The sequence below is a fragment of the Phoca vitulina genome, unplaced genomic scaffold, assembly GCF_004348235.1.
Source record: "Phoca vitulina isolate PV1807 unplaced genomic scaffold, GSC_HSeal_1.0 scaffold20, whole genome shotgun sequence".
Lineage (NCBI taxonomy): Eukaryota > Metazoa > Chordata > Mammalia > Carnivora > Phocidae > Phoca > Phoca vitulina.
Window position 1 is genome coordinate 1978876 of NW_022589723.1, and position 72089 is coordinate 2050964.

Sequence of the window (72089 nt, forward strand, 5' to 3'; positions counted from 1 at the left end):
TCGGAGAAATGCAAATCAAAACCAAAATCACACCTATCAGAATGGCTAGGATTAAAAAGACAAGAAATAATAAATGTGGCAAGAATGTGGAAAACAAGGAACCCACATGCACACATTGTTGGGAATGTATATTGGTACAGCCACTGTGGAAATCAGTACGGAGGTTCCTCAAAAAATTAAAAATAGAAATACCACATGATCCAATGTTTCCACTACTAGGTATTTACCCAAAGGGGGAAAAAACACTAACTTGAAAAGATATATGTACCTCTATGTTTACCGCAGTGTTATTTACAATAGCCAAGATATGGAAGCAACCCAAGTGTCCATCCATAGATGAATGGATGAAGAAAATGTGGTATGTATATATAATGAAATATTACCCAGCCATATAAATGAATGAGATCTTGCCATGTGTGACATCATGGATAAACCTAGAGTATTATGCTAAGTGAAATAAGTCAGAAAAAGGCAAATACCATATGATATCATTTATATGTAGAATCTAAAACAAAACAAAACAAAATAAACAAAAAGCAGAAACAGACTACAAATAAACAGAACAAACTGATGGTTGTGGAGAGGGAAATGGGCAAAATCGATAAAGGGGAACAAAAGATTCAGGTTTGAAAATGATTAATTCACAGGGGTAAAAGGTACGGCACAGAGAATATAGTCAATGATACTGTAATAGCTTTGCATCATGACTAATAGTAGCTACACTTGTGGTGAACATAGCCTAATGCATAGATGTATCAAATCACTAAGTTGTACACCTGAAACTAATTTTGTGACAACTATACTTCAATTTAAAAAAAAAATTTTTTTAAAAACATAAGAGAAATAAATGACCCATGAGATCTGTGACAAAAGATTACAATTGAGGCAAACTATATATCTCCAAAAACCTGAGAGGAAAAATAACAGGAGGTTTCCTTTGGAAAATGAAGGTACTCAAAACCATCCGTTTATACTGGGGAATTGAAAAAGCCATATGCATGCGCAGGACAGGACATATGCTCACAAAATGCCTGAAAAGACCTGATATTTTTACCCCTGGCTGATTTCCAGGATGGTGCAAGCAGAAAGTGCACATTAATGCAGACTTTTTAGTTTTTTTTAATGTTCAGTTAGCCAACATATAGTGCCTCATTAGTTTCTGATGTAGTGTTCAATGATTCATTAGATGCATATAACACCCAGTGCTCATCACAACATGTGCCCTCCTTAATGCCCATCACTCGGCAACCCCCTCCCATCTAAAACCCTCAGTTTGTTTCCCGGAGTCCAGAGTCTCTCATGGTTTGTCTCACTCTCTGATTTTTTCCCCTTCAGTTTTCCTTCCCTTCCTCTATGATCCTCCGTGTTATTCCTTATGTTCCACATATGAGTGAAACCATATGATAATTGTCTTTCACTGCTTGACTTATTTCACTTAGCAAAATACCCTCCAGTTCCATCCATGTCAATGCAAGTGGTGGGTATTCATCCTTTCTGATGGCTGAGTAATATTCCATTGTATATATGAACCACATCTTCTTTATCCATTCGTCTGTTGAAGGACATCTCGGCTCCTTTCACAGTTTGGCCACTGTGGACATTGCTGCTGTGAACATTTAGGGGTTTTTTTTGAGATTTTATTTACTTATTTGAGTGAGAGAGAGAGCACAATTGGGGGGAGAGGCAGAGGGAGAAGAAGGCTCCCCACTTAGCAGGGAGCCCAATGCAAGGCTATTCCAAGACCCCAGGATCATGACCTGAGCTGAAGGTGGACACTTAACTGACTGAGCCACCCAGGCGCCCCCGTTAATGCAGATTTTTATGTGGCCTAAGAGTTTAGGAGTGTCCCAGCAGACAACCAACCAGCAAACACTGAAGAGTCTTTTTGTTTTTGTTTTTTATCCTGTTTTCTCTTAGTTTTCCAAACATGTGTTTGGTCAGATCTCTGGCTCCAACTGCCATTTTGATGTTACGAAGGTCAGCAGAAATGCTGAACTGCAATGAGTGCCTGCAATCAGCAAAATTCAGAGTATGAGAAATCAAGTGTCTTAAAGGCCCAAGTTTTTCAGCAAATAAATTATAAGGAAAAAAAATTGGAGGGAACTCTATATTTAAGAGATTCGAAAGACATTTCAAATTTTAAAAATGGGCAACACAAACTATAGTGTCTTGGGATGTATATCTGGAAGACAAAGCTATAAAAAAAATGCAAGGAAGTCTTTACTATAACCGAGTCATTGTTACTTTTGAGGGGAAAGAGGGCTGTAATTTGGATGAGTCACAGAGAAGGGTTTCTGGGATGGGATACCTGACAGTTTTATATCTTGTCTTGGGTAATGATTACTTTTTAAAATTTGATTAAGCTATAAATTTGTTTTATGCCATTTTTGTATCATGTTTTATTTTTCAATTAAAATAAAATCAAAGTCAAAGCATGGTGGCAGTGGCAGCACAAAACCTCCAACCTATAACCACCCTTGCCTAGAGACCTACATTCAATTACAATTCATAGAGGCTACTCACATCAGTGTATATGTATTTTTAATACTGAAACACAATGAGCAGAAGAAATTGTCCTCCTCCGCCTGAGGGCAAATGCAACTATACCTTCAGGGAGTCAGAACAACTCAGAAAGTTTTTGTCTGCTGCATAATTCTCCCCTGTGCAAAGAGTTATACAAAATACGGCCATCATAAAAGCAGTTAATTAACAGCACTAATTGTGCTTGGGTAGTGACCCAGTTCAACTCAGAGACGTGGTATTGCCAGCCAGAAATCAGTCTGTTTTGGGAATTGTCTCCTAGAAACATGTTGGTTTTCCCAGAGTAACTACAGGGAGAAGTTGTTAATGAGTCACCTGGGGGGTCACATCTCTCTGTAAATTACCATCTCCATACCCTACTTAAAAAAAAAATTTTTTTTTGGCCACGAAGTCAAAAGAACACTATTGAATAACAAGGGAAACAAATTCAAAAAATAACAGGAAGGGGAAAATTGCATCAACAATTGCAACATTGCAATGTCCCTCAGCCTTTGAATAACTTCCAACAGTATAAACTAAGGAGGTTCTGGCAGATCAATTTCATTCTATGTATTCTAGCTTTGGGTCTAAGTTTATAGTCAACCAAATAAAGCAAACTGTTATAGTCACTCCAAGCCATCTGAGCTAATATACTGAATATAGAATCATTGTTTAGTATAATAATATTAAATGTGGCCCAATTCAACATTATACTCCTTCCGTTCTAGTCCAACACCTTTAGCATCCACTTCCAATATGTACGTTCAGATTTCTTTTGATATAAATATGTAAAATCTTAGTTCTTTTGGTGCGTATTTTATCTTGTCATGAATTCCACTTTGTCCCTGACTCACTGGAGCTTTCTGGGACTTCAGCCTGCTTATAGGACTAGGAATAATGTGAAGAAGTGGGGGCAGGCACTGAGGATTATCAGCAGTCCCCTCTATGGCAATCAACTCAGGAGAGGTCATTACAGTTTTCAGATAACACACACAAATCTCTTCAGATAGAGGAAAAAAGAGGCTTCCACCAGTAAGGATAATCGAGAAAACTTAGGAATTCAAGGTTCCTAGTTTTATTGGAATCTACCAATATTCCCCATCTTGATTTTCAAAGTTACCCCTTCCCATCCAATCCCATAACATTAAGAGACAGTATGAGATTGTAAATTCAATTTACCTTCTAACTCAGCAATTCATATATTAGGATTTTTTTTAACCCCCATGACCCTGCAGCTACAATAGATAAAAGTTTCTTTTAGGGCAATCCTAGAGGCTTTCTGGTCCTTTACTTGGACTTGAGATAAGAATTTAAAGCCTCGAACTCATCCATTTCTTTCCAAAAGATCTCCAGTGCACCTATATACAACCAACCAAACACATTATACCCCCTATTTTTACTAAATTATTCTATGCCAACAATTTTGTGATCATCCAAAGCCTTGCATCTATGAACACTTAACTGCAAGTGTCTACAGGTGATAATTGATGTAATTGTTTTGCTACTTCATGATAAAGATTATCAGTATCCCCTTTATTGTTGACAAGAGGGTCATTAATACTTGTAAATCTAATCTGATTAGAGGGGGAGGAGTTAAGATGGCAGAGTAGTACGGGGACCCTTTTCTTGCCTTGTCCCTTGAACACAGGTAGATCAACATCAGATCATTTTGAACAACTAGGAAATCAACCTGAGGATTAAGAAAACAATCTGTACAATTGGAGGGAGAGAATGTGACAGATGCAAGGTTCTGAGATGTACCTTGGGAGAGAGAAAAACCATGGTGCCACTGAGGGGTGGGAGGCCTTTCTGCAGAAAGAAGTCAGGGAGAGAAGGAGAGAGTGGGAGAGAGCAGCATGTAGGATTCTCACAAGGTGCTGTTGTGTGGGGATCCCCTGGATCGCATTGGGAGAGAATGTTCCCCTTCTTGGAGTACATTTGGAAAAGGGTATATTGCCTCTCCAAGGACAAAAGACCCACCAGACATTACTGAGTGGCTGTTCAACAGCAGGGGACAGAGATGCATGAGGAGGCCAGATAACCTGGTCCCAACTTTTCACTGTGTTTCAACATAGACACCAGGCACTCACACAGGCATGCTACTATTTTTCTGGGACAGAAAGGTGCCAGGCACAGTGCTGTGAGGCTCTCCTCCAGGGGAAGGGAGCAGGTACCTATCCTGCCAGGTACTTTAAGATTTTTGTTTTGAATCCCAGCCACAGGCCAGAGATAAAACAGAACTGTGGCATCGGGCATGCTGATAGCCAGGCAGACAGAATGAGGGCTGAGATCTGACAAAAACCTGGGACATAGACAAAGACATTGTTCACTTTTCTGTGAGAGCCTCCTGAATAGTGGTGGCCAGGATTCCCCTCCCCAGGAAGAGAGGTCAGGGTGACTCAATCTTTCACCTCACCCCTCACAGCACCCTTATCCCCACCCCCCTCCAACCAGCACCTAAGGACTTCAAAGAGAAACACAGCACCTCCAGGGGTGGCTGGAATAGCTTACATCAAACCCCATCCCCCTGTGCCTGGCAGAGGCATCTTTTAATTTTTTTAAAGATGTTATTTATTTATTTTATAGATAGAGATAGGGAGAGAAAGAGAGTAGGGGGAGTTACAGAGGGAGAGAAGACAGCAGACTCCATGCTGAGTGCAGAGCCTGACTCGGGGCTCAATCCCATGACCCTGAGATCATAACCTGACCCGAAATCATGAGTTGGATGCTCAATTGACTTAGCCACCCTGATGCCCCTGGGGCATCTTTATTAGGAAAGGTTTGTGAGCCAGTGCAATGGCCTCTCCTTCAGAACACCAACACTGGCCCTCCACATGCATCAAGGCTACTGATCACAGAGTGGTCAAAAGCATCAGCTTCAGTTCTAGTGGAAACAGGACAAGGTTTTTGGGTTTGGTTTTGTTTTGTTCCATTTTTTAATTTTTATTTTATTATTTTTTACTTTTTTTATTTTTTTTATTTTTTCCCTTGTATCAGGCTTACAGATTTTTGTTCATTTTTTGGCTTGTTTCCTTTTCTCCTTTTTTTTTTTTGGATCATGCTTTTATTTCCTCTTTCTTTTTTCTGTCTTTCTTTTTCTTTGGAATTTGGCTTATACTTTTTGGTTTGCTTGCTTTCTTGTTCCTTTTCCTTTTCTCGGATCAGGCATTTTTTTTTTTTTTAATCAGGCTTATCTTAACAAACATATCAAAGCACACCTAGTTAAAGGTCCAAACACTCTCCACTGCAAGCAAGCACTCTGCAGACCTGTGGGAAAGAGCAGCCAAAACACAACAGTAGAGTGCACACAGCTTATACCAGAAACACTTCCTGAAGTGCCAGGTCCTGGACAGTGTAGGACCCCTTCTTAATATAGTATTACTTTCAGGAGCAGGAAACATAACAGGCTTTCATAGCACACAAAAGGCAGAAACCTAGACATAATGACAAAATGGAGGAATTCTCTCCAAAAGAAAGATCAAGAAGAAATCACAGCCAGGGATTTACTCAAAACAGATACAAGCAATATATATGAACAGGATTTTAAAACAACAGTCATAAGTATACTAGCTGGGCTTGAAGAAAGCATAGAAGATACCAGAGAAACCCTGGCTACAGAGAAAAAAGACCTAAATACTAGTTAGGCTGAAATAAAGAATGCTGTAACTGAGATGTAAAATCGACTGGATGTAATCACAACAAGATGGAAGAATTAGAGGAATGAATAGGTGACAGAGAAGATAAAGTTACAGAAAATAATGAAGCTGAAAAGAAGAAGGAAAGAAAACTCTTAGATCACAAATATAGACTTAGGGACTCAGTGATTCCACAAAGTGCAATAATATCCACATCACAGGAGTCCCAGAAGTAGAAGAGCAAGGGGAAAGGGGCAGAAGTTCTCTTTGACCAAATTATGGTTGAGAATTTCCCTAATATGGGGAAGGAAAACTCATTCAAGTCCAAGAGGCAGAGAGAACTCCCCTCAAAATCAAAAAACAGGTCAACACCAAGACATATCATAGTGAAACTTGCAAAATACAAAGATACAGAGAGGATTCTGAAAGCAGCTAGGGACAAAAGGTCCTTAACCTATGAGGGTAGACATATAAGGTTAGCAGCAGACCTATCCACAGAAACCTGGCAGGCCAGAAGAAAGTGGCATGATATATTCAACGTGCTGAATGGGAAAAATATGCAGCTATGAATACTATATCCAGCAAGGCTATATTTTAGAAGAGAGGAGAGATAAAGAGTTTCCAAGACAAGCAAAAACTAAAGGAATTTGTGAACACTAAATCAGCTCTGCAAGAAATACTAAAAGGGTCCCTTTGAGCATGAAAGCAAGACCAAAAGGAACAAAGACTAGAAAAGAAAAAAGACAATCTATAGGAACAGTAACTTTACAGGTAATATAATAGCACAAAATTCATATCTATCAATAATTACTCTGAATATAAATGGACTAAATGCTCTAATCAAAAGACACAGGGTATCAGAATGGATAAAAAAAAAAAACAAGAACCATCAATATACTGCTCACAAAAGACTCATTTTTGACCCAAAGACATCTCCAGATTGAAAGTGAGGGTGTGGAAAACCATTTGTCATGCCACTGAACATCAAAAGAAAGCTGGAGTAGCCATACTTATATCAGACAAACTAGATTTTAAACCAGACTGTAGTAAGAGTCAAAGAAGGACACCATATCATAATAAAGAGGTTTAGACGACAAGAAGATCTAACAATTGTAAATATTTATGCCAAGTTGGGAGCAGCCAAATATATAAGTCAATTAATAACAACCTTAAAGAAACTCATTGATAATAATACAATAATAGCAAGGGACTTAAACACCCCCTTCACAGCAATGGACAGATCATCTAAGCAGAAGATCAACAAGGAAACAAGGGCTTTGAATGACACACTGGACCAGATGGACTTCATAGATATTCAGAACATTTCATCCTAAGGCAGGAGAATACATATTGTTCTCAAATGCACATTGAACGTTCTCCAGAATAGATCACATACTGGATCACAAATCAGGTCTCAACCAGTACAAAAAGACTAAGATCATACAGTGCATATTTTCAGACCACAATGCTATGAAACTTGAAGTCAACCACAAGAAAAATTTGGAAGGACCAAAAATACATGGAAGTTAAAGAGCATCTTACTAAAGAATGAATGGGTCAACCAGGAAATTAAAGAAGAATTAAAAATTACATGGAAGCAAATGAAAATGAAAACATGACAGTCCAAAACCTTTGGGATGCAGCAAAGGTAGTCCTAAGAGGGAAGTAAAGAGCAATACAGGCCTTCCTCAAGAAGCAAGGAAAGTCTCAATTACACAATCTAACTTGAGACCTAAAGGAGCTGGAAAAAGAACAGCAAATAAAGCCTAAAACCAGCAGAAGAAGGGAAATAATTAAGAACAGATCAGAAATAAATGACATAGAAATAAAAAAAAACAATAGGACAGATTAATGAAACTAGGAGTTGGTTCTTTGAAAGAACTAAAAAAATTAATAAACCCTTAGCCAGATTTGTCAAAAGAAAAGAGAAAGGAACCAATAGATAAAACCACAAATGAAAGAGATCACAATACCGTAGAAATACAATTATAAGAGAATATTATGAGCAATTATATGCCAACAAAATGGGGGATCTGGAAGAAATGGATAGATTCCTAGAAACATATAAACTACCAAAACTGAGACAGGAAAAAATAGAAAATTTGAACAGACCCTTAACCAGCAAAGAAATTGAATCAGTAATCAAAGATCTCCCAACAAACAAGAGTCCAGGGCCAGATGGCTTTCCAGGGGAATTCCACCAAATATTTAAAGAAGAATTAATACCTATTCCTCTGAAGCTGTTCCAAAAATGGAAATGAAAGGGAAACTTCCAAACTCATTCTATGAGTCCAGCATTACCCTGATTCTAAAACCAGAAAAAGACCCCACTAAAAAGGTAAATTACTGACTGATATCCCTGATTAACATGTATGCCAAAATTCTCACCAAGATACTAGACAATAAGATCCAACAGCACATTAAAAAGATGATTCACTATGATCAAGTGGGATTTATTCCTGGGCTTCAGGGGTGGTTCAATATCCACAAAACAATCAACGTGATACACCACATTAATAAAAGAAAGGATAAGAACCATATAATCCTTTCAATAGATGCAGAAAAAGCATTTGACAAAATACAGCATCCTTTCTTGATAAAAAGTCTCCACCGTGGAGGTACAGAGGGAACATACCTAAATATCATAAAAAGCCATATTAAAAAAAAAACTCACAGTGGGGTGCCTGGGTGGCTCAGTTGGTTAAGCGACTGCCTTCGGCTCAGGTCATGATCCCGGGGTCCTGGGATCGAGCCCCACATCAGGCTCCCTGCTCAGCCGGAAGCCTGCTTCTTCCTCTCCCACTCCCCCTACTTGTGTTCCCCCTCACGCTGTCTCTCTCTCTCTCTCTCTCTCTGTCAATTAAATAAATAAATAGCTTTTGGAGATGTATCTTGAAAGAAGTTGCTGTGCAACTGTTCATAGCAGCAATGTCCGCAATAGCCAAACTGTGGAAAGAGCCGAGATGCCCTTCAACAGATGAATGGATAAAGAAGATGTGGTCCATATATACAATGGAATATTACTCAGCCATCAGAAAGGATGAATACCCAACTTTTACATCAACATGGATGGGACTGGAGGAGATTATGCTAAGTGAAATAAGTCAAGCAGAGAAAGTCAGTTATTATATGGTTTCACTTATTGTGGAACATAAGGAACAGCATGGAGGACATTAGGACATTAGGAGAAGGAAGGGAAAATGAGGGGGGGGGAATTGGAGGGAGAGACTATGGACTCTGAGAAACAAACAGGGTTTTAGAGGGGAGGGGGGAGGGGGAATTGGTTAGCCCAGTGATGGGTATTAAGGAGGGCACGTACTGCATGGAGCACTGGGTGTTATACGAAAACAATGGATTGTGGATCACCACATCAAAAACTAATGATGTATTGTATGGTGACTAACATAACATAATACAATTTTTAAAATAAATAAATAAGTAAATAAATAAATAAAATATTAAAAAAAAAAACTCACAGCAATTTTCATCCTCAATAGGGAAAAACTGAGAGCTTTTTCCCTTAAGGTCAGGAACATGACAGGGTTGTCCAGTCTCACCACTATTGTTCAACATAGTCCTGGAAGTCCTAGCCTCAGCAATCAAGACAACAAAAAGAAGAAAAAGGCATCCAAATTGGCAAGGAAGAACTCAAACTTTCACACTTCACAAACAAGATACTCTATATAGAAAACCCAAAAGACTCCACCAGAAAATTGCTAGAACTGATTCATGAATTTAAAAAGTTGCAGAATGTAAAAATCAATGTACAGAAATCTGTTGCATTTCTATGCACCAATAATGAAGCACCAGAAAGAGAAATCAACGAATCGATGTAATTTACAATTGCACCAAAAACCATAAGATACCTAGCAATAAATCTAACCAAAGAGGTAAAATATCGGTACTCTGAAATTTATAGAACACTTATGAAAAAAATTGAGGAAGACACAAAGAAATGGGAAAACATTTCATGCTCATGGGTTGGAAGAACAAATATTGTTAAAATGTCTATACTAACCAAAGCAACCTACACATTCAATGCAATCCCAATCAAAATAACACCAGCATTTTTCACAGAGCTGGAATAAAGAATCATAAAATTTGTATGGAACCACAAAAGACCCCAAATAGCCAAAGTAATATTGAGAAAGAAAAGCAAAGTGGCACCACAATCCCAGACTTCACGTTTTATTACAAAGCTGTAATCATCAAGACAGTATGCTTCTGGCACAAAAACAGACACATAGATCAATGGTACAGAATAGAGAACCCAGAAATGGACCTACAACTCTATGGTCAACTAATCTTTGACAAAGCAGGAAAGAATATCCAATGGAAAAAAGACAGTCTCTTCAACAAACTGTGTTGGGAAAACCGGACAGCGAGATGCAAAAGAATGAAATTGGACCACTCTCTTACTCTATACACAAAAACAAATTCAAAACAGATGAAAGACCTAAATGTAAGACAGAAAACCATCAAAATCCTAGAGAACAGAGGAAGCAATTTCTTTGACCTTGGCCACAGCAACTTCTTGCTAGACACATCTCCAGAGTCAAGGGAAACAAAAGTAAAATGAACTACTGGGACTTCATCAAGATAAAAACCTTTGGCATAGTGAAGGAAACAATCAACAAAACTAAAAGGCACCCTTTGGGGGTATCTGGGTGGCTCAGTCGATTAAGGGTCTGCCTTTGGCTCAGGTCATGATCCCAGGGGCCCAGGATCAAGTCCTGCATCGGGCTCCTTGCTCAGCAGGGAGTCTGCTTCTCCCTCTGCCTGCTGCTCCCCCTGCTTGTGCGTGTGTGCGCGCTCTCTCTCTCTCTCTCTCCCTCCCTCCCTCTGTCAAATAAATAAATAAAATCTTTAAAAATTAATTAATTAATTTTAAAAAGGCAACCTTGGGAATGGGAGAAGATATTTGCAAATGACATATCAGATAACAGGCTACTATCCAGAATCTATAAAGAACTCAGCAAAATCAATACCCAAAAAATAAATAATCCAGTTATGAGATGGGCAGAAGACATGAACAGACATTTTTCCAAAGAAAACATTAAAACTGGCTAAGAGACACATGAAAAATGCTCAACATCACTCATCTTTAGGGAAATACAAATCAAAATCATGAAATACCTCACACCTGTCAGAATGGCTAAAATTAACAACTCAGAAAACAACAGGTGTTGGTAAGGATGTGGACAGACGAGATGGGGAAGGGAAGGAAAAATAAGATAAAAACAGAGAGGGAGGCAAACCATAAGAAACTCTATAGTTAAGAGAACAAACTGAGGGTTGCTGAAGGGGAGGTGAGTTGGGGGATTGGCTAAATGGGTGACAGGTATTAAAGAGGGCACTTGTTGGGATGAGCACTGGGTGTTATATTAAGTGATTTATCACTAAATTCTACTCCTGAAACCAATACTACACTATATGTCAACTAACTTGCATTTAAATAAAACTTTAAAAAAATAAATGAATCTAATCTGATCAGAAAACTAATTTTCAAATAATATAAAACTGGGGCGCCTGGGTGGCTCAGTAAGTTAAACATCCGACTCCTGATTTTGGCTCAGGTCACGATCTCAGGGTCATGAGACTGAGCTCCATTTCAGGCTCCACACTCAGCGGGGAGTCTGCTTGATAGTCATTCTCTCCCTCTTCCTCTGCCCCTGCCCCCACTTGCTCTCTCTCTCTCTCTAAAATAAAATAAATCTTTAAAAAATCTAATTCAGAGAACTCACTCCCTATTTTTTGTAATGTAATTGACATATAAAATTATATTAGTTTCAAGTGTACAATCTAATGATTCAATATTTGTATATATTGCAAAATGATCAGAGTAAGTCTAGTAAACATTCATCACCACGCCTAGTTCCTTTTTTTTCTTGTGATGAATATTTTTAAGATCTACTTTCTTATCATCTTTTAAATATACAATACAGTTTTAGCAACTATATTCACTGTGCTGTACATTTATATCCCTGGGACTTATTTTAAAACTGGAAATTTGTTCCTTTGACCACCTTCATCTATTTTGCATAAACTCCACCCCCAAGCCCCTGCCTCTGGCAACTGTCAATTTGTTTTCTTTATCTATAAGTTTGTTTATTTGTTAGATTCCACATATGCATGAGATCATAACTATTTATCTTTCTCTGACTTATTTCACTTTACATAATGTCCTCAAGGTCCATCCATGTTGTCACAACTGGCAAGACTTCCTTCTTTTCATGGTTGAATAATATTCCATTGTATATATATGTCACATGTTCTTTATCCTTTTATCCTTTAATGAACACTTAGGTTGCTTCCATGTCATAGCTATTATAAATAATGCTACAGTAGACTTGAGGGTACATATATTTTTTGAGTTAATATTTTCATTTCCTTCAGATATATACCCAGAAGTAGAATTGCTAGATCACATGGCTTTAATTTTTTGAGGAGTCTCTGTACTGCTTCCCATAGTGGCTGCACTAATTTACATTCCCAATAACAATGCACAAAGGTTCCCTTTTCTCCACATTCTTACCAACACTTGTTATCTATTTTTTATGATAGCCATTCTAACAGGTGTGAGGTTTTATCTCATTGTGGTTTTGATTTGTGTTTCTCTCATGATTCATGATGCTAGGCAGTTTTCACGTGCCTGATGGCCATCTGTGTGTCTTTTTAGAAAAATGTCTATTCAAATCCTCTGCCCATTTTTAATCAGATTTTTTTTTTTGCTATTGAGTTCTGAGTTCTTTACATATTTTGGATATTAACTCTTTATTAGATATATAACTTGAAAATATTCTCTCCCATTCTGTAGGTTACCTTTCCATTTTGTTAATATTTCCTTTTGCTGTTAAGAGCCTTTTTGGTTTGAGCATCTGGGTGGCTCAGTCGGTTAAGCATCTGCCTTTAGCTTAGGTCGTGACTCCGGGTCCCGGGATTGAGCCCCACATCAGGCTTCCTGCTCAGTAGGGAGTCTGCTTCTCTCTCTCTCTCTGCCCCTCCCCACTGCTCATTTTCTCTCTCAAATAAACAAAATCTTTATTTAAAAAAAGAGGCTTTTTGTTTGACATAGTCCCACTTACTTAATTTTGCTTTGTTGCTTGGGCTTTTGCTATCATACCCAGAAAATTGCTGTGAAGACTAATATCAAGGAACTTCTTCCCTGTTTTTCCTTCTAGTTTTATAGTTTCAGGCTAACATTTGAATCTTTAATCCATCTTGAGTTAATTTTTGTATATAAGATAGGAATCCAATATCATTTTTTTGCATGAGGTTCTCTAATTTTCCCAGCACCATGTGTTGAAGAGACTGTAACAGTTTGCTTTATTTGGTTTCGCAAACTTAGATCCAAAATTAGCAAACACAGAATGAACTTGATCTGCCAGAACTTCCTTAGTTTACTGTAGAAGAAGATACTCAAAGGCTGAGGGAGACTGCAGTGCTGCTCGTTTCCAACCATGTTCCTCATGAAAATCCAGAGAACAATTCCTTCATCAAGGCTGTAAAAAATATAATCATGAAGGAAGTTCTAGCATTCTGGAAAAGCTCTATAATTGTCATTTGCTGTAAGCCAAGAATAACAGCACTGCCCTCAAACTTTACTCCCTGAATTCAACAGGGATGATGGGATAACTGGGGTATCAGTGGCCAAGTGGCAATACTTAATGGCCAGACATAAAATGGGTGTCATACCATAATAAGCAACAGAACCAAAGCAATAATAAAATAGTTTGACCTGACAACACCTTTGGCATTAGATAATTAATCATGGTACCTCTAGAACCGAAAAAAGTGGGGAGCCTGTTCAAAGTCTTACTTGATTTGTATGAACACAAAATCTCTATGTCTGGTGAAAACATAATAGCAATAGAGCTTCACATTGTCTCAAGAATTTCCAGACTTGGGCGAGTTAACAAATAAAGCTCTTTGAATAAAAATAAGACTGGGTCTCCTTAAAGAAGGACCTTAGTACAGGGCAAAAACAATGTTCACTGCAAATATTTCTCATAGATTTTCCTAAAGCTAGCATCATTTACCAGAGTGATTATAAATCATGGAAGGAGAATTAGTCAGACTTTTGGGCAATTTCTGGACTCTAGCTCTGAATTTATACTAATTCCTGGAGACCACTACTGTGGTCCACCAGCTGAAGGAAGGTCTAATGGAGAGATTAAGTGAAGGGAGTTTTGCTTGATTCTGTCTCACAGTGGGCCCAACAGGTCCCAACCCATTTGGGTTATTTCATGAGTTCTTAAATTCATGGCTGGAATAGATATACATGGCAAATGGAAAAATCTTTGCATTGGTTGGCCATTATGAGTATTATATGAGCTATTATAGTATCAGTGGCCTAGTATAAGCCAACAGAACTGTCTCTTCATACCAAAAGAGAAAGCTAGAAACAATACCAAATTCCTGAAGCAATTTCAAAGATCAGTGACACCACTGTGGACTTCAAAGTTGTTAAGATTGGTGATTCCTACCATATCCTTATTAAAATTACCTATTAGCCTGTGAAGAAGTCAAATGGATCTTAGGAAAAGACAGCTGACCAAGTGGTAATTTAATTGCAACTTCTAGATGCATTTAATTGCTCTGATACCTGGTAGGCAGCTATTAATCTAGCAAATAGTTTTTTCTCCTACCAGCTTTTCTCTCTAGGGTTAAAATAATCAAACACCTATAAATCGCCACCAGGGGACATCCTAGATGACTCAAAATTTCCAGTCGCAATTACTTAGGTTTATTTAAGGGTAACTCCTCAAAATAAATATTCCTGGAGACATACAGCTAAATTTTGGACCAACAAAATTTGAAAAATACATCAAAAATCTCTTATTCTTGGTTATTTATAAAATAAGCAAGGCCTAGGTTAGGTCATGCTTGAACTGCTTCTGTATCCATTCAAACTTCTAAGGATACTTCCTTATGATAAATTTGATCAGTGTTTACCAACTGAGTTGTTTGTGTTTAATTAATAGACTTTATTTTTTATAACAGTTTTAGATTCACACTAAAAGTGGGCAGAAAGTACACAGTTCCTACATAACCCTCCAACACATGCACACACCAAATTCCCCCACCATCAACATCACATGCTATGCTTCATAATGATCGATGAAAAACAATGACACATTATCGACCAAAGTGCATAGTTTACATTACTGTTCACTCTTGGTGTTGTACATTCTATGGGCTTTGACAAATGTATAATGACATATAGCCATTCTGATAGCATCATTCAGAACAGTTTCACTGCCTTAAAAATGCCCTGTGTTCCACCTATTGACCCGTCCTTTCTTCCTCCAACCACTGATCTTTTTCCTACCCCCAGAGTTTTACTGTTTGCCAGAATATCATATAGTTGGAATCATACAACATATAGCTTTTTCAGATTGGATTAATCCACATAGTAACAAGATTTTAAGATTCTTCCATGTCTTTTTGTGGATTGATAGTTCATTTATTTTTAGCACTGAAGAATATTCCATTGTATAGATATATCACAGTTTGTTTACGCGTCCACCTATGGAAGGGTGTATTGGTTGCTTTCAGTTTGGGCAATTATTAATAAAGCTCCATAAACATTAATTGCAGGTTTTTGTATGGACATAAGTTTTCAACTCATTTGGGAAAATACCAAGGAGCATAACTACTGGATGGTATGTTCAGAGTATATGTAGTTTTGTAAGAAACTGCCAAACTGTTTTCCAAAGTGGTCGTACCATTATGCATACTCACCAGCAAAGAATGAGAGCCCTGTTGTTCTACATCCTCCCAAGCATTTGGTGTCACCAGTGTTTTGAATTGTGGCCATTCTAATGGGTGTATAGTGGCATCACATTGTTTTATTTTACAACTCCCTGATGGTGAATTATGTTGAGCATCTTTTTATAATCATTTTAACTTTTCCTATCTCAGAATTTAGGTTTACTTTTTCCAGCTTAATTGAGGTATAAATGAAATTTAAAATTGTATATATTTAAGCTGTACAACGTGGTATTTTGAAATAGATGTACACTGTGAAATGATTACCACAATCAAGCTATTAACATATCACCTCAGTTACCTTTGCATGTGTATGTGTGTGTGAAGAGAACACTTAAGTTATACTCACTCTGTTAGCAAATTTCGCTTATATAATACAGTATCATTATTATAGTCACCCTGTTGTATATTAGATCTCCAGAACTTATTCATCCTAAATAACTTGAACTTTGCTCCCTTTGACCAACATCTGCCTATTTCCCCTATTCTCTGGACCCTGGCAACTGTTGGTTCTTCTATTGGTTCAAAAATTTTAGATTCCACATATAAGTGACAGCAAATAATATTTTTCTTTCTGTGCCTGGTTTATTTCACTTAGCATAGTATCCTCCTGGTTCATCCATGTTGTCACAAATAATAGGATTTCTTTCTTTTTTGAAGCTGAATAATTTCCATTCTGTGTGTGTGTGTGTGTGTGTGTGTGTGTCACATTTTTGTTACCTGTTCATCCACCAAAGGACACTTAGATTGTTTCCATATCTTGGCTACTGTGAATAATGCTGCAATAAACATGGGAATGCTGTCATCTCTTCAAGATACTGATATGGTAGTTCTATTTTTAATTTTTAAAGAACTTCCATACTGTTTTCCATGACAGCTATACCAATCTACATTCCCACCAACAATGTACAAGAGTTCTCTTTGTCTATATTCTTGCAAACACTTGTCTTTTGCCTTTTTGATAATAGCCATTCTAATAGTGTGAAGTGATATATCACTGTGGTTTTCATTGGTATTTCACTGATGATTAGTGATATTGGCCACCTTTTTATACACCTGCTAACCATTAATAAGTCTTCTTTTGAGAAATGTCTCTTCAAAACATTTGCCCACTTTTTAATCAAGTTATTTATTTTCCATCTGTTGAGTTGTAGGTGTTCCTTATATACTTAGATGATATTAACCCCTTATCAGACTTACAGTTTGCAAGTATTTTTTCCCATTCCATGAGTTGTCTCTACAAATTGTTGATTGCTGTCATCACTGTGTAGAAGCTTTTTAGTTTGATACAATCCCATTTGTCTATCTTTTGTCTTTATTGCTTAGGCTTTTGGTGTCACATTTTTAAAATCATGCCTAGACCAATGTCAAGAAGCTTTTTCTTATCTTTTCTTTTAGTACTTGCCCTAATTTTACAGTTTATGCTTTAAGTCTTTAATGCATTTTGAGGGGGGTTTTCTTGTAACAGGTATGAAATAAGGATCTAATTTCATTCTTCTGCATGTGATATCTAATTTTCCCAACACCATTTATTGAAGAGACAATCCTTTCCCTATTGTGTATTCTTGGTGGCCTTGTCAAAGATTACTTGGTCATATATTTCTGGTTGTATTTCTGGGCTCTCTATTCAATTGGTCCATTTGTCTGTTTTTATGCCAATACCATACTGTTTTGATTACTACAGCTCTGTAATACAGTTTGGAATCAAACAATGTGATGCCTCCAGTTTTGTTCTTCTTGCTCAAGATTGCTTTCGTTATTCAGGATCTTTTGTGGTTCCACACAAATTTTAGGATTATTTTTTTTCCATTTCTGTGAAAAACACCATTGGAATTTTGATAGGATTGCACTGAATCCACAGGTAACTTTGGGGAGTATGGACATTTTAACAATATTAATTTTTCCAACCCATGAACATGAGATGTCTTTACATTTATTAGTGTCTTTTTCAATTTCTTTCATCACTGACTTAAAATTTTCAGTGGACAGATCTTTCACCTACTTGGTTAAATTTATTCCTAAGTATTCTGTATTGTTTGGTGGCATTATAAATGAACTGTTTACTTTATTTCTTTTTTAAATAGTACTTTGTGGGCACCTAGGTGACTCAGTTAAGTGTCTGACTCTTGATCTTGGCTCAGGTCATGATCTTAAGGTTATGAGATAAAGTCCCACATCAGGCTCTGCACTTAATGTGGAATAGACCTGAGATTCTCTCCCTCTCCCTCTGTCACTCCCTCACTCGTGTGCTCTCTCTCTCTCTCTCTCTCTCTAAAACAAATAAATAACTAAAATTTTTAAATAAATAGTTTTGTTAGTATACATAAATGCAAGTGATTTTTGTACATCAATTTTGTATCTTGTAACTTTATTGAATTCATTTATTACCTCTAACAGTTTTTTTGGTAGTGTCTTTAGGCTTCTCTCATATAACATCACGTCATCTGCAAATAAGAGACAGTTTTATTTCTTCCTTTCTGATTTGGATGCGCTTTATTTCTTTTTCTTGTTTAATTGCTCTGGCTTAACTAATGTCAAATAAAAGTGGCAAGAGAGCATCCTTGTCTTATTCCTGATCTTAGAAGAAAAGCTTTCAGCTTTTCACTATTGAGTACGGTATTACTTATGTGCTTGTTATATATGGCCTTTATTATATTAAGTTATATTCCCTCTATGCCTAATTTGCTTATTGTCTTTATCATGAAAGAATATATTTTATCAAAGGCTTTTTCAGCATCTATTGAGATGATATGATTTTTATCCTTCATTCTGATAATATGTCACATTTATTTATTTCCATATATTGAACCATCCTTGAATCCCAAAAACAAATCCTACTTGATTATGGTACAAAATTTTTTAATTTGCTGTTGAACTTTGTAGGCTAATGCTTTGTTGAGAATTTTTTGCATCTATATCATAAGGAATATTGCCTGTAGTTTTCTTTTCTTGTAATGTCATGTCTAGCTTTGGTATCAGAGTAATGCTATTCAAGTAGAATGAGTCTCAGAATATTCAATCCTCTTCAATTTTTTATTTTATTTTTTTTGTTTTAAGATTTTATTTATTTATTTGACAGAGACACAGCGAGAGAGGGAACACAAGCAGAGGGAGCGGGAGAGGGAGAAGCAGGCTTCCCGTGGAGCAGGGAGCCCGATGCAGGGCTCGATCCCAGGACCCTGGGATCATGACCTGAGCCGAAGGCAGACGCATAACGACTGAGCCACCCAGGCGCCCCTCCTCTTCAATTTTTTAGAAGAGTTGGAAAAGGATTGCTATTAAGTTTTCTTTAAATGTTTGGTAGAATTAACCAGTGAAGCCATCTCATCCTGGGCATTTTTTTTGTTGGGAGGTTTTTAGTTACGGATTTAACCTTTCTCATTATTGGTCTACTCAAATTTTGTTATTTCTTTATGATTCAGTCTTGGTAGGTCAGATGTTTCTAGAAATTTGTCTATTTCTTCTAGTTTAGCAAATTTGTTGCAATATCATTTTTCACAAGTAATCATTGTCATCCTTTGTATTTCTGTGGTATCATTTATTGTGTCCTCTTTCATTTGTGATTTTACTTATTTGTGTCTTCTCTCTTTTTCTTATTACTCTAGCAAAAGTTTTGTCTATTTTGTTTATCTTCTCAAAAAAACAGCTTTTTTTTTTCTTTAAAGATTTAAATTCAAGTTAGTTAACATATAGTGTAGTATTAGTTTCCGGGGTAAAATTTAGGGTTACATCACTTGCATATAACACCAGTGCTCACTACAACTGCCTCCTTAATGCCCATCACCCATTTACCCCATCCTCCTACCCACTGGCCCTCCAGCACCCCTGTTTGTTCTCTTAACTGCAGTCTCTTATAGTTTGCCTCCCTGTTTTTATCTTATTTTATTTTTCCTTCCCTTCCCCTCTATTCATCTGTTTTGTTTCTTAAATTCCACATATGAGTAAAATCATATGGTATTTGTCTTTCTCTGACTGAGTTATTTTGCTTAGCATAATACCCTCTAATTCCACCCATGTCATTACAAATGGCAAGATTTCATTCTTTTTGATCACTGAGTAATATTCCATTGTATAGATATATATATATACCACATCTTAGTGTATGTGCTGCCAAAGTGAGCACTGAATGGAACACCATGAATACAACTAGATAACTATCAAATCATCCTAGATAGCCTAGAAATTGACCTGAAGATTGGAAGAACAAACTCCACAACTAAAGGTAGAGAAGAGGCCACATCAAAGAAGGTAGGAAGTGCAAAGATACAGTTTGGGAGATAAACAGATCATTGCCACTGCAGTAGGGAGGGAGCCACAGTCAAAGAGAAGGGGATAAAACAGAATAGCACACAAGAGAGCACATGGGGAAAATAAATCCCCAATGCAATTGGCTTGGAAAGCTGGAGAACCTGAAAAGGCTTAAAGCTTTGAGTTTTAAAGGTCAGTGGGTGTGGCTAGGATAGAGCCTGGGGAGCACTGCTCCAGGAGAGAAAGCAGGCAAATAAGCCACTGGCCTACAACATGGAAATAGTGATCTGAAGAGTGCTGGGGCACACAGTGAGAAGGTTACTCATTCATCCAAGAGCACATCCCAAAGAGGCAGCACTCACTGAAAGACTCCTCTGGGAATATAGGAACTGGCAGGTGCCATTTCCCTCCCCTGCCCCTCAGCATAAGCACAGGGCCACCTGCAGGAAACAGCACAGTGCTGAAACTCACTACCTAACTTGCTTACACCAAGCCCTCCCCTACAAAATAACCCACCACACCCTACGCCCCCATGCCCCCCCACCACCTGCACACTCCAGTGGAACCATCTGTCTGTCCCGGTCATACGTGCCTCAGTCTCAGCCCAGTGGGCCCTCTCCCCCCGCCCAAACCCTTACCCACACTGCATCTCCCAACTCAGGAGTTTTGCAGAGTCTCAGCTCTAGCAGTGTTGGTGAAAGATCTCATTTCACAAGCAGACCAGAGCACACCTAGTTAAAACATGGCACATTCAGGCCAGGGACTGCACACTGCCCATAAGTAAAGAGAGCCTCTGTAAACAACTGGCCCAAAAGACAGAGCTGCCAGGACAAAATAGTAAACACAATATACATTGGAGACATTCCCAGAAGCACCAGGCACTGGGGAACAGGGGATACTACACAGCAGGGCACCACAGGATCTCTCTTTCATAATGCCATCATTCTCAAGAACAGGAGACATAGCTGACCTTCCTAACCACAGACAGGCACAAAAACTTAGACAAAATGAGAACAGAGAAACTTATCCCAAATGAAAGAACAGGACAAAGCCATGCCAGAGATCTAGGTGAAACAGATATAAATAATACGCCTGAGAGATAATTTAATGATTATAAGGATACTCACTGGACTTGAGAAAAGAGTAGAAGACATGCATGAGACCCTTAACACAGAGATAAGGAATAACATAGGAGAGATAAAGGGCTTAAAAATGAAGTGAGAGACATACCTGATGGAATGAACAGCTGGCTGAAAAAAGCAAAGGAATGAATTGGTGACCTACAATATAGAGTAATGGAAAGTAATCAAGCTGAATAAAAGAGAGAAAAAAGGATTGTGTAAAACAATAATTGACTTAGGGAACTCCTTGACTCCATCAAACATAATAACATTCATATTACAGGAGTCCCAGAAGAAGAAGAGAGAGAAAAGGGAGCAGAAAATTTATTTGAAGAAATAATAGCTGAGAACTTCCCTAATGTAAAGAATGAAACAGCTATCCAGATCCAGGAGGCACAGAGAACTCTCATCAAAGTCAACAAAATCAGACTCATACCAAGACATATTATAATTAAAATTGCAAAATTTAGTGATAAGAAAAAATTTTAAAAGCCACAAGACCAAAGAAGTCATTAATTTACAGGGGAAAATCCATAAAAATAGCAGGAGATTTTGCAACAGAAACTTTCCAAGCCAGAGGGAGTGGCATGATATATTCAAAGTGCTGAATTGGAAAACTCTGCAATCCTAAATACTCTTCCTAGCAAGGCTATCATTCAGAATAGAAGAAGACATAAAGAATTTCCCAGCAACCTGTACCTCTGAAACAAATAATACATTATATGCTTAAAAAAAAAAAGAAGAAGATAGTAGGAAGGGAAAAATGAAGGGAGGGAAGTCGGAGGGGGAGACGAACCATGAGAGACTATGGACTCTGAGAAACAAACTGAGGGTTCTAGAAGGGTGGGGGGTGGGGGGATCGGTTAGCCTGGTGATGGGTATTAAAGAGGGCACGTATTGAATGGAGCACTGGGTGTTATATGCAAACAATGAATCATGGAACACTACATCAAAAACTAATGATGTAATGTATGGTAATTAACATAACATAATAAAATAAAATTTAAAAAAAATAAAATATGAAAAAAAAGTTTCCCAGCAAAACAAAACTAAAGGAGTTTGTGATTACTAAACCAGCCTTGCAAGAAATATTAAAGGGGACTTTGAATGGAAAGGACAGAACAAAAGGGATAATATAAGGGTGGGAAACATAAAAGCAGTGAAAATGAATATTTCTGTAAAAAAACAGTCAAAGAACTCACAAAAAACAACATATTAAATATACTAACATATACCTAAAACACAGGAGGGAGAGGAGCAAAGAATGAGTTCAAACTTAAATGACATCAACTTAATATAGACTGCTATATGCAGAAGAGGTTATATACAAAACTAATGGTAACCATATATCAAAAACCACTAATAAACATGCAAAGAATAAAGAGAAAAAAAATCCAAATATATCACTAGAGAATAAACAAAACAAGAAAGACAATCTTCTGAACCACAAAACAAGTAACAAAATAGCAATAAATACATATCTATCAATAATTATTTTTCATGTAAATGGACTAAATGCCCCAATCAGAAGACATAAGGTGACAGAATGGATAAAAAACAAGACCCATCTATATGATGCCTACAACAGACTCATTTTATTTTTTTTTAAGATTTTATTTATTTATTTGTCAGAGAGAGAGAGAGAGCAGAAGCAGGGGGGAGTGGCAGGCAGAGAGAGAAGCAGGCTCCCCGTTGAGCAAGAAGCCCAATGTGGGACTCAGTCCCAGAACCCTGGGATCATGACCTGAGCCAAAGATAGCCACTTAACCGATTGAGCCATCCAGGGGCTTTCCGTGATGACAAATTTACCACAGACTCATTTTAGACCTAAAAATACCACAGATTGAAAGTGAGAGGATGAAGAAATGTCTATCATGCAAATGGATATCAAAAGAAAGCCAAAGTAGGGGCGTCTGGGTGGCTCAGTCACTTAAGTATCTGCCTTTGGCTCAGGTCATGATGGTGGGGTCCTGGGATTGAGCCCTGCATGGAGCTCCCTGCTCAGCAGGTAGTCTGCTTATCCCTCTCCCTCTGCCCCTCCCCCTCTGCTCACACTCTCTCTCTCTTGCTCTCTAATAAATAAAATCTTTACAAAAAAGAAAAGAAAAAAGCCAGAGTAGCAATACTTATTTCAGACAAAACAGATCTTTTTTTTTTTTTGGCTGGGTACAGTATACTTTATCGGTGTACATAACAATGTAGGGCTCTCCAAGCCTCTCCCTTTCTTCAAGGAGTGGAAACCACGGAGGTTGGGAGATTCTCAGTGAACTGGGGATGAGTTAGGGCAAATACTTCCCAGCAGCTGAGGGCCTCTCTTCCTCTAGCTCTCACTGGGGCTGGTAGTTGAGGGCTCTTACTCCTTGGAGGCCATGTGGACCATAACGTCCACCACCCAGTTGCTGTAGCCAAATTCACTGTCATACCAGGAAATGAGCTTGACAAAGTGGTCATTGAGAGCAATGCCAGCCCCAGCATCAAAGGTAGAAGAGTGGATGTCATTTTTAAAGTCACAGGAGACAACCTGGTCCTCAGCATAGCCCAGGATGTCTTTGAGGGGGCCATCCAATGCCTGTTTTACCACCTTCTTGATGTCATTGTATTTGGCAACTTTCTCCAGGAGGCAGGACAGATCCACAACTGACACATTGGGGGTAGGGACATGGAAGGCCATGCCAGTGAGCTTACCATTCAGCTCAGGGATGACCTTGCCTACAGCCTTGGTGGCACTGTAGAAGTGGAAATGGTATTCTGGGCAGCCTCTTGGGCATCATGCCACAGCTTCCCAGAGGGGCTGTCCACAGTCTTCTGGGTGGCAGTGATGGCATGGACTGTGATCATGTGTCCCTCCACAACGCCAAAATTGTCATGAATAACCTTGGCCAGAGGGGCCAAGCAGTTGGTGGTGCATGAGGCACTGCCCATCACAAATATGGGGGCATCAGCAGAAGGGGCAGAGATGATAATCTTCTTGGCCCCACACTTCAAGTGAGCCCCAGGCTTCATGGTGATGAAGACCCCAGTGGACTCTACAACATACTCAGCACCAGCATTACCCCATTTGATGGTGAGATCTCACTTATGGAAGTTGGAAATGGGCTTTCCATGATGACAAATTTCCTTTCCTGAGCCTTGACTGTGCAATGGAATTTGCCATGGATGGAATCATACTGGAACATGTAGACCATGTAGTTGAGGTCATGATTGTGACAATATCCATTTTGCCAGAGTTAAAAGCAGCCGTAGTGACCAGGCGCCCAATATGGCCAAACCCGTTTACTCTGACCTTCACCATCTTGTCTCGAGGACATGGCTGGCACTGCACCAGATGTGGCTGTCTGCTGAGCAGGGAGGAGCAGTGAGCCAAGATAAAATAGACTTTAAAGTAAAGACTATAACAAGAGACAAAGAAGGACACTATATAATAATAAAGGGGACATTCCAATGGGAAGATATAACAATTGTAAATATTTATACACCCAACATAGGAGCACCCAAATATAGAAAACAATAACAAACATAAAGGAACTAATCAATAATAATACAATAATAGGGGCGCCTGGGTGGCTCAGTTGGTTAAGCGACTGCCTTCGGCTCAGGTCATGATCCTGGAGTCCTGGGATCGAGTCCCACATCAGGCTCCCAGCTCAGTGGGGAGCCTGCTTCTCCCTCTGACCTTCTCCCCTCTCATGCTGTTTCTCTCTCTCTTGCTCTCTAATACATAAATAAATAAAATCTTTAAAAAAATAGTAATAATAATACAATAATAGTACTGACTTTAACACCCCACTTACATCAAAGGACAGATCATCAAAACCGATAACTGGGTGCTTGGGTGGCTCAGTTGGTTGAGCGTCTGTCTTCAGCTCAGGTCACAATCCTGGGGTCCTGGGATTGGGCCCCACATAGGGCTCCCTGCTCATCGGGGAGTCTGCTTCTCCCTCCTCCTCTGCTCCCCCTACTTGTGCTCTCTAATGCACTCTCTATCTCAAATAAATAAATAAAATGTTTAAAAAATAAATTAAAATAAACAGGTAATCAATAAAGAAACAATGGCTTTTAATCACACACTGGACCAGATGGACTTACAGAACATTCCATCCTAAAACAGCAGCATACACATTCTTTTCAAGTGTACATGACACATTCTCCAGAATAGATCATATATTAGGTCACAAAATAAGCCTCAACAAATTCAAGAAGATCAAAGTCATATCATGCAGCTTTTCTGACCACAATGCTATGAAACTAGAATCAACCACAACAAAAAGTGTGGAAAGACCACAAATACATGGAGGTTAAATAAACAACAAATGGGTCAACCAGGAAATCAAAAAAGAAATTTAAAAAGGCACATGGAAACAAATAAAAATGAAAACACAACAATGCAAAATGTCTGGGAAGCAGCAAAAACAGTCCTAAGAGGGAAGTTTATAGCAATACATACCTATCTCAAGAAACAAGAAAAATCTCAAATAAACAAGCTAATTTTACATTTACAGGAGCTAGAAGCAGAACAACAAAACCTAAAACCAGCAGAAGAAAGGAAATAATAAAGATTAAAGCAGAATTAAATGATATTGAAACTAAAAAAACAACAACAACAACAACAAATCAATGAAAACCAGGAGCTGGTTCTTTGAAAAACTTCAAAAAAATTGATAAAACTCTAGCCAGATTTATCAAAAAGCAAAGAGACTCCCTGCTTGGCAGGGAGTCTGCTTCTCCCTCTCCCTCTGTGTGTTCTCTCTCTCTCTCTCTCAAATAAATAAATAAATATTAAAAAAAAAGAGAAAGGACTCAAATAAATAAAATCACAAATGAGAGAAGAGAAATGACAATCAACACCACAGAAATACAAAAAATTATAAGAGAATATTAAGAAAAACTGTATGTCAACAAACTGGACAACCTAAAAAAATGGATAAATTCCTAGAAACATATAACCTCCCAAAACTGAAACAGGAAGAAATAGAAAATTTGAATAGATTGATAACCAGCAAAGACATTGAATCAGTAAACAAAAAAAAAATCTCAACAAACAAAAGTCCAGGACCAGGTGGCTTCATAGGTGAATTCTACCAAACATTTAAAGAAGAGTTAATACCTATTCTTCTCAAAATATTCCAAAAAACAGAAAGAAAGGACAACTTCCAAAGTCATTCTATGAGGCCAGCTTACCCTCATACCAAAACCAGATAAAGACACCACTAAAAAAAAGAGAACTGCAGGCCAATACTTCTGATGAACATAGATACAAAAATCCTCAACAAGATACTAGCAAACTAAATCCAACAATACATTTAAAAAAATCATTCACCATAATGAAGTGGGATTTATTCCTGTGTTTCAGGGGTGGTTCAATATTCGCAAATCAATCAACATGATACATCACATCAATAAGAGAAAGGACAAGAACCATATGATCATTTCAATGGATGCAGAAGAAGTATTTGACAAAGTACACCATCCATTCATGATAAAAAACCCTCAACAAAGTAGGTTTAGAAGGAACATATCTCAACATAATAAGGCCATATATGAAAAGCCCACAACTAACATCATCCTTAATGGGAAAAACTAAGAGCTTTTCCCCTAAGGTCAAGAACAAAACCAGGATATCCACTCACCACTTTTATTCAACATAGTACTGAAAGCCCTAGCCACAGCAATCAGACAATAAGAAGTAATAAAAGGCATCAAATTAGTAAGAAAGAAGTAAAATTTTCATTATTTGCGGATGACATGGTACTATATAGAAAACCTGAAAGATTCCACCAAAAAAGCTGCTATAACTGATAAATGAATTCACTAATGTCATAGGATATAAAATCAACATACAAAAATCTGTTGCATTTTCATACACCAATAATGAGGCAGCAGAAAGAGAAATTAAGAAAACAATCCCATTGGACCAAAAATAAGATACCTAGGAATAATCCTAACCAAAGAGGTGAAAGACCTTACTCAGAATATAAAATACTGATAAGGATATTTAAGACAACATAAAGAAATGGAAAGACATTCCATGCTCATAGATTAGAAGAACAAATATTGTTAAAATGTCTATACTACCCAAATCAATCTACGCATTTAATATAATCCCAATCAAAATACCACCAGCATTTTTCACAGATCTAAAACAATCCTAAAATTTGTATGAAACCACACACAAAGACTCCGAATAGCCAAAGCAATCTTGAAAAAGAAAAGCAAAGATGAAGGCATCACAATTCTGGACTTCAAGTTATATTACAAAGCTGCAGTCATCTGGGGCGCCTGGGTGGCTCAGTCGTTAAGCATCTGCCTTTGGCTCAGGTCATGGTCCCAGGGTCCTGGGATAGAGCCCCACATCGGGCTCCCTGCTCAGCGGGAAGCTTCCTTCTCCCTCTCCCACTCCCCCTGCTTGTGTTCCCTCTCTCACTGTGTCTCTCTCTGTCAAATAAATAAATAAAATATTTTTTAAAAAAAAACAAAGCTGCAGTCATCAAAACAGTATGGTACTGGCACAAAAATAGACACATAGATCAATAGAACAGAACAGAAAACCCAGAAATGAACCCACAACTTTATGGTCAATTAATCTTCAGCAAAGTAGGAAAGAATATCCTATGAGAAAGTCTCTTCTACAAATGGGTTTGGAGAAAAACCTGACAGCTATACGCTAATGAATGAAACTGGACCACTTTCTTACATCACACACAAAATAAATTCAAAATGGATGAAATATCTAAATGTGAGACCAGAAACCATAAAAATCCTAGAAGAGAACACGGGCAGTAACTTCTTTGACATCAGCCATAGCAACTTCTTTCTAGATATGTCTCCTGAGACAAGAGAAACAAAAGCAAAATTAAACTATTGGGACGTCCTCAAGATAAAAAGCTTCTGCACAGTGAAGGAAACAATCAAGAAATCTAAAGGCAACCAACAGAATGGGAGAAGATATCTATCTGCAAATGATATATCTGACAAAGTGTTAGTATCTAAAATCTATAAAGAACTTACCAAACAACACTCAAAAATCAAATAATCCAGTTAAAAAATGCGAAGATATTAACAGACATTTGTCCAAAGAAGACATACAGATGGCCAACAGACACAGGAAAAGACGTTTAGTATCACTAAATTTTAGGGAAGTGCAAATCAAAACCACAATGAGTTACCACCTCACACTGTTAGAATGGCTATTATCAAAAGGACAAGAAGCAAGTGTTGGAGAGAATGTGGAGAAAAAGGAACACTTCTGCCCTGTTGGTGGGAATGTAAATTAGTACAGCCACTCTGGAAAAGGGTAGAGATTCCTCAGAAAATTAAGAATAGATCTACCATATGATCCGGCGATACCACTTCTGGGTATTTATTCAAAGAATACAAAAAAATTAATTTGAAAAGATATATGTACTACTATGTTTATTGCAGCACTATTTACAACAGACAACATATGGAAGCAACCTAAGTATCCATCAATAGGTGAATGGATAAAGAGGATGTGGTATATATAAACAATAGAAAACTACTCAGCCACAAAGAAAAATGAAATCTTGTCATTTGCAACAACATAAATGGACTTCAAAAGGCTATTATGCTAAGTGAAATAAGTCAGACAGAGACAAATAGTGCATGATTTTACTGATATGTGGAATCTAAAAAAAAAAAAAAAAAGAAAGCCAGAACAAACAAAATAATACAAAACCAAAATCACAGATACAGAGAACAGATTGGTAGTCACCAAAGGGGAAGTATGTTGGGGGATGGGTGAAATGGGTGAAGTGGGTCAATTGTATAGTGATGAACAGGAACTAGACTTTTGGTGGTAATCATTTTGCCATGTATACAGATGTCAAATTATAACGTTTACACCTGAAACATATATAATGTTTCATTATATATTTTTTTTTAATTTCACATTAATTTCACTTCAATAAAAAAAAGGGAACTGGAAAACCTCTAAAATGCTGATAAAATTTTTTTAAAAAAACAAACTACCAAGAGACAATGAAAGAGAGGAAACTATTATAAGTCATAGATACTTCATAATAAGAGAATATTAGGAACTTCTTCCAATAAATTTGATAATACAGATTAATATACAAATTTCTTTGAAGACACAAGCTACCAAAAATTGAATTTATAGTTGAAAGCCTTTACACAGAGAAAACTGCAAGCCAAAATGACTCCTATGGTGAATTTTACCAAACATTTATGAAAGAAACAATACCAATTCTACAGAACTCTTGTAATAAATTTAATACAAGGAAATAGATTCTATAAGGCCAGCATTATCCTGATACTAAGCCAGAAAAAGCATTGTTTCAAAATCCAACATCCATTCCTGATTTTAAAAACTTTCAGCAAGCTAAATAGAAAGGAATTTCCTCAGTCTGATAAAAAGCTTCTACTAAAAACCTAGAGCTAGCATCATACTTAATGGTAAAAAACTGAATGCTTTTCTCATAAGAATAAAAACAAGTCAGGGATGTCCACCCGAACCACTTGTATTCAGCACTACACTGTTTGATCTAGCAAGTACAATAAGGCAACAAAAATGATCCATACTAGAATATGAGAAGAAAAACGTCTTTATGCCCTGAAAACATGATCATCAATGAAGAAAATCCTACTTACTCTATAAAAAACAAGTAGAAAGATTTTGCAAGTTTTCAAAATACAATGCCAATAAACAAAACATCTATTTCTATATATTAGCAATAAACGATTATAAATTAAACAAAAAATACCATTTAGAATAGCACCAAAAATTAAAATAGTTAGGAATAAATCTCAAGAAAGATATGTAAGACCTGTTCACCAGAAACTATATAACACTGCTGAAAAAAATTAAATGGGGTCTACATAGGTAGAAATATATCTTTCTGTTCTCATGGCTCACTTTTCACAAGGAATAAATACATTCATCAAGTAAGAATTATGTTACAGCTGTGACAACACTCAAATCAATATTTGATGTCTCAAGTTTTCTGAATCCAAAATATCAAAGACAGAAACAAAAGGCTACACCATGATTAATGAGAAGGCCTTATATTACCTATGAGATCTTCCTGTAAATCACTAGCTGTCTGCATACTCTCTTCATTGCTGCCTTCATGTCTTTATTCCTGAATGTGTAGATGACAGGATTCAGAAAAGGAGTGAGAACTGCATCAAAAATATCAAGAAATTTGTCCATATGTGAATTGGGATGTGGCCATGTATAGACAAACATGGTTGGACCAAAGAACAAAAGGACCACAGTGATGTGAGCTGACAGCGTGGAAAGAGCTTTGGATGAACCACCTGAGGAATGTTTCCAAACAGTAAACAGGATGAAGATGTAGGAGATGAGGAGTGTGAAGAAAGAACCAACACAGATAAACCCAGTGTTGACAGTCACCATGAACTGCAATCTGTAGGTATCTGTACAGGCTAGTCTAAGGAGACGAGGAAGGTCACAGTAAAAGCTGTCCAATACATTAGGACCACAGAAGGGTAAATTAACAATAAATGCTAGTTGGAACAGTGAGTGAATAATGCCAAGGGCCCAAGCAGCAGCCAGAAACAAAATGCACATTCGCGGGCTCATGATGGTCAAGTAGTGCAGAGGCTTACAAATGGCAACATATCTGTCAAAGGCCATGGCGATAAGCAGCACCATCTCCACGCCACCAATGACGTGGATGAAGAAGATCTGGGCAATGCAGCCTCCAAAGGAGATAACTTTGTGCTTTCTGAAAAGATCATAAATCATCTTGGGTGAGGTGGCAGAGCAGGCCCCCAAGTCAATGAAAGAGAGACTGGCCAGTAGGAAGTACATGGGGGGATGTAAGTGAGGATCGATGGTTACAGAAAACACAATGAGGATGTTTCCAGTCATGCTTGCCACATAGAGCACAGAGGAGACCACCAGGAGGAGAAGCTGGACCTCCCATGAATGAGTGAATCCCAGAAACACAAACTCAGACACAACCGAGTGATTCCTTCCATCCATGGATCCAGCCAACTGGGCTGCCACTGAAATGATGAGAATTTAAAAAATGTGATTATGGAGATGATAACAGGTCATAGAATTACCAATGTTTCAATATCCCTATTATGAATGAAAAGTATATAGTTATCTACTTTCTCACACATATAAAAAAATCAACATACTATCATCACACATGTGCACTATGACATAAATTAGACCTATCACCAAAACTCTGACTGCAATGATCTGTTCTCAAATTAACAGATTAGGCATGCATATGGATACATGAGTATCCATGACATTCATTAGCTGTTTAAGTCACTTCTGATATTGACTATTCCTCATTTCTAACATATTCCATCTTGCTTTTAATGTATATTCTCATAATCCACACTTCTCTCCCCAGTTTGTTCTCATAATTTGCTGGTAAAAAGTAGGAATAAGAGGGGTGCCTGAGTGGCTCAGTTGGTTAAGTGTCCAACTCTTGATTTTGGCTCAGGTCATGATCTCAGGGTCGTGAGACTGAGCCCCAGGTTGGGTTTCATGCTGGGTGTACAGCCTGCTTAAGATTCTCTCTCTCTCCCTCTCTCTCTCCGCTTCCCACCCCCTGATGGCACTCTCTCTCAAAAAAATAAATATAAATAAATAAATAAATAAATAAATAAATAAATAAATAATAGTAGGAATGAGAGGAAAGTATAATTAACAAGTGGAATGTCACCTGGAGTGAGAGGTGCTTGTTTTAAGAGTTGAGACTGAATTAAGACAGATTGAGATTGAATAAAGAGACTGGGGTATGTGAAATTGGACAGCCCACAAGTGTAGTAGAACACTTGTTATGTGGACTCTACTACAAAATAGACAACTGTTTTCCCATCACATTTTATTATGTTCACTATCCTGGGTACCTCTAGTTTCCATGCAATTTTTCATAACTACAAAGTCCTAATCTGGCCTCAACATTCAGTAAGAATTTCATAAGAAGTCTATGCCACCCAGGGGTACAAGGCTTTCTCCACACCTAACACATGTGTATTTGAAAGATTTCACCAGTTTCTGCTAAGGTGCATGCCTAAAGTGGCTGCCAAGGGTGTAACATATCTCTGCAAACAGCTTTTCTCTGTCCAAACACATGAAGGTATTAAAGACCAGCACTTGGAATTGCTGGGATACTATGTCTTAATTCATCAGTGTGTCAGTACCACCTGCAGAACAACGTGTTGTGGTATGTGATATTATCCTGTTTACTTTGACTGAAATCCATTCAGATACTTTATCTTCAAGGCAATTTGTATTTTATACTTTTGAGTTATGATTATAAAATAAGAACGTCAAATATTAATAAGTCACATTTTAAGACAAATGAACTTTCTTCCTGATCTTGAACCATAAAATAGAAAATGTGACACTGGGATGCAGTCCTTTAATATGTATAGTATTTATATGTGAAGTGGAAGGTGAGCAGAGAACAGTGTTATATGTTTCTCTGTGTCCAGATACCTACCTCAATCATACCCTATAACAGAGAGTAGTTTCTGAGAACAGTACTAATGAGGTTAATTATTTTAGGAATTGATGAAGTACAGTAGAAAGGTATAATGACATCCTTCATTTTTGCGGCTACAGTTCCAGACTTTCTCACACAAAGGAGCATCTGACTGATGCCCTCAGTCATCCCAGAACGCAAAACTCACAGAAATTATCACTGTGTCCTGCCCCTAATTCTGGGTCACCACCACTGGCATTAATCTCTCTCTATTCTCACCTACACATAGTAATTACACTGTTACCTCCTGAGCTAACAGTTCACAGTCTCAAGGTGTACAATTTCTATTACCAGAAACCTGGGGCCTGGAATAGGGGGCACTAATACTGCTCATCAGGGCAGGGAAAGACAGCATATGAAAAGACTGAGAGGATGAACATTCATGGGGAAGTGATGGAGGCAGTGGGGAGGGAGTCAGGAAACTCAATAATTACTGAAAAAGACCCAAGGCCTTGATGAGGAAAAGCACATGTCCCCAGTGTAATAAGATGAAAATTCTCATGGAATTATATAAAGTCCATTTTGTCCAACTGGTCATCATTCAGATGAAAAACATGAGACCCAGCAAAGTAAACTGAGTTTCCAAGATTCACAAAAATGGTGGTCCGGGGACCAAAACTATGTCTCTTGATTCCTATTCCAAAAAGAAAAATCCTAGAGAAAACAATCAAGTAAGAGAAAGCAAAACTCAAAACAGTGATCTTTTTTTTCCTGGTTAAAACCAAACTAACCAGACACTCATACAAAATGTCCATTATAATACAGCAAACTGACATTAATTAAATATTACATAAAATGTGTACCCATTTAAAGATTATCTGACTAGTACAATAGTAAATTACATCCGGGAAAGTCATTATTCATTGCAATTATGATTTGTGTACTGATTCTTTGTATTTTGGTGGTTATGTAACCAGTTACTACAACCGTAAAAAACTTAATGTTTCTAAAAAGTCCATCCTTTGGTCTTTCTAAATTTTTTTTTCTTTTTTTGAGTAGTCTACACCCAACGTGGAGCTCAAATTCATGACCTGGAGATCAAGAGCTGCATGCTCTACCAACTGGTCCAGCCAGGCATCCCAGTCTCTATAAATTTTATTATCTTCAAAGGTCAATTCAAATCCCAAATACTTCTTGCAGCTCTTATTGACAATTTTCCTTCATACTGATTTATTCTTTTGCTAACTTCTGTAAGTCAAAGAATCAAGAAAATAGTTGAAAAAACATAAATTGTACACATAACAAATACAATCCAGTGTGACATACAATACATGGCAAGTGAATATTAAGATAAATATATGGTTATTTGGGGCAGGGAAAGGAAAATGTGTTAAAAACATTCAAAGGTGGGGCGCCTGGGTGGCTCAGTCGCTAAGTGTCTGCCTTCGGCTTAGGTCATGATCCCAGGGTCCTGGGATCGAGTCTCGCATCGGACTCCCTGCTCCGAGGGAAGCCTGCTTCTCCTTCTCCCACTCCCCCTGCTTGTTGTGTTCCTGCTCTCGCTGTCTCTCTCTCTGTCAAATAAATAAATAAAATCTTTAAAAAAAAAAAAACATTCAAAGGTAGAAGATAACTTGTATCAGCAAGAACAGATGGGTAGCAGATGGCTACCCCAAGAACACAGATACTGATCTGGCCCTCTAATAATTAGGACTGAATAAAAAGAGATATACAGTATGTGGGAAATACCTTGAATTATGTAATATGAAAGTAACTTTTAATATTAACTATCATCATGCATGTGTGTATAGCCCATATTATGTACCCAGGTACATACAGAAAGTCAGTAGATAGTTCTTGATTGAGAAGTTAGATTATTAACCCCAGGCTATAGTAAGGCAATGCCTTCAGGTCAATGATATTTAGTATTTTTTATTCCCTCCTTTCTTGGTCATCTTTTCCAATCATTTTAACAGACATAAGGGGAAATTTCTCATTTAAAAACTTATCATAACCATAACTAAAGTATCCCAGTGAGAAGGCACCTAAGGCTTTACAGCATATTTCTTGGTGAGGATTAAATCGCATTTAATCTTCAAGCCTATAGCCAGCACTCAATTTATTTTCCTGAAGTCTATGGAATAATCGGAGATGCAGAAAAAAATAAAGCAGAGAGAAAGGAGAAAGAACAAAGATTTCAAATGTGGGGAATATGGGGAAAGGGGGAAATTAGGGAAGATATATGATAAAGAACAAAAAGAAAGAAACCACCAGGAAAAAAGAAAAAGAGCTGAACAAGATTCAGAGAGTATGAAATATGATAGCCAAGGTTTCTGAGAACCCAGGTAAATTAAAGAGAACATCGATCCCTCACCTTAAATTCACTGATTCAGGGCTGCTCCTGACTTTGACACTGGGTTGCATTTAAGGAAGGCAGATTGCTTCTATTACCTGCCCTGTTGGGCTCACAGAGTTTCTGTGAAAATCACACATGATAATGAATGGAAAGACGGTCTTTTATACTGTATAATGATATAGACAAGTAATTCACTGTAAAATTTTTACTGTTTTTACGATTTGAGGAGTCTGATCATACACTAAGCAAGAGAAGGAGGCGTACAGAACAGACAACAGGCAAGTGAAATTCCTCCACTGTGTGTTTTCTGTGTGTTCTACTATCTCAGGAGGGTTCTTTGTCCAGTCAACTTCTGCTACCGAGGGTCACAGTACAGTTATTTCCAAAGCTGGTGTTCTTCTACATGGTGGACTTATCACACGGCTATAGGCTCACATTCAAAAGTCCAGAGATCATTTCCAAATTTTCATCTCTATATTCTTCAATCCTAAAAATACAAAAATTCACAGATTGCCTTTCACACATTATAGTAGAATGATTAGCAGCTTAGTCTTTATAGTAGAATGATTAGCACCTTGGGATTTGATGGCATCACCATTCACTTGCTAAATAAGCACGTCAAAGTTACTTGACCTCTCTGAGCTTCAGTATTATCATTACTAATGTGGAGATAATAATACTTCCTTGCAGGGTGTTGTGAGAAATAAATGATATATGGAAATTTACCTGACTCAGTACCTACCACACAGTGTAGCACAATAAATGCTATCTATTACATACTGAAGAATATCTACATGAGTGACTTTCAAGTACAGAAAATTATTCCTCAAATACTGAAACTTCCATTGTTCTACTAGAACTGGTTTTAGGCAAAGCTTCCATATCCACACTTGCATTCAATCACTTAAGCATATTTCCCAAATAACAATTTTTCTCCTTAATGGAAATCAAAGACTAATCAAAGACCGCCTAAGGGATGTGGGAAGGAGCTCTTGTTCTGACCAGGCTGTGTCCCTTCCACACTGCTGTCCCCACAATCCAACGTCATAAATTTCAATTTAAAAAAATAAGTTTTTTCTGACCACCACAGATAACACTGGATACTTCCCTTGTTATTAGTGGTAAGAAGAAAGACAGAATGGAGAAAGGGCCAAGGCAGGTGCTTCAAGGGATTTCTGAAGGCTGTGCCCATCCAGGCTCACATTTGTGTTGATCTGCCAGGAAAATAGACTTTTCTTTCAAACTCCCTTTATCATAAAGCATATAAAATTCTTCAGTTTTTACCTCCACTTTAATCGTATAAGTGGAGAAAGCAGAGATAGTTTAGGCATATTATAGTTAGATGGTTATTCAAAACCAAAGTCTTGGTTGTGTTCTATTCCCCATTCTTCTCACTTATTCATTTTGTTAAAGTGGATTTGCTTACTATGTGCCAGATCTCAAGCCACACCAATGTTGTACAAAGTCAATCCTTATCCAACATGTATATAAATATACTTCAGTCATTGCATGATACATGTCATAGAAGTGTAATTGGCCCCCTAATATGTGAGGAGAGTGGAAAAAGATAACTATAGTGATGTGAAAAGGCAGCATACCAGAGTGGCATTTGTGTAAAGCTTCAAGAGTTGGTAAATATTACAGTACACAAACACAGAGTCCAAAAAAGTCATTTCAAGCAGACATAAAATACGAAAAACAGATATATTTGTTGCTCAGTGGATTAATGGTGAAGTAAGCAGATTATCTACAGAATAGACACTAGTTTTGGGGAATAAAAAAATAAGAGAGAAAGATGATAAAGATTAGTTTGTGCCTGACATTGGGAACTAATATAGATATTTAAGAATTATGAGATAAATGTAGGGAGTCAATGAAGAGGGTGCAAGGAATTGGTGATAAGGCCAGTAATTAGGGAAGGTGCTCCATCTGTAAGAGTGATGGGTCATTTGGAGGAAAGAAACAATGGAGGTAGGGAGTCCTCTAAGGAGAATGCTGAAATAAAGTAGATCTGGGGGGCTATACAGATGTACTAAAACTGTAAGGTTTTAGCTTTAAGACTGTCAAATCAGAAAATAAAAATATTAAGAAATACACAAAACAATTGGTGGCTGATTAAAGTTGGAGTGAACATGAGGAGTGATGTCAAAGATGACACCAAGATTCGAGCATGGATAGATAGGACAATGGTGGATTTGTTTTTAAAAATAAGGAAACTGGACACAGAATTTGTGGGAATGGAGAAAATAGATGATCACATTTATATTAAACAATTGGAGTTTCAGATACTAGTGAGATGTTTAGGTGGAAATATGAGTCAGGATGTGTGGCAAGAAATATATAGAGGTTCAAGATATAATTGTATAGTAATCCATCTGAGTCATAACTGAATGTACAGGAGTGAATGAATTCCCTGAGGGAAAGAGGATAGAGAGAAAAAAAAAGCAAAACCCAACCATATAGAAAGTCATAGTAATAATGTGAAAGGAGACAAAGGAGCCAACAAATTAGGCAAAACAGTCTCAGAGGTAGGAGGACAATCAGTGGTGAGCCAGAGAAGCCAAAACTGAACTGCAAGTCAAAATGAAGGATGAAAACAGTAAAAAAAAAAAAAAAAAAAAACGAGATACCAATTTACATAAATTTTTCTGCTTTGTAAATGGGCAGTTTGGGCCTAGGGCATCAGAGGCACACACCCTAAATATCAAATGGGTTCATTAGTGAATAAATAATATAATGAATGAGAGAGAACTGTCAAAGAATGGATAAATGAAATGTCTTCCCCATTAGGGGCTAGATGACAAAGTTTTCAGAGAACCTACGTGCCACTCTGTTGTGACTCACACCCTCAATATGCAGCAGCTTGACATCAGTTAAAGAACTGTAACCATTTGGATGAGGGCAGAGCAGTGGAATGGCAGGTGAAGCAGAAGTTTATGAAGGGATGAAAAGTTTCTGGGCATTGAATAGACGGATCAGGTGGCCAAGCTGACCATAGGCCAGAAAGAAAGTCACAAAGACTGAAAAAATAACTAAAAACATAGCAAAACAAACACAAGGTCAGGGGCACCTGAGTGGCTCAGTTGGTTAAGCATCCAACTCTTGGTTTTGGCTAATCATGATCTCAGGATCATGAAATTGAGCCCCACATCAGGGCTCCATGCTTAGTGGGGAGTCTGCTTGAAGATTCTCTCTGTCCCTCCACACACCCCCAATAAATAAATAAATATATCTTTTTTAAAAAGCCAAGGTAATATTGTTGGGAAACTTGGAAAGGAAGATAGTCATATGATAAACTTTGAGTCTTCTATGATATTCTTCTACAGCTTTATTCTTATTCTTTGAGGGCTAGATGTACACTTTCCCCTACTCATACCCTCAGCTACCCATACACAGTGACTCTCCTTCACAGGCCTGATTCCTGTTCCACCCTCCTTCTCTAGGATACCAACAGCAACATGCCACATAGAAGGCTGACATCATGGTGAGTTGAGGAAAACTTAATTCCTGGAACGTAGAAACCTTGGCTTGCTGATTTACTCACTATAGATTTTATTTCTGTCCTTCCCACTTACCTGTTTTGTAAAGAAAATTAAGAGAACAGTATCATTAAAGATTCAGATAGATTACAGTTCTCCCCAAATCAAAGGGATCCTATACAGTATCATTACAGACACTCAAAATGGCTGTATAAAACAGTCAGAGCAGCAACTAATTATATCCCCAGGGGGTAGTGACCAAGTGATGCTGCAGAGATTTGGGATTGCCAAACTGAGATCACTTGGCTTGGGGAATTATTGCCTATGGTTGTTTTGGTTCTCCCAGTGTAGCCAACTGAAGAAGCTGTTAATAAGAAAAAATGAGAGGCATTTAGTTTTCTAACAACAAAGAGGCCTTTGCCATTTCTTAGAGCAGCTTTAAATCTTTATTTTCTGATGACTAAAGTTGAATTCCAGAGCAACAGTAAAAAACTGTCCTTGACAATTTGTAATCTTTTTATCATTTCTATTCGATTACCTCAATAATAATTCAACTTAAACAAGAATATATTTAAAAGTATGAAGAATAATACATGGAGATAAAACCTATTATATTGCATGTAAAAAGTAAAGAGAATATAGAAGAAAATGAGATTTAAATTGACTTCAAATATAATGTTTTTATACATACTCTACAGAATCCTCACAACCACACTGTGAAGCACATGTTGCCACCTAATCTCAAATTATTTTTCATCTAAAACACAGATATTAAAAGTTTGGTCTATATATTAATTTGGGACAGTCCAAAAATTTTCTTCTTTCTCCTATAGCTAACTTCCTTAAATTATTGAAAAGTCAATATTACACAACATGTTCATGAAGCATATATAATCTTGGATCCAAATTTCAGACAAGTATGACAGCAAAAATAAAATTATGTTAACCTCAATTATGTAAATAAATTCAGACTTCCAGACTGAGAGTCCAAACTTGAGATGCTTCTTCTTTCCTCTTCCTTTATATCAGAAGAAACAAAAAATGTAAACTGCATCCTTAGAAAGGCTAGGAAATATATCTATAATTCCAAACCACAACACATGAAAAAAAAAAAAACCTTATGTGCGATAAAAATTGAAACAGGACAAGAGTGAACACCAAAATAAGTATCATGCCTCCTAAGAACTTAAGCTAGTCACTAAGCTCAGCAGTCTCAAAAAGAGGTGGATACACTTATAATAAAACCAGTGATCTTCACTTTGAACAGAAACATGGGAGTGTGTCAATATTCACTCCACAGAGTGACCAAGGAAAGGAACTTAAAGGGAAAGACACAGATACAGCACCTTTGCAATAAGTAGGCCATGTGTGGTGGAATGAAAGAAAAACCAAGGCGAGAGGAGGTGGGAAGCAGCGAAACACTTGACTATTCCCGTTATGTGATGAGAAGTAAAGGATAAATCATAAGACAAATGACCAAAATTAACAAATATGGCTGCTCTGAGCCAGTAGTTAGCCCAGGAATCCAGGAGAGAATCATCCCAACAGGTGAGAGGTGATTTGGAGACAACATTTCAAACTCAGCTGCCTTCTATCATACCTCACTAAAACCCTTACAATCCTCCTCCACAGTATCTTTTCAAATTTCTAGCATATTCAATTAGTGTATTAGATTAATAATTGGGGTGCTTGGCTGGCTCAGTCAGTAGAATATGTGACTCTTGATCTCAGGGTTGTAAGTTCAAGCTCCACATTAGGTGTAGAGATTACTTAAAAATAAAATTTTAAGGGACACCTGGGTGGCTCAGTCGGTTGGGCATCTGCCTTCGGCTCAGGTCATGATCCCAGGGTCCTGGGATCAAGTCCCGTGTCGGGCTCCTTGCTCAGCAGAGGGCCTGCTTCTTCATCTATCTCCTGCTCCCCCTGATTGTGCTTTCTCTGACAAATAAATTAATAAAATCTTAAAAAAAAAATTTATTAAAAATAAATAAATAAATAAATAAAATTTTAAAATAATAATTATACATATACTATAATAACTTTATTATAAAATAAGGCAGGAGATGACCTATATGAAAAAATACTTCAAGAAGAAAGTAAAGGGAAATGACACAAGGTATATAGCATACACATAATAGGTTACATACTATGAAGTAGTGAAAGTTATGAGCAAAATTTTCTATGAATTTTTAAAGATATAACTTTTTTCTAAAATGACAGAAAATATATATGAGTTATGCAAAGAAATAAATGACAGAAAATATGAAGTGGTGAAAAATGGAGAAATTCAAGAAATACAAGCAGACCTCATTTTATTGTGCTTTGTTTTATTGCACTTTGCAGAAACTGTATTTTTTACAAATTGAAGTTTTGTGGCAACCCTGCCTTGAGCAAGTCTATTAGTGCCATTTTTCTAACAGTATTTGCTTACTTCATGTCTCGTGTCACATTTTGGTATGCTCACAATATTCGAAACTTTTTCATTATTATTATGTTTGTTAGGGAGATCTGTGATCAGTTATCTTTGCTGTTACTACTGTAATTGTTTGGGGGCACCAAAACCACACCCATATAAGCAGCAAATTTAATCATTAAATATGTATGTTCTCACTGCTCCACCAACTGGTTATTCCCCATCACTCTCCCTCTCCTTGGACCTCCCTATTCCTTGAGACACAATATTGAATTAGGCCAGTTAATAACCTTACCATACCCTCTAAATGTTCAAATAAGGGGAAGAGTCACATGTCTCTTACTTTAAATCAAAAGCTGGAAATGATTAAGCTTAGTAAGGAAGCCATGTCAAAAGTTAGGACAGGCCAAAAGCTAGGCCTCTTGTACCAAACAGCTAAGTTGTGAATGCAAAGGAAAAGTTCTTGAAGGAAATTAAAAGTGTACTCCAGTGAACATACAAATGATAAGAAAGCAAAACAGCATTATTGCTGACATGGAGAAAGCTTTAGTGGTCTGGATAGAACAAATGAGCCAAAACATTCCCTTAAGCAAAAGCCTAACCCAGAGGAAGGCCCTAAATCTCTTCAATTCTAGGAAGGCTGAGAGAGATGAGGAAGCTACAGAAGAAAAGTCTGAAGCTAGCAGAGGTTGGTTCACAAGTTTAAGGAAAGAAGGTATCTCTATAACATAAAAGTGCAAGGTGAAGCAGCAAGTGCTGATGTAGTTATCCAGAAGAGTTAGCTAAGATAATGAGGATGGCTACACTAACCAACAAAAAGTCTTCTATTGGAAGAAGATACTGTCTAGGATTTTCATAGCTAGAAAGGAGAAGTCTATGTCTGGCTTTAAAGCTTTAAAGCCTAATGCAGCTGTGACTTCAAGTTGAAGTCAATGTTCATTTACCATTCTAAAAATCCTAGGGCCCTCAAGAATTATGCTAAATCTACTCTGCCTACGCTCTATAAATGGATCAACAAAGCCTGGATGATGTCACATCTGTTTACAACATGATTTACTAAATATTTTAACCCCATGGTTGAGACCTAATGCTCAGAAAAAAAGATTCCTTTCAAAATATAACCACTTATTGACAATGCATCTGTCCACCCAAGAACTCTGATGGAGATGTACAATGAAATTATTTCATGCCTGGTAACACAACATCCATTCTGCAGCTAAGGGATCAAGGAGTAATTGTGACTTTCAAGTCATATTATTTAAGAAATACATTTCATAATGTCAACGTCTAGTGCGTTGGGGTCCCTGGGTAAGGGTCGTGAAAGAACCAGGACACAGGGGATGCAGAGCAAAGGCAGCACTTGCAACTGCATGCTGTCGTTTATTTCCCACACAGCTATATACTTGCAGCGAACAGATAAGCATGACAATGTGTACTTTTAGCTGATAATAAGATCATGCCCACATCCTTGAAGAAAGACACGCAAGATATAAGAACAAACTATATCCTGTTTTTTGTTTGCCGAAGCGCGGAACTATCTCGGCCACCCCTCCTCTGGGAACAGCACGTTCTTATAAAAGAATACTTCTAATATAGGCAAGAGCCACTTCCTGCAGATCCAGGCATTCAGAACTTGCAACGTGAGATAAGGGGAAGAGAACATTTTCTCCTCCTGATCCAGGCCTGCCTGGTTGTCCTTAATCTCACTGCAGTCCTCAAATGACCTTGGTTACAAGGGGCTTACAAGCCTATACCATCACATCATAAGGCTATAGCTGCCATAAATAGTGATTTCTCAGATGAATCTGGGCAAAGTCCATTGAAAACCGGGAAAGGATCCATCATTCTAGGTGCCATTAAGAATATTCATGATTCATGGGAAGAGGTCAAAAGCATCAACATGAACAAGACTTTGGAAGAAACTGACTCCAACTCTCATGGATGACTTTGAGGGGTCTTCCATGGAGAAAGCAACTGCAGATGGGGTGGAAAGAGCAATAGGACTAGAATTATAAATGGAATCTGAAGATGTGACTGAATTGCTGCAATCTTGTGATAAAACTTCAATAGATGAGGAGTTGCTTCCTAGAGATGACCAAAGAAAATGGTCTCCTGAGATGGAACCTACTCCTGGTGATGATACTGTGAAGATTGTTAAAATGACAACAAAAGATTTGAATATTCCACAAACTTAGTTGATAAAGCAGTAGCAGAGTTTGAGAGATTTGACTCTAATTTTGAAAGAAGTTGTACTGTAGGGCACCTGGGTGGCTCAGTCGTTAAGCGTCTGCCTTCGGCTCAGGTCATGATCCCAGGGTCCTGGGATCGAGTCTCACATCGGCCTCCCCGCTCAGCAGGAAGCCTGCTTCTCCCTCTCCCACTCCCCCTGCTTGTGTTCCTGCTCTCACTATCTCTCTCTCTGTCAAATAAATAAATTTAAAAAAAAAGAAAAAAAAAAGAAAGAAGCTGTACTGTAGATAAAATGCTATCAAACAACATCACATGCTACAGAGAAATCATTCATGAAATGAAGAGTCAATGGATGCAGCAAACTTCATTTCATCTTATTGTAAGACATTGCCACAGCAACCTCAACCTTCCTTGACTACCACCCCGATCAGTCAGCAGCCATCAATATTGAGGTAAGACCCTCCACTGGCAAAAAGATTATGACTCATTAAAAGCTCAGATAATGGTTAGTATTATTTAGCAAAAAAGTATTTTTTAATCAAAGTATGGTTTTTTTAAGATGGGTTTTTATACGGTTTTTGATGGTTTTTTAGATGTAATGTATTGTACACTTAGTAGGCTACATATAGAGTAAACATAAACTTTAATATGCACCGGGAAACCAACAAATTCATTTGACCCACTTTATTGCAATATTTGCTTTACTAACACAGTCTAAACCCACACTATCTCTGAGGTATGCCTGTAAATAAAAAAACTTAATAGAAATGAAAATCACTATAAGAAGAAAAAAAAAAGTATGGACTTAAACATTGAGTAAATAAAATAAAAAACCAAAGAGCTTAAAAGAATTAGAAAAAATATATAGATTAAAATAAGATCTAAGAAATGAAAAATTAGTGTTCCCTTCTTTTTTTTTTAAAAGATTTTATTTATTTATTTGTCAGAGAGAGAGGCACAAGCAGGGGGAGGGGTAGAGAGAGAAGCAGGCTCCCTGCTAAGCAAGGGGGCCGATGCGGCACTCGATCTCAGGACCCTGAGATCATAACCTGAGCCGAAGGCAGACGCATAACCAACTGAGCCACCCAGGCATCCCAAAAAATTAGTGTTCCTTAAGAGTTCACAATATTTGATAAAGAAATAATTCAAAAGGAAACTTTCCTGAAATGAAAGAAGCATTAAACCTACAGTCTAAAGACACTTTCATGACCCAGGGGAAAAAAAATGTTATTGCATGGGCCACATCAAGGCCAATCCAGTTGAAGTTACCAGACTCCACGTGCACAAAGTAAACAGCCTACAAAATAACAAAAACAAACAAACAAAAACCTAAGGAAATAGAGTTCCCATGAGGTCTTATTAAAGAAAACCATTAAAGAATAAACTTCACTAATCAAAAGTGAGTAGAGATAACATATTAAATTATGAAGACTAATATTAAGCAATTCTGGGGATTATGATTAAAGAACAGAATACAAATATTATAAACCATGACAGTATTAAAGAATATTTATCTTAGTAACAAAAATTAAAAAAAAAAAAAACATTTCTACTGAAAAACTCTGGTTTCCTCACCTTTCTTGGGGGAGAATCAACAGATCATTTTAAGGGTAATTAACTATTATATTAAAGTATAAATGTAATTATTAGAACTAAGAATACTAGAATCAAATAAAATTGAAGGTAGAAAGGGAAGTGGGGTAGAGGTGTTAAAGTATAATAATTTCTGTCTCATAGTGAGGATTCAATGGATACTGTCTTTGGCGGTAACACAAAATTAAAGAATTAACTTACAAACAGTGAATAATTAAAATGATCTATAAACCTTCAATATTATCAAATCATTCACACAAAAGAAATAAAACATCATATAGAGAAATCTTAATGAAAGGATTAAATGGATGCATAAAATGTATTCATTCATTTATTCTACTAATATTTACTGAGCACTCATATGCCAGTATTGTGTTGAGTGCCAGTGATGTAGAGCTCCTGAATCTTGGAGTTTTACAGAATAGTGGGGGAGGTATATATTAATCAAACAATCACACAAACAAATGTAAAATTGCAACCATAAAAATTACTCTGCAAAAGAGTGAATATCACATTAATAGAAGAATTTGATATAAACAGAAAAATCAGGGGGTGGTTCCCTGAGGAAGTGACACTGGAACTAAGATCTGAAGGATCAACAGAAGTTAAGGAGGAGTGGAGGAGAAAGGATTCCCTGCAGAGGGAACAATTTGTGCTCCCCCTTGAGGCCAGAGGTGGCATTGGGAGTTGTGTCTGGAACCACACTGCAAGAAAATGAGGTGAACATTATACAGAATATGGCTGAATTAAGTAGTGAGAGACTGCTCCTAAGAGAATGAAAAGGAAGTTTTTAAAGCAGAAGGGTGATTTGACCAGACTTGACATTTATGAATATTACTCTTGCTACAGTGTACAGAATGGATTTGAAGGAGTCCAGACTGGATGCAGGTGAGCCAATTAGAAAGCAACATACTTGTCAAGGCAAAAAGTGTTATTTAGACTAGGTTTAACAGTTTGGGAAGGAGGTAGATTTGCCATATATTTAGGAGAGACAATCAAAAGGGCTTGATGACGGGTTTAGCTGGAGATGTACTCACTCTAATGTTTCAAGTTTAACAATGATTCAACTCCAGGGCGCCTGGGTGGCTCAGTTGTTGAGCATCTGCCTTCGGCTCAGGTCATGATCCCAGGGTCCTGGGATCGAGTCCCACATCGGGCTCCCTGCTCGGCGGGAAGCCTGCTTCTCCCTCTCCCACTCTCCCTGCTTGTGTTCCCTCTCTCGCTGTCTCTCTCTGTTAAAAAATAAATTAAAAAAATATTAAAAAAAAAAAAAGAATTATTCAACTCCACTAGGACCTCCAATCCAATGATCCTACCAATATTTTTACTGTCCCTCACTCCCCTGATGTCCTACCTCTCTTCCTTTCCCAGCTTAAATTCCATGGTCAATTTTCTTGCTCCCTTTTATTTTGTTGTATTCACCTAGCCAAACCTGCTAAAACAGCACTGACTGCTATGTTTCTACTATTTCCACCTTTCTGAATGAAAGTGCCTACTGTCGTTACCCTATGCAAGTCTTGCCATTGTATGTATTGTGTGTGGACAGAGAGCTAATAATTTATCTTCAGATCAAGAAGAATCATACTCCAACAGCTGTGTCTAAGGAACCGTACCTGGGGAATATCATCTGAACTTGATTTAAAAGGCAAGACCTTGGACTTTCAGCTAAGGCCATAATGAGATGAGATTTGGGGGCTCTTAGGAAGAGGTGGATGTATTTTGTATATGGGAGGGGCTTATACTGTTGAAGCCAGACAGCAGATGGTGGTAGCTTTTCCATAACATGAACACCATCAATTCCTTCCCATCCACCCCGAATATACATACCACTCCCCCATCAAGAGACAAGGTCTATTCCCTCCCTCCTTTTGATCCTGAGCTGACCTCAGTTATTTGGCTGACTAACAGAATGAAGCATAAGTGAACCCTAAGGCCTCCGATGCTAGGCATGGGATTTCTGGGTCATAAGATAAGTGTGAGTTTAACTTTTATAAAAGAAACTGCCAAATGGTTTTGAGAAGTGGCTATACATTTTACATTACCATCAGTAATGCATGACAGTTCAGATGTTCCACAACCTCAAGAGCCCTTGAAATTGTCAGGTTTTCTTTTCTATTTTCTTTCATTTTTCTTTCTATTTTTGTATTCATTTATTTCCATTAATAACTAACAGTGTTGAGCATCTTTTCCTGTGTTTGTTATCCACATATTTTCTTAGGAAAAGTATCTGTTCAAATCTTTTGCTAATTTAAATGGGGTCATTTTTTTCTTAGTATTGAGAATTCTTCATAGATCCAAAATACAAGTCATTTCTCAGATATATAATGTGCAAATATTTTTCCCCACTATGTAGCTTGTCATTTCATTAACAGAGCAGAAGTTTTTAATTTTGATGAAGTACAATATGTCAATTTTTTGTTTTGTGTTTTTGGTGTCATATCTTAGAAATCTTTACTAAGCTAAGGTCACAAAAATTTTTCCAATATTTTCTTCTAGAAGTTTCATAGTTTTAGATTTTACATTTAGATCTACAATTCACTGTGAGTTAATTTTGTGTAAGATGTAAGATATGGGCTGAGGTTCAATGTTTGCATGTCAATGTTTGTTTTAGCATAATTTGCTGAAAAGACTACTGGTTCTCCATTGAATTGTTTGTACATATGAGGGTCTATTCCTTTAGTCTTTTTTCTGTTATACTGATCCATGTGTATTTCATAAAATTCAACTTGACCTTTTTAAAATTGTTTTTGGCTGTTCTAGTTCCTTTGCATTTCCATGCAAATTTTAGAATCAGTCTGTTGAGATCTTCAAAAATTTGATGGTATTTTCACTATGGTTTTGTTGAATCTGTGGATCAGTATGGAAAGAACTGACATATTAACAATATTAAGTGCTCCAATTTATTTATACCCTTTGATTTATTTCATCAATGTTTTATAATTATCAAAGTGTATATATTCTGTTATATTCATACCTAGGTGTTTCATGTTTATAAGTGTTATCATAATGGGCATATTTATATTTTTTATTTCTAACTATACATTTCTAGTACATAGAAATACAATTGAACTTTATATATTGACTTGAAGCCTGTGGCCTTCACTTACCAGTTTTTGGAGCTTGTCCTATAGATTCTTTAGAATTTACTTTACAGAGAGTCATATCTTTGGCACATGGAGGCAGTTTTTTATTTCCTCCTTTTAAAACTACATGTCTCTTTTTTCTCTTGCCTTTTTCCCTGGCTGGGACTGCTACTGTGATGATAGTCATGAGAATGTACATCTTTGCCTTGTTCCCAATCTCAGGATGAAAGCATTCAGTCTTTTGCCAATGAGTTTGATATTACCTATAGGTTGTTGGTGCCTTTAATTAGATTAAGGAAATTCCCTTCTATTTTTGTTTGCTGAGGGTTTTTATCATGAATGGATATTTAATTTTGTCAAATGTTATCTCTGCATCCATTAAGACAATCATGTGGTCTTCTTTAGTCTCTCAATTAAGTGTTGAGCCAGCCTTTCATGCCTCGGATAAACCCTAATTAGTTATGATGTATTTATACTTTTTTATACGTCTGATTTTAATTTTCTAATAGTTTTTGAGCATTTTTGTGTCTGTGCACATGGCAGATATTAGTCTACAGTTTCTTTTCTTATAATGTATTTGTACAGTTTTGATATCAGAGTACCATTGATCCCATATATTGAGTTGCAAAGTGTTCCCTCCTTTACTATTTTCTGAAAAAAAAGATTGTATAAAATGGATATTATAGACAGAATGGGAGAAGATATTTGCAAATGACATATCAGATAAAGGGCTAGTATCCAAAATCTATAAAGAACTCATCAAACTCAACACCAAAAGAACAAAGAATCCAATCAAGAAATGGGCAGAAGACATGAACAGACATTTTTCCAAAGAAGACATCCAAATGGCCAACAGACACATGAAAAAGTGCTCAACATCGCTCGGCATCAGGGAAATCCAAATCAAAACCTCAATGAGATACCACCTCACACCAGTCAGAATGGCTAAAATTAACAAGTCAGGAAATGACAGATGTTGGCGGGGATGCGGAGAAAGGGGAACCCTCCTACACTGTTGGTGGGAATACAAGCTGGTGCAGCCACTCTGGAAAACAGTATGGAGGTTCCTCAAAAAGTTGAAAATAGAGCTACCATATGATCCAGCAATTGCACTACTGGGTATTTACCCCAAAGATATAAATGTAGGGATCTGAAGGGGTACGTGCACCCTGATGTTTATAGCAGCAATGTCCACAATGGCCAAACTGTGGAAAGAGCCAAGATGTCCATCAACAGATGAATGGATAAAGAAGGTATGGTATATATATACAATGGAATATTATGCAGCCATCAAAAGGAATGAGATTTTGCCATTTGCAACGACGTGGATGGAACTGGAGGGTATTATGCTGAGCGAAATAAGTCAAACAGAGAAAGACATGTATCATACGACCTCACTGATATGAGGAATTCTTAATCTCAGGAAACAAACTGAGGGTTGCTGGAGTGGGGGGTGGGGTGGGAGGGATGGGGTGACTGGGTGATAGACACTGGGGAGGGTATGTGCTCTGGTAAGTGCTGTAAATTGTGCAAGACTGTTGAATCTCAGATCTGTACCTCTGAAACAAATAATGCAATATATGTTAAGAAAAAAAAAAAAGAAGAAGATAGCAGGAGGGGAAGAATGAAGGGGGGGAAATCAGAGGGGGAGACAGACCATGAGAGACAATGGACTCTGAAAAACAAACTGAGGGTTCTAGAGGGGAGGGGGGTGGGAGGATGGGTTAGCCTGGTGATGGCTATTAAAGAGGGCATGTTCTGCATGGAGCACTGGGTATTATGCACAATGAATCATGGAACACTACATCTAAAACTAATGATGTAATGTATGGTGATTAACAAAACAATAAAAATTTTTTTTAAAAAATGGATATTATAGCTTTCCTAAATATCTGATAGAATTTGCCAGTGAAATCATCTGGATCTAGAGTTCTCTTTATTGGAAGGTTTTTAACTAGGAATTCCATTTCCTTAACTAATATAAGACTATTCAAGTTATTTACCTCTTCTTGATTCAACCTGAGTATTTTGTCTTTCAAAAGTCAAGACATTTAAGTTTTTAAAATTATGGGAATAATTACTTGTAGCATCTCACTATTGTCCTTTTGATGTGTCTAGAGTACACACTGAGGCCACAACTTTCATTTCTAATAATTTAGTCTTCTTTTTTCTTGATTAGTCTGGTTAGAGAGTTTTCAATTTTATTGGTATTTTCCAAAAATCTTTTGGTTTCAATGTTATTACTTTATAGATCTATTTTCTTTTTTTATTTAAATTCAATTAATTAACATATAGTGTATTATTAGTTTCAGATTTTCAAAATTTTTTCTATTATTATTGCTGTTTCTTTTCTTCTGCTTATCTGTATCTAATTCAATATTGTTCTGTTTTCTTATGGTGAAATATTAGAGTACTGATTTAATAACTTCCTTACATTCTAATATTAGTATTTTTATAAACCTTTCCCTAAGCATTGCTGTAACTGCATTCCAGGAATTTTGATGCTGAGTGATTTTCCAAGATGGTGGAGGAGTAGGAGACTAGTTTTGTCTGGCCCCAGGAATTCAACTAGAGAGCTATCAAATCATTCTGAACACCTGTCAACTCAACCAGAGATCTAAGAAAAGAATTTGCAATTCTATAAATAGAAAAGTGACCACTTTTTGCAAGGTAGGAGGTTCAAAGAAGTGAATCCAAGCAATATATGGGAACATAAACCATGGTCGGGGGGGGGAGCCTCAGTAACCTGGCTATTGGAAAGTGATATAGCAGCTGAGCACAAAATTGGAACTTTTAGAAGTCTGTTCCAGTAAGGGACAACCCTGCCTGAAAGGCACTCAGGTGGAGAAGCGGGTTGGAAACCTAGGTGGCACAGTGTGGGCTCAGGATCCATGGGGCCACAGAAAGAACAGGGGTGCCTGAGTGCATCAGAGTTCCCAGGCACCAGACAGGGGAAGCTGGCTGCAATCAGCGAGCCCAGGAGTGGACTTTCAGCTCAGTGTTGCCATAAATCACGAACCTCAGCACAGGTCAGGTGACTGCTCTCTAAGCAAGGGCCCAGCAAATGGCAGAACCACAGGGAGACCCTCCCCCCCACAGGATGAGCAGTGCAGGTGTAGCAGCAGGACTCTGCAGGGTTTGGAGACTTGAAGTAGGGTCGTGTGCCTGAGATTGAAACGCTCGGTCACAGGCTGGGTGAGCACGGAGTGCAGATGGAGACCAGGGAAACAGGAGTAATTGACTGCTCTTCCCTGAGGACGCACTGAGCGGTGGGGGAGTGTGAGCTTTAAGTGCCAGAGCTAGAGATTGGGAGGCTGCCATTTTCATTCTCATCTTCTAAGGCAGTGCAGAAAGCCTTCAGGGAACAAAGTCCATGTAGAGCAATCTGGAGCCCCTTACTTAGCCTAGCCCCCAGAGCAAGCGTGGTACAACTCAGCACAGAGCATCAGTGAAACAGGACCCTCCCCCATAAGATCAGCAAGAATATCCAACAAAGACCAAGTTTATTATTCACACAAAACTGCAAAACTCCAGGGCTAAGGGAAAATAGCATATAGAATTCATGGGAGGTTTTTTCATGATTCTTTAGTCTTTCTATTTTAATTTTTTTCTCTTTCCTTTTCAATCAATTTCTTATTTTATCAACTCTTTAAGTCTTTTTTAATTTTCATTTTTGCAGTTACATACTATCTTTTCATTATACTTAATTTTATTTTTGTATGTATATAAGTTTTTCTTTCTTTACAATTTTGGGATGCAGTTTCTTCTAACAAACAGAAAAAAATACACACAGACTCTAGTGTATTGCTCTGTTCTCCTCCCTTGATTATATTCTTTTTTAAAAGTCTTTTTAAATATTCACCTTTATAGTTACATTCTATCCTTTCAATGTATTTAATTTTATTTTTGTATATATATAAGTTTTTCATTCTTTACAATTTTGGGATGTAGTTTCTTCTAACAAACAGACCAAAATACACCCAGGATATAGTATATTGCTCTGTTCTGTTCATCTGTCTGTTGATATTCTTTCTTTTTTTGTTTTGGTCTTTTAATATTCATTTTTCCAATTACATTCTATCCTTTTACTCTATATAATTTTATTTTTTCTACATATATAAGCTTTTCTTTCTTTACAATTTTGGGATCCAGTTTTCTAACAAACAGACCAAAATACACACAAGACCCAGTGTACTGCTCTGTTCTGTTCACCTGCCTGATTATATTCTCTTTTTTTCTTAATTTTTTTCAGTTTCGGGTCTCTTCTGATTTATTTAGTGTATATTGCTCTGGGGTCGTTGTTCCAATTTTAGTATTTTGTTCTCTCGTTCATCTATTCTTCTCTGGATAGAATGACAAGATGGAAAAACTCACCTCAAAAAAGAGAACAAGAGGCAGTACTGACTGCCAGGGACCTAATCAGTATGGATATAAGTAAGATGTTGGAATTAGAGTTCAGAATAATGATTATAAAGACAAGCGTGGCTTGAAAAAAAGCACAGATGACACTACAGAATCCCTTTATGGAGAAATAAAAGAACTAAAATCTAATCAAGTCAAAATCAAAAAGGCTATTAATGACATGCAATCAAAAATGGAGACTCTAAATGCTAGGATAAATGAGCCAAAAGAGAGAATTAGCGATATAGAAGAAAATGAAGAATAAAGAAGCTGAGAAAAAGAGAGATAAATAACTAATGGACAATGAGGCGAGAATTTGAGAGATAAATGATACCACAAAGCAAAACAATATTAGAATAACTGGAATCCCAGAAGAAAAGGAAAGAAAGAGAGGGGCAGAAGGTATATTGGAGCAAGTTATAGCAGAGAACTTCCCTAATCTGGGGAAGAAAACAGATATTCAAGTCCAGGAGACACAGGTAACATCTCTTAAAATCAAAAATATAGGACAACATCTCGACATATAATAGTGAAGCTTGCAAATCAGAGACAAAGAGAAAATCCTGAAAGCAGCTCGGGACAAGAGGTCTTGGGTAATGTTTCTATAGGGTAGAAACATTAGACTGGCAGCCCACCAATCCACATAGACCTGGCAGGCCAGAAACGACTGGCATGATATACTCAGGGAGCTAAATGAGAAAAACATGCAGCCAAGCATACTTTATCAAGCAAGGCTGTCATTCAAAATAGATGGAGAGATAAAGAGCTTCCAGGACAAACAAAAACTAAAAGAATTTGTGATCACCAAAACAGCCCTACAAGAAATATTAAAAGGGATCCTATAAGCAAAGAGAGAGCCCAAAAGTAACACAGACCAGAAAGGAACAGAGACAATATACAAAAACAGTGACTATACAGGTAATACAACAGCACTAAATTCATATGTTTCAATAATTACTCTGAATGTAAATGGGCTGAATGCCCCAATCAAAACGCACAGGGTATCAGATTGGATAAAAAAGCAAGACCCATTGATATGCTGTCTGCAAGAAACTATTAGACCCAAAGACACCTCCACATTTAACGTGAGGGGATGGAAAACCCTTTATCACGCTAATGGACATCAAAAGAGGTGGAACAAATAATCCTAAAATTTATATGGAACCAGAAAAGACCTCAAATAGCCAAAGGAATGTTGAAAAGCTGGTGGTATCACAATCCCAGACTTAAAGCTCTATTACAAAGCTGTAATCATCAAGACAGCATGGTACTGGCACAAAAACAGACACATAGATCAATGGAACAAAATAGGGAACCCAGAAATGGACCCTCAACTCTATGGTCAACTAATCTTCGACAAAGCAGGAAAGAATATCCAATAGAAAAAAGACAGTCTCTTCAATAAATGGTGCTGGGAAAATTGGACAGCCACATGCAGGAGAATGAAACTGGACCACTTCCTTACACCATACACAAAAATGTACCCAAAATGGATGAAGACCTAAATGTGAGACAGGAATCCATCAAAATTCTAGGGGAGAACACAGGCAGCAACCTCTGTGACCTCAGCCACAGCAACTTCTTGCTAGACACGTCTCTGAAGGCAAGAGAAACAAAAGCAAAAATGAACTATTGGGGCTTCATCAGGATAAAAAGCTTTTGCACAGCAAAGGAAACAGTTGACAAAACCAAAAGACAACCTACAGAATGGGAGAAGATATTTGCAAATGTCTTATCAGATAAAGGGCTAGTATCCAAGATCTATAAAGAAAGAACTAATCAAACTCAACACCCCAAAAAACAAAAAATCCAGTCAAGAAATGAGCAGAAGACATCAACAGACATTTCTGCAAAGAAGACATACAAATGGCTAACAGACACATAAAAAAATCATCACTTGGCATCAGGGAAATACAAATCAAAACACAATGAGATAGCATCTCACACCAGTCAGAATGGCTAATATTAACAAGTCAGGAAATAAAAATTGTTGGTGAGGATGCGGAGAAAGGGGAACCCTCGTACACTGCTGGTGGGAATGCAAGCTGTACAGCCACTCTGGAAAATAGTATGGAGGTTCCTCAGGGAGTTAAAAATAGAGCTACCCTATAACCCAGCAACTGCACTACTAGGTATCTACTCAAAGGATACAAACATAGTGATCCAAAGGGGCACCTGCACCCCAATGTTTATAGCAGCAATGCCCACAAGAGCCAAACTATGGAAAGAGCCCAGATGTCCATCAACAGATGAATGAATAAAGAAGATGTGGTATATATATACAATGGAATACTACTCAGCCATCAAAAAAATTAAATCTTGCCATTCACAAGGACATGGATGGAACTGGAGGGTATTATGCTAAGTGAAATAAGTCAATCAGAGAAAGACAATTATCATACAATTTCACTCATATGTGGAATTTAAGAAACAAAATAGAATAGCATAGGGGAAGGGAGCAAAAATAAAATAAGATGGAATCAGGGAGGGCGACAAACCATAAGAGACTCTTAACTAAAGAAAACAAACTGAGGGTTGCTGGAAGGGAGGTGGGTGGGGTGATGGGGTAATTGGGTGGTGGGCATTAAGGAGGGCATGTGATGTAATGAGCACTGGGTGTTATATGCAACTGATGAATCACTAAACTCTACTTCTGAAACTAATAATACACTATATGTTAATTAATTGAATTTAAATAAAATAAACATAAAACAAAGACTGTAACAAGAGACAAAGAAGGGCATTATATAATCAAAAAGGGAACAATCCAAAAAGAAGATACAACAATTATAAATATTCACACACCCAACATGGGAGCACCCAAATATATAAAACAATTAATAACAAACCTAAAGGAACTAATTAATAATAATACAATAATAGGAGGTGACTTTAACACCCCACTTGCATCAATGGACAGATCATCTAAACAGAAAATCAACAAGGAAACAATGGCTTTCAATGACACCCTGGCCCAGATGGACTTAAGAGATATATTCAGAACATTCCATCCTAATGCAGAATACACATTCTTTTCAAGTGTACATGGAACATTCTCCAAAATACATCAGATATTAAGTCATAAAACAGGCTTTGACAAATACAAAAACATTTAAATCATACTATACACCTTTTCTGATGACACTATAAAACTTGAAGTCAACCACAACAAAAAACCTGGAAAAACGACAAGTACCTGAACAACATGACACTAAACAATGAATGGGTCAACCAGGAAATAAGAGAAGAAATTTAAAAAAAAAATACATGGAAACAAATGAAAATGAAAACATAATGTTCCAAAGCCTTTGGGATACAGCAAGAGCAGTCTTGAGGGAAGTAAATAGCAATTACAGGCCTACCTCAAGAAGCAAGAAAAATCTCAAATAAACAACCAAACATTACACCTAAAGGAGTTAGAAAAAGAACAACAAATGAAGCCTAAAAGCCAGCAGAAGGAAGGAAATAATAAAGATTAGAGCAGAAATAAATGATACAGAAACTAAAAAAAAAAAAAAAAAAGAACAAATCAACGAAACCAGGACTAGTTCTTTGAAAAAATTAATAAAACTGATAAATCTCTAACCAGATTTATCAAAAACAAAAGATAAAGGACCCAAATAAATAAAATCAAAAATGAGAGAGGAAAAATAACAACCAACACCACAGAAATACAAACAATGTAAGAGAATATTATGAAAAAAGGTACACCAGCAAATTGGACAAACTGGAAGAAATGGGTAAATTCCGAGAAACGTATAACCTACCAAAACTGAAACAGGAAGAAATAGAAAACTTGAAGAGATCAATAACCAGCAAAGAAACTGAATCAGTAATCACAAAAAACCCCAACAAATAAAAGTCCAGGATCAAATGCCTTCACAGGCAAATGCTAACAAACATCTAAAGAAGAGTTAATACCTAGTCTTCTCAAACTATTCCAAAAAATAGAAAAGGAAGGAAAACATCCAGATTCATTCTATGAGGCCAGCATTACCCTGACACCAAACTAGATAAAGACACGACTTAAAAAGAGAACTACAATATCCCTGATGAACACAGATGCAGAAATTCTCAATAAGAGACTAACAAACTGAATCCAATAATACATTAAAAAATCATTCACCACAATCCAGTGCGATTTATTCCTAGGTTGCAAGTGTGGTTCAATATTCTTAAATCAGTCAATGTGATACACTACATTAATAAAAGAAAGGATAAGAACCATATGATCATTTCAACAGATGTGAAAAAATCATTTGACAAAGTAAAATATCCATTCATGATAAAAAAAAACCCTCCACAAGTAGTATTAGAGGGAACATACCTCAACATAATAAAAGCCATATGAAAAACCCACAGCTAGTATCATTCTAAATCGGGAAAAACAGAGTTTTTCCTCTACAGTCAGAAACAAACAGGGATGTCTATTCTCACCACTGTTATTTAACATAGTACTGGAAGTCCTATCCACAGCAATGAGACAATAAAATTACATAAAAGCATCCAAAGTGGCAAGGAAGAAGTAAAGCTTTTGCTATTTGTAAAAGGCAGGATACGATATATAGAAAACCTGAAAGATTCTACCAAAAAACTGCTAGAACTGACATATAAATTCACTAATGTCACAGGACACAAAATCAACATACAGAAATCTGTTGTATTTCCATAGACCAACAATGAAGCAGCAGAAAGAGAAATTGAGGACTCAATCCTATTTACCATTGCACAAAAACCATAAGATACCTAGGAATAAACCTAACCAAAGAGGTGAAAGACCTATACTCTGAAAACTATAAAAACACTGATAAAGAAATTTAAGACAACACAAAGAAATGGAAAGACATTCCATGCTCATGAATTGGAAGAACAAATATTGTCAAAATGTCTATACTACCCAAATCAATCTACACATTTAATGTAATCCCAATCAAAATACCACCAGCATTTTTCACAGAGCTAGAACAATCCTAAAATTTGTATGAAACCACACACAAAGACTCTGATTAGCCAAAGCAATCTTGAAAAAGAAAAGCAAAACTGAAGGCATCACAATTCTGGACTTAAAGCTATATTATTAAGCTGTAGTCATCAAAACAGTATGGTACTGGCACAAAAATAGATACATGGATCAAAAGAACAGAATAGAAAACCCAGAAATGAACCCACAACTTTATGGTCAATTAATCTTCAGCAAAGCAGGAAAGAATATCCTATGGGAAAGTCTCTTCAACAAATGGGAAGGACTTCTGGGAAAAATTTGACAGCTATATGCTAATGAATGAAACTTTCTTACACCATACAAAAAATAAATTCAGAATGGATGAAAGACCTAAATGTGAGACAGGAACCCATCAAAATCCTAGAGGAGAACACAGGCAGCAACCTCTTTGACCTCAGCCAGAGCAACTTACTAGACATGTCACCAGAGGCAAGGGAAACAAAAGCAAAAATGAACTATTGGGACTTCATCAGGATAAAAAGCTTCTGTATAATGAAGAAAACAATCAAGAAAACTAAAAGGCAACCTACAGAATGGGAGAAGATATTTTCAAATGACATATCTGATAAAGGGTTAGTATCAAAAATCTATAAAGAACTTATCAAACTAAACACCCAAAAAATAAATAATCCAGTTAAAAAATGGGCAGGAGACATGAATAGACATTTTTCCAAAGAAGACATACAGATAGCCAAGAGACACATGAAAAGATGCTCAACATCACTGATCATCAAGGAAATGCAAATAAAAACTACAATGAGATACCATTGTATGGCTTAAATCAACAACACAAGTAACAACTTGGTGAGGATGCAGAGAAAGGGGAACCCTTTTGCACTGTTGGTGGGATTGCAAACTGGTACAGTTACTCTGGAAAACAGTATGGAGTTTCCTCAAAAAGTTAAAAATAGAACTTTCCTACAATCCAGCAATTCCACTTCTAGGTATTTACCCAAAGAACACAAAAACACTAATTCAAAGGGATACATGTACCCCAATGTTTATAGCAGCATTATCTACAATAGCCAAACTATGGAAGCAGCCCAAGTGACCATGGACTAATGAATGAATAACGAAGAAGTGGTATATATATAATGGAATATGTTACTCAGCCATAAAAGAAGAATGAAATCTTGCCATTTGCAACGACATGGATGGAGCTAGAGAGTATTATACTAAGTGAAATAAGTCAGTCGGAGAAACAAATACCATGTGATTTCACTCTTAACGATATAGAACAAATTGATGGCTACCAGAATGGGGGCAGGGGGAGGAGGGTGAAACAGGTGAGGGGATTAAACAGTGCACTTGTGATGAGCAGTGGGTGTTGTATAGAAGTGCTAAATCACTGTATTGTACACCTGAAACTAATATTACAGTGTATGTTAACTAACTGGAATTTAAATAAAAACTTTTAAAAAATTGAATAAAACAAGTGAATAAACAAACAAAAAGCATAATCAGATCTGCAAATACAAAGAACAAATTGATGGGGCGCCTGGGTGGCTCAGTTGGTTAAGCGACTGCCTTCGGCTCAGGTCATGATCCCAGGGTCCTGGGATCGAGTCCCACATCGGGCTCCCGGCTCAGCGGGGAGCCTGCTTCTCCCTCTGACCCTCTCCTCTCTCATGCTGTTTCTCTCTCGCTCGCTCTCCAATAAATAAATAAATAAAATCTTTAAAAAAAAAAAAAAAAAAAAAAAAAAAAAAACAAATTGATGGTTGCCAGAGGGGAGGGGAATGGAGGGTGGGCAAAATGAGTGAATGTGAGTGGAAGATACAGAAGTCTAGTTATACAGTAAATAAGTCATGGAAATAAAAGACACAGCATTGGTAATACACTCACTGGTATCGTAGTAACACTTTATAGTGATGGTAGCTACATTTATGGTGTGCATAGCATAACATATATAGAAGCTGAACTGCTGTTATATACCTGAAACTAATGTAACATTTTGTGTCAACTACACTCAAATAAATTTTTTTTAATTTTTAATTAAAATAAAATAAATTTAATTAAATAATTAAATATATAATCTCCTAGGCCATACACTTTAGGGTGCTTCCATGAATTCCTAGAAACAATTCCCAATATAGAGTAAGCACAACTCCATACATGTAGTATGCCAAAAAAAAATAATTTTAGAAAACAAATGAATAAAACAAAGAATAAATTACTGGTTCATGAATGTGCATATGTATGTGATCAAAAGGAAATCAGAAGGTGCCATTGGTTTATGTTTTTCAAAATTCTTTCAGAAAGAGTTACATCACCAACAGAAAAAATATTGAGTAATCATGAGGCAATTATCTAAGAGAAAGATTAGCAAGAAAACGGGGGGTGAAGGGAGAACACAACGAAGCAGGAGAGATCAGTACTCCTTTAGTCTGAAATCAGATTGCTTTTAATTATTTGAAGAACAATCTGAACACAAAATTTTCCTGCTGAACAAGATAACTATGTCCTCCAAAACATAAAGAAAAAATTGACTTGTACTAGACCTGAAGAACCTGGATTAGATGGGGCGCCCGAATGGCTCAGATGGTTAAACATCTGCCTTTGGCTCAGGTCATGATCTCCAGGTGCTGGGATCCAGCCCCAAATCAGGCTTCCAGCTCAGCAGGGAGTCTGCTTCTCCTTCTGCCATTCTCCCTGCTTGTGCTCTGTGTCTCTGTCTCTCTCAAATGAATAAATAAAATCTTCAAAAAAAAAAAGAGAGCCTGGATTAGATATGAATATTTCCCAACTCACCAAAGGAATAAGGAAAAGAGACATTATTGGTAAAAGTGGAGATTAGCAATCGTAAGTGAATAATTAGCACCTGGGATACATCAAGAGAAAGATTATAAGAAAGTATGTAGATAAACTGAACAAACAATGATAGACTGAAAACTTTAACAAAAAAAGTGAAGCAAAGAAATTATTATAAGTAGCACATATATGTGCAACTTCATATGAATCAACGTTAAGTTTTCAATTAAGGTTTTATTTGTCTAAGTCTTCATTATTCTAAGGAAAGAGGAGATTCTTAAAGGGTGCAGTAACACTCAAATCAACTGCAGATGCATTAAAGAAGCCAATTCTAAAATTCCAGATACAAGCTACATGATGATCACGATAAAAATCTTTACAGCATTTTTTATGAAATCTTTCTAAAAATCACTAATGGTCTGAAAGCTCTTTTCATTGCTGCCTTCATCTCTTTATTCCTGAATGTGTAGATGACAGGATTTAAAAAAGGAGTGAGAACAGCATCAGAGAGAGCAAGAAATTTGTCCATTTGGGAATTGGGATGTGGCCATGTATAGATAAACATGGTTGGACCAAAGAAAAAAAATACCACAGTGATGTGAGCTGACAAAGTGGAGAGGGCCTTGGGTGAACCACCTGAGGAATGTTTCCAAACAGTAAACAGGATGAAGATGTAGGAGATGAGGAGTGTGAAGAAAGAGCCAACACAAAGGAACCCACTGTTGACAGTCACCATGAACTGCAATCTGTAGGTATCTGTACAGGCTAGTCTAAGGAGACGAGGAAGGTCACAGTAAAAGCTGTCCAATACATTAGGACCACAGAAGGGTAAATTAACAATAAATGCTAGTTGGAACAGTGAGTGAATAATGCCAAGGGCCCAAGCAGCAGCCAGAAACAAAATGCACATTCGCGGGCTCATGATGGTCAAGTAGTGCAGAGGCTTACAAATGGCAACATATCTGTCAAAGGCCATGGCAATGAGCAGCACCATCTCCACGCCACCAATGACGTGGATGAAGAAGATCTGGGCAATGCAGCCTCCAAAGGAGATAACTTTGTGCTTTCTGAAAAGATCATAAATCATCTTGGGTGAGGTGGCAGAGCAGGCCCCCAAGTCAATGAAAGAGAGACTGGCCAGTAGGAAGTACATGGGGGAATGTAAGTGAGGATCGATGGTTACAGAAAACACAATGAGGATGTTTCCAGTCATGCTTGCCACATAGAGCACAGAGGAGACCACCAGGAGGAGAAGCTGGACCTCCCATGAATGAGTGAGTCCCAGAAACACAAACTCAGACACAACCGAGTGATTCCTTCCATCCATGGATCCAGCCAACTGGGCTGCCACTGAAATGATGAGAACTAACAATGTGAGAAAGAAATTATGATTCTCAGGAATGATAGTGGTATTAATTATTTATGTTGCATTACAAATGAGAACTACCTGGTAATCCAATTCTTCAGACTTCATAAGTAATGATGATAATGATGACAATGATGATGACATAAGCACAACTCAGGAGATCATATTATAACTGGAACTATCAGGAAAATCTCTCATTGCCTAAAATTAATAGGAGAATTTGGCAAGAAGAAAACCTTCACAGGTGCCTGTAACAATAAACAAAATATACAAGCAAGAAGGTATATTTGCTCACAAAAGAAAAAGAGACAGTAGGTGAAAATAAAATTTAATTACCCACAAAGGGAAATTATAGTTATATAAATTATATCTGACCCTACTTTCCCATATCAACATATTTCATCCCCCTTTTATGATCATTTTCAATTTCTTCTCTCTGTACAATTTACACTCAGAGAGTAGGATTGTGGGGAAACTGATTAATCAATGGATCACCATTTAGGAGTGAAAATTTTCTGAAACATGAGATAGGAATGAATTAAGGAGAAACACACTGTAGAACAGGATGAAGATTGAGATTAGGGACAATGAAACTGGGGAATAAGAAAACACCAAAACCAGTCAAGAGTAGTAAAAGGGGAGAAATGGGCTTTATCAAAGATAGAATTTCATTCTTTTTCATCACATCAGGTTCACTGCTTTTCTGAATCTTCCCATTTTTTTATTGTGGTAAAAATCATATAGCATGAAAATCTACGATATAAACCCTGCATAAGTGTACAGTTCAGTATTATTAAGTATATTCATCTGTGGTAGAAAAGATCCCTAGAATTTCTTCATCTTGTAAATCTGAAACTCAATACCCATTAAACAACAACTCCCTTTCCCCCTCCCCTCAACCCCTGGTAACCACCATCCTACTTTGTTTTTTTGAATTTGACTACTTTAGGAACCTCACAGAAAAGGAATCACATAGTATTTATTTTTGATTGTCTTATTCCACTTAGCATAATTTCCTCAGATTTATCAACCACACCTTCCCATTTTTTTTTTTAAGATTTTATTTATTTATTTGAGAGAGAGAGAGAGAGAGAGAGAGAGAGCACATGAGAGGGGGAGGGTCAGAGGGAGAAGCAGACTCCCTGCTGAGCAGGGAGCCCGATGCGGGACTCGATCCCAGGACTCTAGGATCATGACCTGAGCCGAAGGCAGTCGCTTAACCAACTGAGCCACCCAGGCGCCCCCACACCTTCCCATTTTTTAAAGTACTATCAAAATCATACAGAGATCTCTACTGGCCACTCTACTCAATAAAATTCCCCCTGGAACCTACACCTGGCCCTGCAAGACTTCTATCCAGACTTAAGATATGTACAAACATATCTCTATAGTTTGCTGTCCTCAAAAGTCAAATAAATGTTCTCAAGTATTTTTAATAAGCTTTCCCTGAGAGTTCCAGTACATAATGGTCAGGGTTTGTTTTTGTTTCTGTTTCTGTTTTTCTAACTTCTATAAGTCACAAACTCAATAAACCCACTGGAAAGACATAAATTGCACACATAATAGCTACAATATAAGGTAGTATACAATATATGCCATACAAACAGTAGAGAAAATTATTTGCTGAATGTGTGAGAAAAAAAAAGAAAGAAATTCAAAGGAAGGACAGTATTATCCAGTAAGGTCAAGGATTTCAGGAAGAGGATGGAATGTAATGTGTCCCTTTTTTTTAAGATTTTATGATTTATCTGAGAGAGAGAGAGCAAGAAGGGGGAGGGAGAGGGACAAGCAGACTCGTCACTGAGTGCAAGCCTGACACAGGCCTCAATCCCAGGAACCCAAGATCACAATCTGAGCCAAAATCAAAAGTCCAACCTTTAACCGCCTCAGCCACCCAGGTGCCCCCATGATGTGTCCTTTTAAATATGAGTGGGAAACACCTTAATCTGCAAACTGTAGTCTTTTGCTATTAACCATAATGCCTCAAAAGTTTTATTTTATTGTCTGAAGTTCCTAAGTGTAAAAGTCAGTAAATATTTCCAGAATGAAACATTGGTTAATAATCACTCCACACTCAGGAACCAGTGACTCTGACACTGTTTTTCCACCATCTTTGAAATAGATTGCACACATGGAAAAGAACATTTCTTATCTCTTATATCAAAACTGACAATAACCATAACTAATAGTCTCTATTCAGAGGCACCCCAACCTCTACAACATATACCTTGCTTGGGGATGGAGGAAACTTTTCTCCGCAAACCTACACCTAACACTCAATTTCATGAAGCTTGGCGATTATCTAAGAGGTAGAAAGAAATAGGGAAGAGAGGAAATAGAAGACAATATGAAAAGAGAGAAAGACACAAGGAAAGCAGAAATTAGAAAAGATACATACTGCAGTACCTGGGTGGCTCAGTCGGTTAAGCATCTGACTCTTGATCTCAGCTCATGTCTTGATCTCAGGATCATGAGTTCAAGCCCCATGTTGGGCCCCACACTGGGTGTGGAGGCTACTTAAAAAAATAATAATAATAATACACACACACACACACACTGATAGTGAAAGGAAGACAAAAAAGAAACCATAGAGGGACAGAGGGGGGAAGTTCAGAAGAGTTCAGATAAAATTAAACAGGAAGATCCAATTCCCACCTCTGAACAAGTGATTCAATTTGAAAAGGCAAACTCCTTCAGTACCTGCCCAACAGGCTCACAATTTCCTGTGACTATCACATATGATAATGAATGGAAAGACTGCTTTTTATAATGCAACGGAAATGGAAATTACCCAGAAGTTAAAACTGCTATTCTAACTTGAGAAGGCCACAACAGAGCTGTGAATAGCTTGGGCTTTGCAGTCTATGAAGCCTGTTTTAAATCCAGACTCCACTACATCTTGCTATATGAGCATGGGAAAGTTATTTAACTTCTCCAAGCCTCAGTTTCCTCATTTGTAAAAGTAGATCACAACACCTCTCTTGCAGGGCATGGTGGGAACTAGGTGATATGATGATATATGTAACATGTACCTAATGCAGTACCTACCATATTGTAAGGGCACAATAAGTGGTACCTAATAAGTAGTAAGGACCAGTTAGCTATATGTCCCAGTTCTGAGTTCCAAGTATTAAAATTTTTTTTAATTTTCAATACATTATTGTGAGATAATTAAGAACTGGTTTCAGTTTAGGTTTTCATGTCTAAGCTGCTGTCCAATAGCTTGAAAGGCTTCATTAGGGATATTTTCTATAGAATAATTTGCTCCTAAGTGGAGACACTGCTCAGGGCTTGATTTGTGAGAAGTTTGTGTCCTGACAATAAGAAGGGCTGTGCCATTTCCACAACCTCCCTACAGCCAAAGTCATGGATAAATTCTCACAAAAACTATTCTGAAGCCTTTCTTGACCACCTTAAATCATACTGGTCATTTGCACCTGCGTGGGGGTGAGGTGCTTCATGGAATTTCCAAAGGTGTGCTCATCCAGATAAAAATTTGCATAAACTTACCTAAAAAGAGGCAAACCCACAAAGACCTGCCTTTCAGGAAATAACTTGCTCCCTAACTCCCATTTTTTTTTCAAGATCCATTTAGCATCTTTAGTTATAACTGTTGCTAACCGTGTACAAATGGAAAACACAAAGAGTATTTATGCATGTCAAAAAATCAGTTATGGATGCAGATGGCAACTCAGACCAATGTAGTCCTAGTTCTGTTTATTCCTATTCTACTGTGCCTTCTTATTTAATTATTTTACTAATTAAAATGTACTTACTTAGTATCTATATCTTAGTATCTGTTAGTTGCTTGGTAAGACAATGCCTCTCTCACATCTTAAGTCAATATCAACAAGCATAGTGAGATGAATGCCACAGACTTAGCAAAACCTGAGTAAAGTGGAAGGAGAAAGCCACAGCTGTGGTGATCAGAAAGACAAAATGGAAAATGCAGCATTGAGCAGAACTTTTATAAATAATAATATTATAAAACATAAAGAGAGTCTGAAGAATCATTTCAAGCAGATAGCACAATATAGAAATGACAGTTAAGTTCAAGGTATTCAGATAATGGTGAAGAGTGCAGGTTGCCCAGAGAATGGGAAATGTTTAAGAGAACAGTAGAAAATAAGATGAAAAAGAAAGTTGAGACTACTTTTATTTATTTTTTTTATTATTATGTTATGTTAATCACCATACATTACATCATTAGTTTTTAATGTAGTGTTCCATGATTCACTGTTTGCGCATAACACCCAGTGCTCCATGCAGACCGTGCCCTCTTTAATACCCATCACCAGGCTAACCCATCCCCCCACCCCCCTCCCCTCTAGAACCCTCAGTTTGTTTTTCAGAGTCCATAGTCTCTCATGGTTCGTCTCCCCCTCTGATTTCCCCCCCTTCATTCTTCCCCTCCTGCTATCTTCTTTTTTTTTTTTAACATATAATGTATTATTTGTTTCAGAAGTACAGGTCTGTGATTCAACAGTCTTACACAATTCACAGCACTCACCATAGCACATACCCTCTCCAATGTCTATCACCCAGCCACCCCATCCCTCCCACCCCCCACCACTCCAGCAACCCTGTTTGTTTCCTGAGATTAAGAATTCCTCATATCAGTGAGGTCGTATGATACATGTCTTTCTCTGATTGACTTATTTCCCTCAGCATAATACTTTTATTTTACCTCAGGCTCTAACTTCAGATGATGGAGTACTGAGTACTGTTAATAAATAAAGGGGAATAAAGACTTAGAGTAAGGAATTAATGGATGAGACCAGTGCTGGAGGAAGATGATTCATTTGCCAGTGTGACAGATAGGCTGGAAGGAAAGGCCAAACAAGAAAAGAAGCCCAATTAAGAGACTGCTATAATAGAGTGGATCCGACTTGAGAAAATCTTCATCATATCACCAAAACCATCTCCACCCTTAGAATGGAGAAACCTTTGTTCTCTGATTTTCTTACCATTCTTATCCCCCTCACCTACCTGTTTTGCCAAGGGAACTAAGAGATCAGCATCACTAAAGATTCAGATTTGGTCCCCCAACCAGATCCTATTCAGGATCATTACAAACATACACAAATAGCTTTATAAAACAATGTCACAGTAAGAGTGAAAGCTAATTACAGTCCCAGAGGGCAGTGACCAAGTGATGCTGCAGAGATCTGGGATTGCCAGACTGAGATCACTTGACCTGGGGAATTATCACCTATGATCATTTTGGTTTTCCCAGTGTAGCTAAGCAGAGAGGCTATTAATGAGAAGAAAGAAGAGTTTGTACTTTTCTGACAAAGAGACTCTTTGCCATAATCTAGAACTATTTGGAATCTTTATTTTACTGTGACAGAAAATGCATTCCACAGAAAAATATAAAGTGGACTTTTGCATTTTTAATCATTTTATGATCATTTCAATAATACATATTCCATCTCAGGAATGTGAAAATACAGAAAAGTATTTTTAAAACCTTGAGGACAGAATATTTTGAGTTTTTTAAAAATATATTTTCAAATGTGAAAATAAAGTGATTTTGGAAATCAAGCCTTTTGCATATTATTTTATTGAATCCTTAGAATAGCATAGCAGAGTAAGCACTACTATTACATGCATGGCTTCAATTTGTGTATTAAACTAGATTATATAGCTAATAAAGCTTAGTTTCATCTTTGAAACCAAAACTACAAAATTCCTTCTTCAATGAATCATGGAACACTACAAAAACTAATGATGCACTGTATGGTGACTAATATAACATAACATAATAAAAATAAAAATAAAAAATAAACATTGCCAACAAAAAAAATTTTTTTTAATCTAAAAAAATTCTTTCTTGCTCTTCTTCTCTTGAACGTATTTTTGACACAAATTGTTCAAAGTACAGAATAAAGGTACAATATTACCCATGTATTTTATAAGGCAAAATCAAAGTATCAGGTAAGAACAATGCCACAACAAAAAAAATTAGCAGCCACATCACTTTTGAAAATATAGAATTCTAGTCTAAGAGAGCAGAAAAAGAAGTGTGTCCTCTTCTTTTCCTTCTACACCAAAGTGACAAGGCTCTCACCAAACCTCATTCATTATAACCCTTCTTTCTTGTGCACTCACGAACCACTCCAGCTTTCCCACCTCTCTCTCTTCTATATCATCTGTGCTTCCTTCTCTATTGTGTTGTTCTCCTCAGCTTTCACCATGTGTTATATCTTCCTTCTTACTAAAATCTCTTGATCCAACTTTCCTTTCTGGCTATTGCTCCATTTCTCTAAAGACCTTTGCAGGAAAATTCCTCAAAAGAGTTGCCTCTGCTCTCTTGGTCCAATTCCTCTCCTGTGTTTTCTTTCAAATTCACTCCAATCAAAATTTGCCCCAGAACCTCCACTAAAACTGGTCTTTCAGTTCTCCCATGACCTCCATATCAAAATCTAATGATCAAGTCTTAGTCCTCATCTTTTAACCATTATCTACTCCAATCTTCATGTACATTTTGTTCACTTGGCTTCTCAGGTACCATACAATCCTGGTTTTCCTACTATATCACTGGTGGTTCTTTCTTAGTCTCCATTAATTGTTATTCACTCTCCGACCTCTTGATTTTTAAGAATACCAGGGCTCATGTCTTTTCTATCTATATTCATACTCCAGGTTTTCTCATCTAGTACCATGCCTTTAAATAACATCTGTGTATCAGCTCATATCCTCAATGGGGGAAAACTGAGAGCTTTTCCTCTATAGTCAGGAACAAGACAGGGATATCCACTCTCACCATTACTATTTAACAAAATACTGGAAGCCTTAGCCTCAGCAATCAGACAAGAAAAAGAAATACAAGGCACCCGGGGTGCCTGGGTGGCTCAGTCGTTAAGTGTCTGCCTTTGGCTCAGGTCATGATCCCAGAGTCCTGGGATCAAGCCCTGCATCGGGCTCCCTGCTCAGCGAGAAGCCTGCTTCTCCCACTTCCCCTGCTTGTGTTCCCTCTCTTGCTGTGTCTCTCTCTGTCAAATAAATAAATAAAATCTTAAAAAAAAAATTTTTTTTAAATACAAGGCACCAAATAGGCAAGGAAGAAATCAAACTTTCACTATTTGCAAATGACATGATACTCTGTATAGAAAACCCAAATGACTCCACCAAAATATTGCTAGAACTAATACATGAATTTAGCAAAGTTGCAGGACATAAAATCAATGTGCAGAAATCAGTTGCATTTCTATACACCAATAACAAAGCAGCAGAAAAAGAGATCGAGGAATTGATCCCACTTACAATTACACCAAAAACAGTAAGATACCTAGGAATAAACTGAAACAAAGAGGTAAAAGATCTGTACCCTGAAAACTATAGAACACTTATGAAAGAAATTGAAGAGGACCCAAAGAAACGGAAAAATACTCCATGCTCATTGATTGAAGAACAAATATTGTTAAAATGTCTATACTACCCAAAGCAATCTACACATTTAATGCAATCCCTATGAAAATACCACCAGCATTTTCCACAGAGCTAAAACAAACAACCCTAAAATTTGTACAGAACCACACACAAAGACCCCAAATAGCCAAACTGATCCTGAAAAAGAAAAGCAAAGCTGGAGGCATCACAATTCCAGACTTCAAGCTGTAAAAGCTTGATTATATTAGAAAGATGACTACAAAGCAGTCATCAACACAGTATGGTACTGACACAAAGTCAGACACAGAGATCAATGGAGCAGAATAGAAAACACAGAAATGGACCCACAACTCTACAGTCAGTTAATCTTTGACAAAGCAGAAAAGAATATTCAATACAAAAAAGTCCCTTCAACAAATGGTGTTGGGAAAACTGGACAGCAACAAGCAGAAAAATGAAACTGGACCACTTTCTTATACCACACATAAAAATAAATTCAAAATGAATGAAAGGACCTAAATGTGAGACAGGAATCCATCAAAATCCTAGAGGAGAATACAGGCAGCAACTTCTTTGACCTCAGCCACAGCAACTTCTTACTAGACATGTCACCAGAGGCAAGGGAAACAAAGGCAAAAATGAACTATTGGGACTTCATCAAGATAAGTTTCTGCACAGCGAAGGAAACAATCAAGAAAACTAAAAGGCAACCTACAGGATGGGAGAAGATATTTGCAAATGATATATCTCAAGAACTTATCAGACTAAACACCCAAAAATCAAATTATCCAGTTATGAAATGGGCAGAAGAAATGAATAGACATTTTTCCAAAGAAGACATACAGATGGCTAATAGGCACATGAAGAAATGCTCAACATCCCTCATCAAAAGGGAAATACAAATCAAAACCATGATGAGACAGTGGTTTATTTATTTATTTACCTCATACCTGTCAGAATGTCTAAAATTAACAACTCAGAAAACAACAGGTATCGGCAAGGATGCAGAGAAAGGGGAACACTTTGGCACTATTGGTGGGAATGCAAACTAGTGCAACCACTCAGGAAAACAGTATAGAGGTTTTCCTCAAAAAGTTAAAAATAGAGCTACCCTATAATCCAGCAATTGCACTATGAGGAATTTACCCAAAGGATACAAAAATACAGAATCGAAAGGGTACATGCATCCCGATATAGCAGCATTATCAACAATAACCAAACTATGGAGAGAGCCCAAGTGTCCATCGACTGATGAATAGATAAAGAAGAAGTGACATAGGGGTGGCTAGGTGACTTAGTCAGTTAAGGGTCTTTCTTCAGCTCAGGTCATGATCCTGGGGTCCTAGGATTGAGCCCCCTCCCTGTCTGGCTCCCTGCTCAGTGGGGAGACAGTCTGCTTCTCCTTCTGTCCCTCCTCGTGCTCTCTCTCACTCTCTTTCTCTCGCTCTGTCAAATAAATAAATAAAATCTTAAGAAAAAAGAAGTGAGATACACACACACACACACACACACACACACACACACACACACAGTGGAATATTACTCAGCCATCAAAAACAATGAAATCTTGTTATTTGCAACAATGTGGACGGAGCTAGAGTGTATTATGCTAAGTGAAATCAATCTGAGAAGGACAAATGTCATATGATTTCATTTATGTAGAAGTTAAGAAAAAAAAACAGAGGAATATATGGGAAGGAAAACTGAAAAGAAAGGGAAGCAAACCATAAGAGACTCTTAACGATAGAGAACAAACTGAGGGTTGACGGGAGGGAGGTGGGTAGGGGACGGCTAAATGGGTGATGGGTATTAAAGAGGGCACTTGTTATAATGAGCACTGGGTGTTATATGTAAGTGATGAACCATTAAATTTAAATAATTAAAAATAAAGCGACCAGGTTAATCATAAAAATAAATACATAAATAAATAAATAACATCTGTGTATCAATCTCTTGCTCATATTTCTACCCTGTATATCAGACTTGCTTATCCAGATATCTACTTTACATTTCCACTTGGATATCCAAAAAGCATCTTAGATGTAACATGCACACAGTTGAGCTCCTGCTCAAACCTACTCCTTCATCTTAAGTGATGACAAATCCATCTTTCCAGCTGCTTATGTCAAAAAACTTGGGAGTAATTTCTCTAAAATTCAATATCCATCAGCTGGTAAATTGTGTCAGCTAACCAAAATCTCATATCTTACCATTTGCATTGCTACCCAAGCTACAATTTCCCTCTTCCCTTAATCTGCAACACAGTACTAACTTACCACTGCTTAGACCATTGCACCACTTTTCGTAGATTATTCTTAGCAGGACAACCAGACATAAAAGTAATATTTTTTCCTTTTTTTTTCCAATTTATTGAAAAAATTCAATTTAATTTTCAAGGCGGGGCTTGAACTCACAACCCTGAGATCAAGACTTGAGCTGAGATCAAGAGTTGGATCCTCAGTGGACTGAGCCACCTGGGTGCCCCAAAGTTAATTTTAAATGTAAAAGATATCATGTCATCTCTCTGCTCAGAAACCTCCAATGATCCCCCTTTCTCATCTGTTACAATGGTTTACAGAATCCTATATGATTTTGCCTCACTTTAACTCCATGAATATTCTCCTACTATTCTCCCTCTTTTATATTGACAAAGTCACACTGGCCTTCTTGCTATTTCTTGAATACAACCAAGCACTTTAGGCCTTTGTACTGACTATCCTCTCTGCCTGGGATGTCCTTCTCCCTGATATTTACATTGATAATTCACTCACCTATATCAAACCTTTGCTCAAGGACACCTTCCCAACGATGCCTATCCCCTGACTACCCTACTCAGCAGTGCAACCCACTCCTCACAACTCTAGAGTTTCAGATTCACCTTAACCTTCTCTATTATACCGGTAGTGCACTTATTTCTTTTTAACTTACCATAGAACTTACTTGTTTATTTTGCTTATTATTTATTGCCTGGATAGCTCCACATGGTAGGAATTTTATATACATATATAAAATATATATACATATTATATATATAATATATATTAAATATATATTTTTCAACTGAGATATCCCAAAAGCCTACAATAATACCTGACACTCAGTAGGCACTTGGTATTTGCTGCATAAATGAAAAATTGAAAAGGGGAGATGGAGGGAAAAGGAGAGGGAGAGAATGAGAATCACTCCTGGGTTTCTTGTTTTCATAACTGAATAGAGAATAGTGGAAGAAGACACAGTTTTCAGTGATGATAATAAATACTATTTTGCATTTATTCAGTCAAAGGACATATGAAAGGTGCTAGAAGATATATTACACAT

The 72089-nt window shown here is 37.3% G+C and overlaps 2 protein-coding genes and 1 pseudogene across 2 annotated transcripts; all 3 read right to left on the bottom strand.

Moving 5' to 3' along the window:
• Positions 1-23648: 23648 nt before the first annotated feature.
• On the bottom strand, positions 23649-24298 carry LOC116640481 (annotated as a pseudogene).
• A 6043-nt stretch (positions 24299-30341) lies between these two features.
• LOC116640738 (olfactory receptor 4F3/4F16/4F29) lies at positions 30342-31280 on the bottom strand. Its single transcript, XM_032417937.1, has one exon. It carries the CDS (start codon positions 31278-31280, stop codon positions 30342-30344), a length of 939 nt encoding a protein of 312 aa, XP_032273828.1.
• Positions 31281-60401: 29121 nt separating this feature from the next.
• On the bottom strand, positions 60402-61340 carry LOC116640773 (olfactory receptor 4F3/4F16/4F29-like). The gene has a single exon (XM_032417995.1). It carries the CDS (start codon positions 61338-61340, stop codon positions 60402-60404), a length of 939 nt encoding a protein of 312 aa, XP_032273886.1.
• Positions 61341-72089: the final 10749 nt, after the last annotated feature.

Bases quoted from the DNA above. Each gene is read 5' to 3' on its own strand.
- LOC116640738 (XM_032417937.1), bottom strand. From the start codon at position 31,280: ATGGATGGAAGGAATCACTCGGTTGTGTCTGAGTTTGTGTTTCTGGGA.
- LOC116640773 (XM_032417995.1), bottom strand. From the start codon at position 61,340: ATGGATGGAAGGAATCACTCGGTTGTGTCTGAGTTTGTGTTTCTGGGA.